The sequence below is a fragment of the Carassius auratus genome, chromosome 5 (genome assembly GCF_003368295.1).
Source record: "Carassius auratus strain Wakin chromosome 5, ASM336829v1, whole genome shotgun sequence".
In the NCBI taxonomy this organism is placed as follows: Eukaryota; Metazoa; Chordata; class Actinopteri; order Cypriniformes; family Cyprinidae; genus Carassius; species Carassius auratus.
In genome coordinates this window covers 25,806,108-25,878,196 of record NC_039247.1, presented here as the reverse complement: position 1 = coordinate 25,878,196, position 72,089 = coordinate 25,806,108, and the positions used below count along the sequence as shown (strand labels likewise).

Below are 72,089 nucleotides of genomic sequence, written 5' to 3'. Positions count from 1 at the left end.
TTGTGACATACAACCACATGCTCCAGACAGACCACCCGCTGCAGATGTTGAGAAGAGCAGCCTGTGGACTTCAACACTGACCTCAACACCCACTCTGGACTGATGATCTATAAATGCATAAAAGTACCATGGCATTTTTATGATATTTTTTAAGTATCTTAGAGGATGATTTGAATACCATGCTATAAGATAACGAGCAAGATTATGAGCAAACAGTTGCCTAGACAGTTGCCAGTCAAAGGCCATTTAAAATAGGCTGTGTAGAAAATACATGCCTTCCCAAGCACCCTACTGTTGCTAAAAAAACTTGAATAAATTTTGTAAGCTTAAATTAAAAACATGACATTTAATATACAAGCTCATTTTACCATCACATCCAGCTCCATTGTTCTACCAGTCTGAAGCACTCAGGTAACCACAAAGTGAATTTTTCACTACAATGTGCTGAACGTTCCTCCAGGTCAGAGCTGGACTGAGGATGGAGAAAAAAATATTGACAAAAAATATTTTATCTTACAGTTTGATTGGCTCTGGACGAAACTGAACCAATGGAAAAAGTTAAAGTTCTGCACAAGATATGTGTCTACACTTGCCATTTGGTAGAAGTTAAAATTAAGATTGCCGCATTTGATTTGACCACAAAGCACTTGTCAGATCTAACATATAGAGGACTCCATCTAATGGGCAGATCATAAAACATGACTGCTTACTTTGCCTCCAACGTGAGGGTGATGATTCCTGCAGACATAGGGGTTGATTCTGAATTGCCAGAGTGCTCATCATTGCAACGCTGCCTCAAATCTTTTGTCACCTGAAAACACACATACAGGTATGCATGAATACAATGAGGAAAAAACACCCATTTCTGACAAAGAATCAAACAAATAAACACTGAGTGAATCACAATGCCTAAGCTGTGACTGTCTCCATTGCTGTCAGAGTAGATGAACATTCCTCCAGGTACCACGGCTTTCAGACACTCTGAGTGGTGCTGCCTACTGAGATGCTGTAAATGCTGTTGACATTTTTGCCATCAAATGAGCAGTGGTCTGACTCTGCCCCATTTCCTGATATATATAACCCATGCAAGAGGGCCAGGGCCATCTCCAATCATCATCTGGACCCCAATTGGAGCTGTAGATGTCAATATACTGCTGTTTCAGACTCAGGGATTGAGCTTCCACCATATCAGGCATATCACCATTCCAAGAACACAGAGGGATTTGTTCGCAGAGGCAGCCAACACACCAGCACATCTTGTCTTTCATGAAATCACAAAGAAATGGAAAACCTCATTTTGACTATAACACTTAACGCTAAAAATCTATTTAAAATCAAAATACTTGGAGACTTTTTGAGAAGGATTTGAGACTGAGTCATAGTGGAAATGTATGAACTTACTTTCATTGGTTGCATCATAACGTGGTGTTGGATCAGTATCATTGCTGTTAACATCATAGCTGGCTCGTGCACCCTTATATAGAGAGAATGACACATTAAAGGGACCGTTTGCCCAAAAATTAAAAAATCAGTCCTCATTTATTCACCCTGTCCTTATTCATCAATATGAGCTTCTTTCATAAGCTTTCTTAAAAAGTTATTTTGAAGAATGTTGGTAACTAAACAGTTGACGGTAGCCTTTGACTTCCATTATATATATATTTTTTTTTCCCATACTATGGAAGTCAATGGCTACCGTCAACTGTTTGGTTACAAACATTCTTCAGAATATCTTGTGTATGTGTGTGTGTGTGTGTGTGTGTGTGTGTGTTCAAATGCTGAAAGAATTTCACACTGGCATATAACAACTTGAGGGTGAGTACATGATGACAGAATTAACATTTTTGGGTGAACTGTTGGGTGAATCTGTTAGCATATTGACAAAATATGAATAGTCTATCTAGTCTTTCTTATCTCACTTATCCCACCAGGTTTGATTATTTTTAAGTAAATATATGTTTATATAACATTATAGACATACAGTATATCAGATTGTATGAGCCATTCTTCTTTCACTTGAGTAATCCTAAATTCTGAAGTGTAAACATTGAATGATGTGCGCAACCCAATTTATTTTCATTTTTCCATTTTTGTGAGATTTCTGCATGCAAATATCTATTTATTTATTTTTTGTTATTTCTTCTCATATAATCTCAAGATGTCAAAGCACTTACATAGTTCTGTTTTAGATCTGTATGCTGTCTTTTTGTACTAGCATCCAGGATGGAAACCCCTTTCTCAGTGTAGCCCCTACGCCAGGCCTGATTGTTCATGTTGGTCAAGCAGTTGTGATCACAGTTTTATGGAACAGAAGGCAAAAATTATTGAATTTAGCATGCTTTTATTCATCTCAGATTATCACTTAATTCAACTAATTGCATTAATTATGTATTTTAAAGAATTATTGAATTGTACATAACATGCAATTAAGTGACTGAAAGCATTTAATTAAGTTTACACTTAAACTACATTATTTCTGTAAAGGTTCTCTTTTCAAGGGATATTTTAATATCATAAAATACTTCTGAACATATTGCTTTAGTTTAGTTCTGTTCAGTTGATTAATGACTTTTAACTGAATATAACATTTCTGATTATATTGTGTTGCATACTAACAATATACTACATGCTGTTCCATTCAGGGTCATTGAAGCTGGCGGCGTGGGTTTGGTCCATTGTGACGGTTCTTTTTACTCTCCTTTGAACCATCTGTTGCTGGATCCACTTCACCTTTAGCATTAAAACATATTTATGATGTTCTGCTGAATGCATATCATGCTTTACAAACCACAGTGAATTAAATGAAATATTCATTAAGAGCAATTATCATTGCCTCATTTAGATTTGGCCAAGTTTAAGGATACATCTATGTGGTTTGGTGTACCGCTCTCTTAATCTGTTTTGGTAAGTGTGTGTGGTGTTTATAGGGTCAAGTAGCCTAACTTATTAACTATTCAGTGGTGTCTCAGTGACTGAAGGTGCATGATCTTTGTACCTTGGTCTCTATGGTGATGAGACTGTGGTTTCCTCTGCTTTTAATTGTGGAGCATTTGATAATTCCTCTGTGCTGGAACTGGTAATGGTCCACTACCCCACCTATCTGCAGTGGCACAAAGGGAAGAAGTTTGTGCTTTATGTACAGTATATATAGCTGCTGATCAAGTGTGACTGACAGAGATATAAATTATGTATTCATCCCTGATGTACTGTATGCCTTTGACACAACAAAAGGGTTGTCCTACACCGCTGATAGACATACCATCGGAGGCAATCTGAGCTACCAATGTACAGTTCAGCTGAGCTTAAACTTTGGCTGCTGGTTACTCTTTGATACCCTTAGCCTTGACATTATGATTTTGGCCGAAGTCATTACAGATATAACCAGAACTAAACAGCCTCACTGTGGACAGCAGTTCCAGTTACACATTTCATTTGACTTAGTGGAGGAAGTCATCATCTTACATTTTACCAAAGACAAAATGTTCACAATTAGACACAGCAAAATAAACAGACTTATCACACAGAGATAGAAACCCAAATAGATGGGCCAAAATAAATCCCATGATGCATTGCACAACAAACCACTGGGGGATTCAAACTGGCCTAAAGGTAACACTACATGAATATTCCAAGCTCTACTGACAACATCTTTTGAAACTTTTTTTTTATTTATGCTTTTGAAATAAGTCTCTATGCTTATTAAAGCACTTTCTGTCGATTGCAAAACTGAATTGTCAGCAGCCATTACTCCAGTCTTGATCTTGTGTTCTATCAACAACGGTAGTGTATGTGTTGAAAGTTTTACATTTTACACAATTTTACACTGTGGGTCAAGTGTACAGCAGCAGCATAAACATAGTTTTGTCACAGACACACCAGGCTCCAACACCACCCAATCACAGCGCACTCCCTCACCTGAGTACTGATCACACTCACCTGCCTCTCATTAGCTTGACAATCTCCCAGCACATAAAAGGCAAGCACACACATACGGAGTCACTGACCGGTCTCATTCGCAACTAGGTCAAGCCTACCTGCTAACTTCAAGGACTAATCATGTTATATACTTACCTGTCTCCAATAATCTTTAGTTACCTCTTGTGTCCATTGTGTGTGTGTGTGTCATCGTCCTCCATCGTCTCAAGCCACCACCTCTTGGAGCTTCACTCCTCCAAGACACCAAGGACAGTATCAACACCTATTTACTCACTCTTCACCACTTCATCTTCAGTTTGATTCACCTTTGTTTACCGATACCTCTGCTTGTGTCAAATAAACATCCTTCCCTGTGATCCTCTGTCTATGGTCCCTATGTACTGTAACAGAAGACCAGACCATACCGATAGACACAAGCATGAGCCTTCCAGACCCTTTAAGGACCTCGTAGACTCTTTACGTTGAACGATCACCAGCATTCCATCACCCTCTTCACCAGGGAGCACTTCCGGAAACAACATCACCTCTTCTTTACCTTCTGTGTAAGCCAGTCCCATGGCCAAACCACCGCCCTTCTCTGGTTCGGTGGATGATTGCAGCGGATTCCTCCTCCAATGCTCGCTGGTCCTGGAGATGCAACCGCACCTGTACCCCAGCGAACGATCAAAGGTTGCATTCCTAATATCCCAGTTACAAGGTAAAGCACTACAATTGGCCGATTAAATTTGGACCCAAAATAACTCTAGTCATATTCTAGCTTTGTTGACCACTTCAGAGAAGTCTTCGGTAGACCCGCCTGGGATTCATCCATTGGTGAGAAACTTTACAATCTGAAACAAGGAAAGATGACTGTAAATGAATATGCTCTTAAGTTCAGGACTCTCACGGTCACAAGTGGATGGAATGAACAAGCCTTGTTGACCACCTACCGTCAGGGATTGAACCCACGAGTGCAGTTGCATCTTGCTGCATATGAGGACACCATCGGGCACCACTCCACTCATCTGACGGTGAAGGAATGGCAGAGAAGGCTGGCCCAGAATCTCTGCTTAAACTGTGGATCTCTGGGGCATATAATCTCCTTTTGCCCCATCCATCCTCCTTGTCCCTTAGGTGAGTGCCATTTTCCCTTCCAAGTATGAGATGAAAACACTCACCAATGTTGTAACACTTACTGCTGCTGATGTTTCCCTTCCAGTCCATGCAATCCTCAATTCTGGGTCAGCTGGCAACTTCATCTCCGTCACCGTCTGCCGTCAGCTCAACCTCACTACAACGGCAATGCCGTCAGCCTATCAGAGCCATTCAATAACTGGAAAGCCGCTAAGCAGGAGCTAACTCTTCAAATCGGTCTGCTTCATGTGGAAAAGAAACACCTTCCAGTTCTGGAGGAATCCACCGCTTAAGTGATCCTAGGGTGCCTGTGGTTGGAGCAGCACAACCCGGTCATCTCTTTGAAGACCGGCGAAGTCCTGAAGTGGGGCGACACCTGTTTCCAGGGCTGTCTGTCTGGGTTTACAGTTCCATCCTCTCCTCTCCCGGAACAGCTGTCTGTCTGCACCAAATCCATTGAGAGCCCAGTTGAAAAACGGTCAGTAAATATTGCATCTTGTTACACCCCTTCAGTGTCATCTTCTGCACCAAACGAGCCTCCAAGCTGCCTCCACACTGGCCATGGGACTGTGCTATAGATCTGCTTCTGGCTGAGTAAGTCCCAAGGGGAAGGATTTACCCCCTTTCCATCCCGGAAGAGAAGGCCATGGAGGAATACATCAAGGAGGTGCTGACTCAAGGCTACATCTGTCCATAAACTTACCCTGCTGCTTCGAGTTTCTTCTTCATGGAGAAAAAGGATGGAGGCTTGCGGCCATGTATTGACTATCGCTCCCTCAACAACATCACCGTTAAATTCTGATATCCACTTCCTCTCATCCCAGGGGCTCTGGAACACCTCTGTGGTGCCACTGTCTTCACCAAGTTGGACCTCCGCAGCGCATATAACCTCATCCGAATACGTGAGGGGAACGAGTGGAAGACAGCCTTTATTACCCCTACTGGACACTACAAGTACCCTGTGATGCCGTATGGCCTGGTCAATGCTCCCTCCGTATTCCAGGACGTCATACACGATGTGCTCCGGGAGTTTCTTCACAAATTCGTCCTGGTATTCATTGATGACATCCTAATTTAGGAGCTTGGCGGAACATCGACACCATGTTGCGGAGGTCCTGAAATGCCTGAGGGAGTCCAAACTCTACCTGAAAGCAGAAAAGTGTTCCTTCCATCAGCTCTCAGTGCAGTTCATTGGCTATAACATCGATAGCAGTGGCATCCAGATGGACGAGGGGAAGGTGGATGCCATCAGGAACTTGCCAACACCCACCACCATTAAAGAACTTTGATGATTCCTCGGCTTCACAAACTTCTACCGCCACTTCATCCAGGGTTACAGCTCCATCACCAATCCTCTAACAAGTCTTCTCCGTAATTAGCCCAAGTCTCTGTCCTGGACCCCAGCCGTCATGAAGGCTTTCAATAAGGAGGCCTTCACTACCGCTCCTCTCCTGGTCCATCCTGATCCCAACAGGCCTTTCATCGTGGAGGTCAACGCCTCCACCACAGGGTTAGGAGCGGTACTTTCCCAGCAGCAGGGGAACCCCAGCAGACTCCATCCATATGTCTTCTTTTCCCGCAAGCTCAACCCGGTGGAGGCAAACTATGACATCAGCAACCGGGAGCTTCTAGCCATCAAGTTGGCTCTTGAGGAATGGAGGCATTGGCTGGAGGGAGCTAGACATCCTTTCCTGGTACTCACAGACCACAAGAACCTAGAGTATTGTTTCAAATTGTTTCAAAACTACCACCATCATTCCAGTTCCGAAGAAGCCATCTCCATACTGCTTCAATGACTACTGTCCTGTTGCACTTACTCTCATCCTCATGAAGTGCATTTGAACGGCTAGTCATGCACCATATCAAGTCTGCCCTCCCCCCTCCCTGGACCCCTTCCAGTTTGCATATCAGTCCAACCGGTCGACCAATGATGCCATCGCCACTACCCTCCACTCAGCACTCACATATCTGGACAAAAGGACTCATATGTCAGAATGCTGTTCATAGACTTCAGTTCAGCATTCAACACAATCATCCCTCAACAGCTCATTTACAAACTGATTCAGCTGGGACTCAACACTTTGCTGAGCAACTGGCTGTTGGACTTTCTTACTGGAAGACCTCAGGCAGTACGGGTCGGCAGCAACACATCCAGTACCGTCACACTGAACACTGGGGCCCCACAAGTATGTGTGCTGAGCCCCCTCCTCTTCACTCTGCTGACCCATGACTGCACACCATCACACAACTCCAACCGCTTTATTAAGTTTGCAGATGACACGACTGTGGTGGGTCTCATTAGCAACAAAGATGAGACAAACTACAGGAGTGAGGTGAGCCGCCTGGCCAAGTGGTGCAGTGACCACAATGACTCTCTGAACATGGAGAAGACAAAGGAGATTGTTATAGACTTCAGGAGAGCACACACTCAGCACGTTCCTCTGACCATCAACGGTGCAACTGTGGAGAGAGTGAGCAGCACCAAGCACTGGCCAAGAAATCACAACAGCGTCTGTACTTCCTCAGAAAACTGAGGAGAGCCAGAGCCCTGGCCCCCATCATGTACACCTTCTACAGAGGCACCATCGAGAGCATCCTGACGAGCTGCATCACTGTGTGGTATGGCGGCTGCAACTCGTCCTGCCGAAAGACTCTGCAACGCATAGTGAGAGCAGCTGAAAAGATCATTGGTGTCTCTCTCCCCTCCCTCCAGGACATTTATGGAACCCATCTCACCTGCAAAGCCTTCTGCATCACAGGTGATCCCACTCACCCATCACACAGCTTCTTCAGTCTGCTGCCATCAGGGAGGAGACTGCGGAGTCTCCAGGCCAGGACCAGCAGACTGAAGGACAGCTTCATCCACCACGCTGTCAGGAAGCGGAGCTCCCTCCCGAACTTGCCCCCCCTCCCCTCTTCTGCCCCAGGCACCACTGAACTATGCCCCCCCCCCCCCCACACACACACTAATTATATGATGGCATGCACCAATCACTTTGTGCAGGATTGGTCTGCTCACTAACTCATTCAGCATGGAACTGACGTCATTCCACTACCTAATCAGTCAGTTAATTTAAATATCTGCTCTTGAGTCCTTTGTCACTTCTCACTTTAATCAGACTTAATAAGCTTTTTTTTGCACTAACAATATTTTATCTGCACTGTTGTTCACTTCATTGATTTGCACTCTGTAATTTGCCTTGAACTGCTTTATTTAACTTATTTTAAATTTTATTATATGCCTTTTTTTACATTCCCTTATTTTATAGTTGTATCTACATTTTATATTTGATCTAGATTTTTAGGCTTTAAAGTTAATGTTATCTGTATGCACTGGGGTCTGAGAGTAACACAATTTCGAGTCTCTGTATGTATGTACTGTACATGTGGAAATTGACAATAAAGCAGACTTGACTTGACTTGTATCTGCGAATGGCCAAGAGGCTTCACCCCAGAGAAGCTCTATGGCCATTATTCTTTACCCGTTTTAATTTCTCAATTTCCTATCGACCCGGATCCAATAATGTCAAGGCTGATGCTTTGTCCCATTGTTGTACTCCTGAAGAAAACCTGGAAGAGCCTGAAGCCGTGCTCCCTGAGAAACTCATAGTCAGCCTGATCACTTGGTCCACGGAGACTCTACCCTCCTCCAATTCTTCCACCAATGCTCCGCTGGGTTGCCCACCTGGCTTGGCCACCTGGCTTGCAATATATCAGCAGGACACAGTGCACCCCACTCATCCACTCTGCTCATACCTCACTAGGCACTGGCCACCGGGGGATCAATGAAGCCCTCTCCCTGTTGAAGGAATGCTTCTGGTGGCCCAGCATGGCATCTGATGTCAGAAGGTATGGATGAAGGGAATGTGCCATCTCGAAGAGTCCACGTCATCTACCATCCGGCAAACTCCTTTCTCTGCCCGTTCCAAACCGATCATGGTCACACCAGAGATGGGGACTCGAGTTTGAGACAAACAGTGACTTCAGACTCGACTTGAGACTCGTCCTCGAAAGACTTCAGACTCGACTCGGACTCGAGCTCCGGGACTCGTGAACAATGTTAATTTTTAGTAAACGTCAGATGAGCTCGCTGTTAGAGTTGTGACGTTCGCGAACGAACCGATTCTTTTGAACGGCTCATAAACATGAACGATGGGAGCCGAGTCACGGCTGGAGGGGAGCCGTTCTTTCTGTCGCTCTTTTTTTCCTATGCGTGTTTCAGAGCGCGTGTTTCACACAGATGCACACAAATGAGCTCCTCCGCGAGACAGAACAGTTATAGGGGGAGGGGCGCACCCAGCGCAGGCCAACCCTTTATAGCGTGATGATATTAGTTATTAGTTGTGCACGCATCCTTCACGTGAGTACTCCAGTGGAAAAAAACCTGCGTGCCTCTGTCATTGGGTAGGAGCGGAGCCATGACGTTTTGCACAGATATTCATTGCAGCCCACTTTGTTATTGTTCATTGACTTGAAGGGGCTGATGTCCTATTTGCAAAGTTTACAGTAGTAATAGTATGTAGACATTTCCATTTTATTTATTCTAATTTTATCTACTTTAAATATTTTTGGTTCTCTATCAAAACGTTCTTGTGTGATAACAATGTTCTTGTGTGGAAGTGTTTGTAGTAAAAGCTGTTTTGCACAGAAATTCATTGCAGCCGGCTTTGTTTTTGATGTTTATTTGTGAGTAGGTATTGTATGAATAACATAAGTCAGCGTAGCTTTGTTCATTCTTAAGCCAGAAAAGAGGTGTGCAGCTATACAGCCAGGACAGACAGAAGGCCATTGAATCCATAAATGCAAAATACAGATATTTACTTAAAAGTAAAGCATTCTTGGTGTTTTTGTCATGTTGCAATAGCCTGTTTACACTGATTATATACCAAAATCAAAGTTGATATTGTATGCTAATAAATAGAGTTGTCATAATAACATATTACATGCTTTGAATTCCTTATATATAGCTATGCAGTGTTCTAAGCAGCTTGGATGGGTTGCTGTACGTGATGCAACATTTATTATAACCAGAGACTTAATATAATAAAGAGACTTGAGACTTGACTTGGACTCTAGCTCAGAGACTTGAGACTTGACTTGGACTCTAGCTCAGAGACTTGAGACTTGACTTGGACTCTAGCTCAGAGACTTGTGAGCATCTCTGGGTCACACCTAGGGGTGGATTTCATTACTGACCTGCCACCTTCTAAAGACTGCACCTGCATTCTTGTAGTTGTTGATAGATTCTCTAAATCAGCGGTTCTCAATTCCAGTCCTCTCACCCCACTGCTCTGCATATTTTGCACGTTTCTCTTTGTTAATACACCTGATTCAGATAATCAGCTCATTAGAAATGAACTCCATTTATGAACTGTGTTCCAATTTTTCATTGCTCCCTACTTCCTGAGCAGGGGAAATCTGTTGAAGTTTACCTTACATTGAAACATTCATTCACTGATTTGTGCTGTGCAGCGTCTTTAAACATGGACAACTGTGACATCATATACCTCTGTAAATCAATACAATTTAAATTCACGTCTTGAACACTTCAATGTACTTTGATGAGAACATATAGCTACATTCGCTTCGAACTGGAATCATGGCTGAATATCCTGTGATGTCCACTTCGCAGGGCACTTATGTTTGAATAGAACAAATGTCTGAAGCGCTAAGAGAAACGTTCAAAATGTGCAGAGCAGTGGGGCGCGAGGACTGCAATTGAGAACCGCTGCTCTAAATCATGTCGTCTGATTCCTTTAAAGGGACTACCCACGGCATTGGAGATCGCAGAGCTCATGTTCAACCACGCCTTCGGGTCCTTTGGCATCCCTGAGGACATCGTATCCGACAGAGGTCCCCAATTCATCTCCAGAGTTTGGAAAGCCTTTCACTCCCTCCTAGGTGTGGCCATCAGCCTGTCAGAAGGAGAGGAAGATCCAAGAGTTCAGTCGCTTCCTCCGTACCTTCTGTCATGGCCACCAGGACTCTTGGAACCAGTTCCTGGGGTGGGCCGAGTACACACAGAACTCCCTGCGCCAACCCTCCACTGGACTCACACCATTCCAGTGCGTACTTGGCTCCCAGCCCCCGCTCTTTCCCTGGTCAGGAGAACCCTTGGATGTACCATCTGTCGATTACTGGTTCCGAGAGAGCGAGAGGGTCTGGGACTCAGCCCAAAACCATCAGCTACAACAAGCCCTACGTCGACGCAGGATGACAGCAGACCTTCACCGCTCCGAAGCTCCAGCTTACCAACCAGGACAGAAGGTCTGGCTTCTGGCTGTCAAACAGGGAGATTCGCCTCCATCTACCATGCTGCAAACCGAGTCCCAGATTCATTGGCCCATTCACTATCACAGAGCAGATCAAACCAGTCAAATACAATCTACAACTCCCTCCTGACTCTCACATTCACCCCACATTCCATGTGTCACTCCTTAAACCTCACCATCCTTCTGTCCCTCTCTCCACAGAGCCTGGTGTAGCCACAGCCAAAACCCCCCTTCCACTCATCCTGGACGATGGTGCTGCATACGAGGTTCGCAAGATCTAGGATTCCGACGCCATGTTGGACAGCTCGAGTACCTTGTGGACTGGGAAGGTTACGGTCCAGAGGAACGCTCATGGGTCCCACGCAACGACATCCTGGACCCGAACCTACTGGACACCTTCCACACTAATCATCCCAACAGACCTGCCCCGAGGGGAAGAGGAAGACCACCGTGGGGAGGGTGGTATGGTCACAGACACGCCAGGCTCCAACACTCCTTCACCTGAGTACTGATCACACTCACCTGCCCCTCATCAGCTTGCCAATCTCCCAGCACATAAAGGGCACACACGCAGTCACTGTCCGGTCTCATTTGTAACTAGGTCAAGCCTACCTGCTAACTTCAATTACTAACCGTGTTATATACTTACCTGTCTCCAACAATCTCTAGTTACCTCCGGTGTCCATCTCAAGCAACCCCCTCTCGGATCTTCACTCCTCCAAGACACCAAGGACAGTATCAACACCCATTTACTCACTCTTCACCACTTCATCTACAGTTTGATTCACCTTTGTTCACTGTTACCTCTGCTTGTGTCAAATAAACATAATTCCCTGTGATCCTCTGTCTCCGGTCCCTATGTACTCTAACAAGTTTAAGTCTTTGGTTGTTTTAATTGTGATGATATTGGCTCATATTTAACAAAACCCCACCAATTCTCAATAAATTAGAATAAGGTGACATGCCAATCAGCTAATCAATTAAAAACACCTGCAAAGGTTTTCTAAGCCTTCAAAATGGTCTCTCAGCTTGGTTCACTAAGCTACACAATAATGGGGAAGATTGCTGATCTGAGAAGACAATCACTGACACCCTTCACAAGGAGGCTAAGCCACAAACATTCTTTGCCAAAAAAGCTGGCTGTTCTCAAAGTGCTGTATCCAAGCTTGTTAACAGAAAGCTGAGTGGAAGGAAAAAGTGCGGAAGAAAAAGATGCACAACCAACCAAGAGAACCGAAGCCTTATGAGGACTGTCAAGCAAAATCGGTTGAAGAATTTGAGTGAACTTCACAAAGAATGTCCTGAGGCTGGGGTCAAGGCATCAAGAGCCGCCACACACAGAAATGTCAAGGAATTTGGCTACAGTTGTCGTATTACTTTTGTTAAGTCACTCCTGAACCACAGACAACGTCAGAGGCGTCTTGCCTGGGCTAAGGAGAAGAACTGGACTGTTGCCCAGTGGTTCAAAGTCCTCTTTTCAGATGAGAGCAAGTTTTGTATTTCATTTGGAAATCAAGTTCCTAGAGTCTGCAGGAAGAGTGGAGAAGCTCATAGCCCAAATTGCTTGAAGTCCAGTGGTAAGTTTCCACAGTCTGTGATGCTTTGGGGTGCAATGTCATCTATTGGTGTTGGTCCATTGTGTTTTTTGAAAACCAAAGTCACTGAATCCGTTTACCAAGAAATTTTGGAGCACTTCATGCTTCCTTCTGCTGACCAGCTTTTTTGAAGATACTGATTTCATTTTCCAGCAGGATTTGGCACAGGCCCACACTGCCAAAAGCACCAAAAGTTGGTTAAATGACCATGATGTTGGTGTACTTGTATTGCGTCTGTGCGTTTATCAAAAACAGTAAATGCATGACTTGAATAAAATTCCAAATGGATATGCTTTTCCAACCATGGAATTATCAACTGGGACCATCACTCTATCATGATGAAATTTACGAAAATACCAATTACTATTCTAGGATGATACAGAAAACATAAAGACACAAATGCATACTACTGTATTTATTTTGTATAAGCCTTTGAGATTTATAATAAAGCAATAAGTCCCAAGAAACTGTGGTTTACAGTGAATTTATAACAGCTAAGGAGTGTTTCCATATACGTAGTAAGGTTTCGCAAAATTACACAGAGCAAACAAAGTGTAATGATATTAATAAAAACATTATATCTCAACCAAACAATGTTCCTCAGAAATGGTAGTTTTTTTGACTGGACACATTGGAGTCCAAACCAAAGTAAAAATGCATATGGAAAAACTTCTGTAGGAGACATCTTCAGATGGTTATGCTCTTTGCTTCATGAATCAGAATCAGAATCAGAATCAGAATCAGAAAGAGCTTTATTGCCAAGTATGCTTATGCATACAAGGAATTTGTTTTAGTGACATAAGCTTCCAGTACACAGAGACAACAACACACACTCAAAAAAAAAAGAGAGATTTACAAATTGGCAAATAAATAAGTGTATAAACAATTGTGCTATAAATTATAATGGAATAGGATTGAGGGAGATGCAGGAATGTTCTAGGATGGAGGGTTAACAAATACATATAAGGATATTGCACGTTTATAAGCATAAGTAGGGAACATTTTACTGTTCATGAGGTAGATTGCCTGGGGGAAGAAACTGTACTTGTGCCTTGCTGTTCTGGTGTTTGCGGCTCTGAGGTGCCGGCCAGATGGCAAAAGTTCAAAGATGGGGTGACTTGGATGTGAGGGATTTAGAGTGATTTTCTGAGCACCTTTCCTCGCTCTGGATGTATACAGTTCTTGAAGGGTGGGCAGGGGAGCACCAATAATCCTTTCAGCAGTCCGAACAGTTCTCTGTAGTCTTCTTGTTGCTGAACCAAACCAGACAGTTATTGAAGTACAGAGGACAGACTCAATGACGGCTGAGTAGAACTGTTTCAGCAGCTCCTGTGGCAAGTTAAACTTCCTCAGCTGGCGAAGGAAATACAACCTTTGTTGGGCCTTTTTAACAATGGAGTTAATGTGATTGTCCCACTTCAGGTCCTGAGAGATGGTGGTTCCCAGGAATCTGAATGACTCCACTGCAGTCACAAGTCCTGTTCATGATGGTGAGTGGGGAAAGTGCAGGGGGGTTTCTCCTAAAGTCCACGATCATCTCCACTGTTTTGAGCGTGTTCAGCTCCAGGTTGTTAAGACTGCACCAGACAGCCAGCTGCTCAACCTCTTGTCTGTAAGCAGACTCATCACCGTCCTGGATGAGGCCGATGACTGTAGTGTCATCTGCAAACTTTAGGAGCTTGACAGAGGGGTCTTTAGAGGTGCAGTTGTTGGTGTACAGGGAGAAAAGCAGAGGGGAGAGAACACATCCCTGAGGGGCACCAGTGTTGGTGGAGCAGCTGTTTGATGTGAATTTCCCCAGTCTCACTAACTGTTGCCTATCTGTCAGAAAGCTGGTGATCCACTGACAGATAGAGCTAGGAACAGAGAGCTGGGTCAGTTTGGTCTGAAGGGCTGTTGGGATGATGGTGTTGAAAGCCAAACTAAAGTCCACAAATAGGATCCTCACATAAGTCCCTGTTTTGTCCAGATGTTGCAGGATGAAGTGCAATCCCATGTTGATTGCATCATCCACGGACCTGTTTGCTCGGTAAGCAAACTGGAGGGGGTCCAGTAAGGGTCCAGTGATGTCCTTCAGATAAGTCAGAACCAGTTTTTCAAACGACTTCATGACGACAGACGTTAGAGCCACAGGTCTGTAGTCGTTAAGTTCTGCTATCTTGGGTTTCTTTGGGATGGGGATGATGGTGGGGCGTTTGAAGCAGGAAGGCACTTCACACAACTCCAGGGATCTGTTGAAGATCCGTGAAAAGATGGTCACCACAGATGGTCTTTTCAGAGAGGCTGGTGTAACACCATCTGGGCCTGGTGCTTTTCTTCTTTTGTTCTTCTTGACCTGGCGCACATCATCATGAATATGCAGAAATATTAGTCTGATGACACTCCTTGGGGTTAGACAACACATTTCAGGACCTACTCATTGTCGAAATCATACTTTAGATTTAATACTGCCACATGGAATTGATGTTGATAGTGTTGAAATTACGCAGCCAAGTGATGATATCTCAGTTCATTATTCAGTTTTGTGCAAACTTCATACAGCCAAAATTGTAAATTCTACAGTAATTCTTGTTACAAGTATGGAAGAACCACCACTTCTACCACAAAAGACTGCTTTTTAAATTATCTTCCTGATGTATTAAAATTCTTTAGGGAGCCAGTGCATAGTAATGTCTAAATTAAGGCCTATGCTCTCAATGTCAAATGTAGGAATGTTAATCCATGCATTTATGACCTCAATGTTATGATTATTGTAATGCTTTATTGGGTGGATGTTCTGCACGCTTAGTAAACAAACTACAGCTAGTCCAAAATGCAGCAGCAAGAGTTCTTACTAGAACCAGGAAGTATGACCATATTAGCAAGGTCCTGTCAACTCTGCACTGGCTCCCTATCAAACATCGTATAGATTTTAAAATATTGCTTATTACTTATAAAGCCCTGAATGGTTTAGCACTTGGGTATTTGAATGAGCTCCTTTTACATTATAATCCTCAACATCCGCTACGTTCTCAAAAGTCAGGCAATTTGATAATACCTAGAATATCAAACTCAACTGCAGGCGGCAGATCCTTTTCCTATTTGGCGCCTAAACTCTGGAATAACCTACCTGACATTGTTAGGGAGGCAGACAACCTCTTGCAATTTAAATATAGATTAAAGACCCATCTCTTTAACCTGGCTTACACATAACATACTAATATGTTTTTAATATCCAATCCATTAAAGGATTTTTAGGCTGTATTATTTAGGTAAACCGGAACCGGGAACACTTCCCATACCACCCGATGTACTTGCTACATCATTAGAAGAATTGCATCTACGCTAATATTAGTCTGTTTCTCTCTTATTCCGAGGTCACCATAGCCACCAGCTCCAGTCTGTATCCAGATCAGAGGGTCACTGCAGTCACCCGGATCAAGTACGTATCCGGACCAGATGGTAGATCAGCACCCAGGAAGGACCTCTACATCCCTGAAAGACAGCGGAGACCAGGACAACTAGAGCCCCAGATACAGATGCCCTGTAAAGACCTTGTCTCAGATGACCAACAGGACAAGACCACAGGAAACAGATGATTCTTCTGCACAATCTGACTTTGCTGCTACCTGGAATTGAACTACTGGTTTCGTCTGGTCAGAGGAGAACTGGCCCCCCAACTGAGCCTGGTTTCTCCCAAGGTTTTTTTCTCCATTCTGTCACCGATGGAGTTTTGGTTCCTTGCCACTGTCGCCTCTGGCTTGCTTAGTTGGGGACACTTCATCTACAGCAATATCGTTGACTTGATTGCAAATAAATGCACAGACACTATTTAACCGAACAGAGATGACATCACTGAAATCAATGATGAACTGCCTTTAACTGTCATTTTGCATTATTGACACACTGTTTTCCTAATGAATGTTGTTCAGTTGCTTTGACACAATGTATTTTGTTTAAAGCGCTATATAAATAAAGGTGACTTGACTTGACTGCTCATTGAAAAGCTTTAAGTACAAAAAATCCTAAAGGACCTAGTTTGACTGTGTGATGGCTTCTCCACTGTGATGGCTCCAATGCATCTGTTGCCTGTGGCACACCTCCTCCAATTACAGTCCTATCAGTTTCTATAGGTGCACTTTGTGCTTGGACAGCAAACAAGAAACATTTATTTTTTCGTATTTGTTATTTGTTTGTTGTTATTATTATTTTTTAATTATATTTGGTTTTGCATATATTCAATTATTGATGCCTTCTACAGTATGTAAATATTGTGCATAAATATAGTTGTCTTCAGGTAATCTAAAATTGTTTTTCTGAATTAATTTGTTTTATTCAAATTAACTCAAGAAATTAATCAATATCAAGAATGAACCTCAATGCACTGGGTTACACCAAAATTTGTGGTCAGATCAGAAAAAAATACCTCCTTATGACAACAACTGTATGTTTTTAGTGACAGTATATCATAAATCTTGTTTGCACAAATATAGATGTGTACAGTAGATGTAGAAGTTTTTTTCTCAAATAATTAATTATGTTACTTTAAGGTATCCTGAGTGCACTGGTCAAAGAAAAATACATTACACAATGAGTTGCACAAAGAGTTTTATTAAAACACTACAGAAAAGCCACACCCTGAGGAGATTAGGCTTTACACTGGTCATGAATACACCCATTTAATGAACAAATGTGTTTAGCATGATCCAGTTGAATGAAGATATTGATTGTTATCTATGGAGCTCCACAGATGGTCAGCAAGATCTTTTCATAATCCCCCTTTGTTTCTTTCTGTAAAAATAAAGAAACCACTTTTCATTGAGGTTTCAAATGCAAGGGATCTAAGAAATTAAATACAAAGTCTTCTCAGATCACCCATTATAAGTTACGCATACTCACCAGAATGTCTTCCTGAAGGGTTTTGCCATACATCCTCTTGTACTCTTGCATGATTTTCAGCAGGTCAATTTCTGAACGACTCACAATGATTCTAGTCAGTGTGTCAGTGTTGGTTCCTAACCCCTATAAAGCAAGACCATATTAGAGTTAAATTGATTTGATAGTGTGATTGAATTCTGGTGGCAGCTATATTTTTTTATCCTTTTTGATCATTGGCCCAAAAAAAAAAAAAAAAATTCTGAAAAAATTGATCAAATGGAATACATTTCATGATGTTCTCTGTCACTTTACCTTCATTGCCAGGTGAAGCCTTTCTGCAAAGTAGGCAGGTTTGTTCCAAGCACTCTTCACTAAAACATGAAAAAGACAGAAAATTGTTAATTCAGACACAAACAAACAAACTAATTAATACAAACCTTTCATTCTAAAAATTCTTCTTCTTCTTATTGGCATTAATTATAATTATAAATGAATTTGAACAATGTTCAATATTTTTTTACATACATTTTGTCAATCTTGGACATATGTACCCAACCTAAAGTTTTCATGTGTGAGAATGAAACCACCCTCAACGAAACCATTCTCAACATGCACAGCTGGAAAAACAGGCCAGTCTTTTTCAACGAGTTTTAAAACGACTATTTCTCTTTCACACACCCACACAGAAACACAATGGACTAAAGTGAAGTCTTATTTAATTACCCAGGGTCATCAGGCAGTCTTCAAAGCTTCCATGCAGCTCACCCTCAAGATCTTTAGCCAAACCGTCTTTGCTCAGTTGGGCATAAAATTGTAAAACTGTAGGGAAAATAAAATAAAATAAAAACAAGCTGAACTACACCAAAATGGCATAACATAAAAAGAGACTATCTCCGAAGAGGAATCAGAGTTGTCCACTTACTTTTGCACAACTGAGCTTCACTCCTGTTTGTGAGGATGTCGATCAGAACAGAGCAAACAGTGCCGATCCGATTCTCTCCTGCTTCAAAAAGAGCCTGAAACAACAACATAGTAAAGTCAGAGACAGTCAATGTCTACATTTGGATAACACTTTAGAATAATGGTCCATTGTTAACAAGTGTGCAGGAAGTAATAGGTAGTGCAACATGAACAGAGAATCATATACCATTAACTAATATGGAAGCAAGATTAACTAACTAGTAAGTAATAACAAATAAGGAACATTTGTCCTTATTAGGTATTTGATAATTACTAAATAAAATATCCTCATTGAGAACTTCTTGTAGACTGTGACCAATTAATAAAGAATAACCAATTTATTACAAATCACAGTGATTTAACTAATGTAACTAATTGCAGTAACATGTCTAAAAAACTAATTTAAAAATTCGTAACATGGCCATAAAATGTATTTTTCATAATCGTTCATCTCAAAGGGGTTCTTCGTGGAAACAAAATGATGAATATTAAAAACTATGAGGGTGAGTAAATTATGGGGTAATTTAAATTTTTGGGTGAACTATCCCTTTAACATACAGTAGTACTACCTATTAGTTTCTGCATGGATACTTGTTAACTAGAGATCATTATTCTAAAGTGTTATCCATCATTTGTTGTCATTTCATTCAGTTTTTACCTTTGCTTCACTCTTAGCCAATCCTTCGTCAATGTTGCTGTCTTCACTCCTGGTTGCCTGAAGTTATTATATATTGATTAGTAATATGTCATCATCTATGCAATAAACAAGATTATTTTCTTGTTCTCTAACAAAACTGCCACTGAACTGTTATTGTTGTACCTTGCAAAGAGCAAGCAAGGTTGTCTCGAGATCTCCTTTAACTTCACTTTTAATATTTTCCTCCAGCAGCTCTCCGTAGACTGTTCAACAAAAAGAGGTTAGCAGCTACCTCTGCTTTTAGGAAGAACTTGAACAGTATGCTTTTAAATCTTTCTTGTTACCTTCTTTATAAGAAGTCTTCAGTGCTGTAATCTCCTTGTTTGACCTGGTCCCCAGAATTTCATTTAGGACGGCTTCAGTTGTCCCAAGACCCTGATTATCATTGACATTATAGTATTAGTAAGTAGATTTAAGTATTTAGTATTTAGGAAGCACACACACATACACACACACATATACACACACACACACACGCACACGCACACGCACACACGCACGCACGCACGCACGCACACACACACACACACACACACACACACACAAACAAACACTTATATATATATTACAATAAGTACAGTTACAAGTTGTACCTTCATGGCTCCTTTCATTTCAAAAGCATCATACTCGGGAGGAGTCATCAACAAGGCCAGGACAACTTCCTCAAAATCTGACTTCAGAGCTTTTTTCAAGTCAGCTGCCAGAGCCTGAGGATTAATACATTCATATTAAATTAATAAAAAGCTATTAGAACAAGATAAAACTAAACAATGTAATAAACAGCCTATGATTAACAAAAGTATTGAAAAAGTGTAAAATGTTCAATTGCTGATATTCCATTATTTATAAAGCATCTAAAATCAAAACAGACTACATATGAAGCCTAGGTCTCATAGAGTATTTAACGATTGTTGATTGTTATTTAAGGTGGAATGGAAAGTTTCAATAAGTAACAGACGAATAAGTAACAGAATTCAAACAAACACTGAATACTTAAAAATATGTTAAAGGATGTGAATATGCTTACTTTTCCTGTACTCTGCTGATAGGCTGCTTTGATCTGTTGTCTTTGTGCATTGCTCCTCTTTGCTATCACCTCCACAATAGTGGCTTCATCCACACCTTCATGAGAAAAAAACAGGGCATCTTAGCAGCTGTTTTCACATGAGCAGCTATTTACAGATAAATACTGCTGGATCTTGGTATTAATGGGTAATTGTACATGAGTGCACTTGATTCCTTGTAATGAATCACTGGTAAATTATGTCAGTACAGAAGCATTATAATACAAGTCCCAACAGAGCTATATAATAGGTAAAAGTATAAAAGCAGTCTTCCTGCTATGACATAATAGGTGAGGTGAGTCTTCCAAACATGCAACAACACAAAAAAATGTACAGTATTTGCAAAACTTCTACTTGCGTTTCAACAGAGGATATTAAACATGTTTAACTTTGCATTTTACCTTTGGTCTCAATGGCTTTCTTTAATTTTTCAGCATCATTCTGGGCATTAAAATTAGTAGCAGCCTTGACTGTTCCAAAATATCCCGTCTCAAAAGGAGCAGGTTTAAAACCCTGAAATGAAATATATAGCAACATATAAGTACATATCAGTAATGGTAGTTTTTTTCTGAGGTGTGCTTGTGTTAGTCATTGCATACAGGAGACCCACCTAATGTTCATCTTTTTGAACAACCACAAGTTAACGTATTTACTTACCTTGTCGTCATTTTGTTGCTCTAAGAATTTCTTGAAAAAAGCCATCTTGCGAGCTTTGAAGACACTATAAAGAATTAAGCAAATGAAGAAGTCATTGCAAACATTGTCGGGATTAATCTACTGGAGATTGACATATTAATTCCATTAACATCATCAATTACTTCATTATGAATATAGCATCATGAATACTTGTTGGCTTTATTAATTAGGGTAAGCTACAGACTTGCAGTTAAATGAATTTACAAACACAACTCACCTGTTCCTCTGTAAAGTTCGTAAGAGCAGATCTGTAGTGAGTAATTTCAGGAACAGAACCTGTCTTTTTATTCCTTATACACACCCACAAAAAAAAAAAAAAATGGGCTGGGGGAAGATGTTAGACCGGGTTATTCTGGTTGTACCTGTCTGTAAAGTTTGTGATAATCTTGCATTTAATGTGTTTGCCGTACTCACCCCAAGTTGTAGTCTAAATCTAACACAAAATAAAACTTCAATTGAAACTTTCATATGAAATGAAATTGTTCAATAGATAATGCAGACGATGCAGATGCTTTAAACTGAAGTTTATTGGTTGTGGAATTTATCTAAGGTAGACAGATAAGGTCACAGTTCTTACATACTGTATCACATGCTAATTGATATGCTCATCACAATGTAAAATATTGGCAGGATTACATAGTGATTTGTTACAATAATAATAATAAGATACAGTTGTAATAACTGTAATAAATACTTGAATTTCTACTATGAAAATAGTAGTTGAAGTTGTAGCTAGGAATATTATAATGACAATAACACTTAAAAGTGTGCACAATAACTGACATTTTTTCATATTTAAATGAAACTGTTTTCTTAAATTAACTATGTGGGATTAAGTTGTGCTGACATGGGTTGGTAATGTAACCATGTGATGAATTTGCAGATGTTTTTCATGGACATGTAAGAGACGATTATTGAGTTCCACAGAGAGCCAGCAGAATCTTCTCATATTCTCCATTTGTTTCCTTCTGTAAAACCAAAAGGATTTATGTAGGGGCAAGACTTAATTAATTCATTGGAAAGTGACTAGTGACAATTTCATTCCATAATGGATGTGAAGTACTATAAATGGTCTCTTTGTTTTATTTCATGTTAGATTCAAGCTAGTTAGATAGAACTTTTCAAATTCTGAAAACTCACCATAATAGCCTCCTGAAGGGTTTTGCCATACATCCTCTTATATTCTTGAATGATTTTCAGCAGGTCAATTTCTGAACGACTCACAATGATTCTAGTCAGTGTGTCAGTGTTGGTTCCTAAGCCCTAGAAGTCCACATTACAGTTAAATTCATGTAAAATTCATGTAAAAAAAAAGGCTGAAAATATCAAAAACATATGCAGCACTCACTGTGCACAACTATACGGGCATACTGAAATACATTCCATTAATTCCTTTGCAACTTTACCTTCATGGCCAGGTGGAGTTTTTCTGCAAAGAAGGCAGGTTTGTTCCAAGCAGCCTTCACTAAACATGAAAAACAAGAGTGTTTTGAGGTTTGTATGTTGGTGAAAATCCGTTGTGTGCACACAAACGGAAGGTGTCACTTCATACTGCTTGATTTAGTTACTATAGTATCTTTGTACCTATCTTTGTGTGATAAAGGTTTGTGTGACAATGCTGACTGGACCCACTCTAGACATGCAGAGCTGGAAAAACAAGCTTCCTAAAAGCTTCGTTTTGAATAGTCTTTTGATTGCTAAAGGATTTTGACTTGTCAAGAATCTCTCACACACACCCACATAGGCTACATACACACAGACTAAAATGAAGGCTTGTTTCCTTACCCAGGGTCATCAGACAGTCTTCAAGGTTTCCATGAAGCTCACTCTCCAATGCTTTGGCCAAACCCTCCTTGCTGTATTTGCCATAATACTGGAAAACTGCAAAAACATTTTAAAGCCTAAAAACGTAAAGTCAACTCTCTCTGAAAAATTATCATATATGTAACATTTGTATTCTGACATAAATATTCCACTTACTTTTACACAACTGAGCTTCACTCCTGGATGTGAGGACATTTATTATGACAGAGCAAACGGTCCCGATCTGATTCTCTCCTGCCTCAAAAAGAGCCTGAACAAAGCAGAGACAGTGGGTGAGTCCACCGAACATTGGTGAAAAGACTGACAAGGCACCACACACAACATACTTTACTTAAACTGAGCAATTTCACCAAAGAGTGACACTTGTTGTTGTCCTCCTCTCACAAAGAAAGGCATGATAAGGCACCAGCTGGACAAACACCCGTTTGTAAGACTTGGCTGGACGCAAAATACACTTTTAACATTTTGCATCATCTAGGCCCTTATGCTATGTTTGAGACTAAATCTTACACCTATAGTAAAAGGTAGGTGTAAAGTGTAAAGTCATGATTTGTTTGGATATGATTCGTTTTTAGGATTATTAATGCAGATGCAGCCAACTGTAGCATTCATCAAGATTCGTGTGGGCTACCACACCGCCGACAGTGCTAAATGACCTACCTAAACTATATTTCTGTATGTAATTATGTAGTAAAATATTACAGGTGATTTGGGATTATTAGAAGAAACCGTACCATGCGTTCCCTTGCTTGGACTGACAGTAGGAATGCTTGGAAATAATTTCACAATTTTTGAAACTTGATATAAAAACACAGTCTTAGGAAATGTTTATGCAATAGCTTCACTTGTTACAATGTCTTGAGCAATTCAGTTCATTTTTATTAGTAATTGAATCCATTGAATAGCATCTCAGCAGCATGACTAGCATCTCCTATGCCTATGCTGGGTGTAATTACTCAACAGTGCAACAGGTACTTATCAGAAATCTTGACGTAGCTAAGCTGGATGTAGCTAAGCCAAGCATAGGGCTTACATTCAACTTTGTTTTACATCAAATTGGCACAGCCGGTCCCAGATACTCCTGTCCATCTTCTCTGAACAGGACATTACAATAACAAAAGGCAAATCCATCAAGATTTTAATTAGCTAAACACTGGGGTACCTCAGGGTTAAGTGCTTGGCCCCCTCTTCTTCTCAATATGCAAAACCTCACTGGGCCAAATATAAAGCCACACAAGCTTCCCCTATCAATGCTACATACAGTCCCAGTCTGAAGACCAGGAAAGCTATCTAACTTTCCACTCAGACATCAGCTTAACCTTTTAAAGAGAGAACTCTTTATCATCTTAACAAGTCTATCAGTTAAACACAACATCAATGTACTGCCAGATTCAACAATGGGAACGCCAGTTAAGTTAGCTAAGATCTATGAATTGAGCACTTGTTAAACCAGATAATCCTCACTATCCACATCACATCCACATCTCAACCACCACCCATTCACTCCACTTCACTTCACTTCATTTCACTTCACTTCCATGAACTTGCATTGCTTAATAAAGGTTAAACTACCTTCAATGACAATAAAATGTATTTTAGTTTACTATAGCAATTCAGAATTGCAAGCACTACTAAAACTGTTGTCTCTATGTTTTATCCAAAAATGCTTCAGGTGTCTGTTGATGTAAATTTTAAATACACCAGTAATCACCCTTTTTAAAGTGGTTCTACAAATATTACAATTTATACATTCCTTTACTCAATAGGCACAAAAAAAAAAGAGTCCAAAGCCCTAAACCAACCAGTTCCAAAATGAATGGCAACAAAACATTTGATTAGAAGCAAAACATAACAGAAAAAAAGACAAGGGTACAAAAACTTTGTACACATTCATACAACATAAAACAAGAAATGCAAGTACCAATAACTTGCAATTTTATGTTTCAATCACAGATGGCAGTAGTGCACTTTCAAACAAAATAACTGGCCATATTTTGTCTAAATGTTAGTTATTTAGTATTAACTTTCATGTATAAATGTTGTAAGAAAGCAATATCACACTCATAACTATACCATTGTAGCCTACTGTTTGATGTTGTTTAATTCAAATAGATCTGACTTAAATCTTCTACAGAAACATACACTATAATCCATGGAGAAAATGAATGACATATTCCAGATGCCAATCCAAATTCATAACAGTTTACCTGAAATAATCGTCACTTATGTCATTAAATGAGCTGATTCATTTGGGTCTAAATCATACCCAGACGAATCAGCTCATTTAATGACAGTAGTTATTGCTGTTACAGAAGTAGTTCTTATAATACAGCTTCTGTCATGATGATTTATGACTTTGACCTTTGACCTTTTGACAGGTTGAACTTCCGGTAACCTTATGATGGATGGGCGGAACTTTCCGACTTCAAGGGTTAACCTATGACCTTTCCAAGCATCGATCATGCGGTTTTGACAGAAAGTTTTACCCTATTGACCTGTTAGTTCTAAATCATGGTTTTGACGGCTAGTTTAAACGGAAGATGAAAGACTCCCCACACATCGATCATGCGCTTTTGACAGAAAGTTTTACCCTATTGACCTGTTAGTTTTAAATTAAAACGGTATATGAAAGACTCCCCAATCATCGATCATGCGGTTTTGACAGAAAGTTTTACCCTATTGACCGTTAGTTTGTTTGAAGTGTGTGCCAGTTGTTTGAACTCTGTGTCAGTTAGCTTGTTTGAAGTTTATCACAGTTATAAGGTTATGTGTGTGTGTGTGTGTGGTTATAAGGCTTCTCCCCCTCCCATTACATTTATGAGCGGTGTATAAATGGGGTCGGTGTGTTCTACATTTTATATATATATAAAACATTATATAATTTATATAATCTCAAACAATTAAAGATTGAAAACACATTTTAATTATTTCACATTTATATATATATATAAAACATTATATAATTTATATAATATAAAACACATTTTAGTTATTTCACATTTATATATATATATATATATATATATATATATATATATATATATATATAAAACATTATATAATTTATATAATATACATAATCTAAAAAACAATTGAACTAAGGTTGAAAAGCTTACTAAAACAATCCACCTACCTTATTTAGACAGAAGCTTCAGCTTTGTGAGAAACGGGACTCCAGCTCCATCTGTCGGACTCTCTCTGAATGATAGCACACGGTTGATCCGCGCTCGTGCCTCAGGAGAGATACGGAGAGATAGCGCGCCTGCAGGCGCGCGCTCGTGCCCCAGGGAGTGAGACAGAGACTTTGTAGTACAACAGTACAACAGACTTTCAAAACACGTAGTTCTTTATATAATATACATATTCTAAGGTTGAAAAACATTCTGTTCTTTTAAAAAAGGTTATAAATGAAACCGTTATAAAAAAATATACTGAAACCGACTGTTTCAGATAAAACAAGATCTTTTTTTTCTTTTTCTTTTTTTTAGAGAGCAGGAAAGAGATGTTTTCACACACCTTTGATCCTGACCCTCTGTGTCCCCACTGTCTGTGTTTGCACGCCACAGTGCACACTCGTCGGAATTTACTAACCAATCATAATATCTTCAAAGCCATTTTTAATTAAAACCAAACGTATCTCACGCGGGAGTACCATGTTTTTGACAGTAATCTGACGGTTCACCTATGAATTACGGCTGGTGCGCACCTAGCATCTCTTGTACCCCTTTCTCTCTCTCCCTCTCTCTCCCTCTAATGCCTGTGTACACACATTCGTCTCCAAGTCTTATTTTCTTCTTTTAATGAATATAAACACATTATACATTCACAAACAATATAAAACAAAACATTTACATTAGTTTTGTTCATCACTAAAAAATATACATTTTACCAGGATCGGGGAAAAAATATATAATTGAACAGAATGAAGAATATGGTCTATTGAGGAACCCGGACGTGTCATTGACACAATTCAGTTAAATTCATTTCACATTATTTGTTGCAAGACATTTTCTATATTATATTTAAAACCTTTTATATCCATCTTTATATCATATCTTTTTCAAAAAGCTGTTTAATTATTTATTTTAACCGTACACCTACAGTACCACCATACAATAAAATGCTGCATGCACGTACACTTTTAAGCGATCTGAATTATGACTAGCCTATAAATTTAATCATAAGCCACACGTACCTTGTTATATCACTATAATATCCACGGCGCTATACAAATTTGTATTCTGATAAACCATATAAACAATCGGACATACGCGTGGACATATCAAGTTAAAAAGAGACTTATCTCTATTTTAAACAATATTAAATTATATACGACGGCATGTTACTAAACCGGAACATACATTTTAAACAAGTATTCATCGTTTTTATAAAACACATCGCAGTAACAGACATGTTACTAAACCAAAACAAATAATTTTATCATACATTTTTTTTAATCAGGTATTCAATCAGTACTTATACAACATATTCAAACACATTTTAAACATATTTTAAACAAAAACTAATCATAAACGCAGCCTTCTCAAAATTACAGACATGTACAATCATGCTGATCACATATTATGGGATATTCAGACTTTTAGCCACTAATACGTTTTAGGATAATGAAAAACACCAACGTCTGAGGGGTGTCAAAATATCTCCAGTCCCCAAAACCCACTCAGACTCCAGGGGTTAAAGAATATGAAAATAAATAATTATATAATGACATCGGGCTACTAAAGCAATTCATTAAACAAAAAAAGGTATTCAACATTTAAGTTAATCAAACTTATAAAACACACCATACTCTTCTTTTTTTTAAAAGATAACTTATTTTAAATGTGATAGCATAGTATATATACAATAAACATTTCTGATGATACATATAAAAAATTATCCCTTACAGTTTTAGACCGGTGAGAGATGTCCAAACATGAATGAAATATCCCCAAAATAAAATAATACGACTTATAAAATAAAATAAAAATGATTAAATCATAAACAGAATCTCACAGGTCCTCGTAGTGAAATGTATGTGAGACCCGAGGGGCTGCTTCACACACACCCCGCGCAGGCGAGGGTGGAGTTCCAGACCGCATGATCTAAGTCAATGGTGTACATTATTTCAAAGCTAACATTAATGTAATGTTTTTTTTTAATAATCAGTACCCCCAGTACATCTGATGTCCGTTGATTCTTAATTCAACAAAATGATGATATATATTACATAAAATATTTTATATTTTTATATAATATTATATAATAAAAATTATTTATATCATATTATGTCATATCATATATATTATTATATTATATTAGATGCGTCATGCATTAATCACTTTAGATTCTTTAAAGTTCTTATTTTTAGCACCATTTTCAAAGTTTTCATACCATCTCTCTCTCTCTCTCTCTCTCTCTCTCTCTCTCTCTCCCTCACACCCACACACACACACACACACACACACTCTCCCCCCCCCTCTCTCTCACACACACACTCTCTCTCTCTATCTCTCTCTCTCACACACACACACACACACACTCTTTCTCTCTCCCTTTCCCTCTCCCTCTCTCTCTCTCTCTCTCTCTCTCTCTCACACACACACACACACACACACACACACACACAATGAAACATGAAGCCAAAGTCTTTCTGTATGTTTTTTAAAAATAAAACTTAAAATATTGATTTTGCTTTAAATCTATGCTGAGGAGCTCGTTTGTTTGTCACAGTATAGACTGTGAAGTTTAGATGAAGTTGTTTTATCTTTTAGAAGAAAGACCCTCGATCGTATTCAACCATTAAAGATGGTTCAGGAAAGACCCACGCGTCCTAGAGATGTAATTTATGTGCGTTGCTACGGTCGTAAACCTTTCACATATCCACGGTACTTTCAGACACAGAGCAGGAAAGACATTTGCAGGCCCTCTGCTTAGCCGTCCCAAAATACCTCCATTTAAAAGCAAAAATATTAAAATGACCGCCTGTACATCTAACAGGCTGTAGTTCTATTTTATATGTTTTGTATTAAAAGTACTATCCATATTATATTCCTTATTTAAAACTATATATTTAACCGACAGTATCCCCCAACGTGTGTTTTCCATCAGTTGTTTGCCCTTCAGCCTTATTACGTAGTGCTTTTCATTTAGCCTACTGTAAGATCCCTTTACAATAGTGTAATGAAAGTTAACTTTTCTTCAAGTTTATAGTTGTATTTTACTGTATCCTCATCCTTCTATCCTGTAGATTGTATGCGTACTGTAAAATAACAAATATGCATCTTGCTTAAAGTCACTAAAATAATTACACCCACAATTTGAAACGTGTTTAAACACATTGTGTGTCACTAAAGCAAGGCACACCGTCTATCGTCTTATTTTTTTAAATAACCGATGACCGGTATCGTTTCTTCATATAATTTATCCACCCGAGTGCTTTTCTCACACGAGTAGAAAACTCTTTCTCTTTGGATGTGTTTGGCTGAAACATAATTTCTACATCAGAAATTTTTTTAAATGTACGCTGAACTTTTCTCATTCGACAGAAATACTATTTTCAAATTATTTACCCGGCCTATAACACTCGGTGTAAATGTTCTTACCTAAAACAGAAAACATACGCTTTGACTGTTTTGTAGATGCCAACAGATCATGTCAAGGGTGTTTCACATCTAAGAATCACAATTCACAGTTTTGTAAATCACATTTTTCTTACACCTCGAGATTTAGCCCTATCAAGATTTCGGAGGTCCGTTCACAATTTGTTTGTCGGATCCTAGGTTTTTATGCGATCTTTGTGCGGCGTCATCGTAATAGGAATAAATGAAAATTAAGAAATTAAGTTACAGTTTTTCTCTTCGAGATATTTCTTTTAGCTCAACTTTGTGTCTGTCCAAAAGTGTGATCGCATGAAGCATCGAAGCAAAAATGAAGTCTAGCTGTTTTACACTTAAAACTATTACAACCTAAACAAATCAAACGGTACACTCGTTTAAGTTTGAGCGCGTTAAAGTTTCCACACTCTTGTGAGATACATTTTATCCATAATCTTTTGTGTATTCGAGCGACCAAACCACTAAGAAAGAGAGTATAGCAAGAAAACTAACGTTTACAATGCATTTACAATTCAGAATACAATTGTTAAAGTATTTTTTTTTTGTTAAATGTTGATTTTTAAATTATATTTTTATTACTCCGTTAGATTTAGTCATCGTGTTCGGATAGCCGATGACACAATTCACATTTTTATTTTTAAGACTCCTGTAAGTCCATGCTAACTCTCGCGTGGGAAAGAGAGCGGGGTGAGTGTATTCTATTTATTTAAGAAAAATTATTAAACATTTCCCCCGAACATTTTTTATTATTTTGACAAAACACTACACGACGACATTAAACAATGTTATCAGTTCCTACGGCCATCTTCTTCGATTCAAATAAAGCAACATCTCCGGTGTACGTGTGTATGTGCTAAACATCTTTGCTTCTCCACTTTTCCAGATTTGTTAGATGGGCTACCGTTGTAATACAAACACATTTGAGAACTACGACGTTCTCACTTTTGTAACGGTTATAGAAAAATGCCGTACACACTTTTGCATTTCATAATTCAGTGATTTTAGCTGTAATGAGCACATAAGACAAAAATTGTGATTGTGAAAAAAAATTGAGATAGTCGACCGATCTGTTGACACGTTGTTTTGCAGTTTTCCCTGACTGCGGTCAAACATACACTGCCTGTTCATAGGAATTTTACGGCATAAAAATATCTCCCCTACATCTAGAGCTCTTGTTCATATAGCCGATGACCATGTTCACACTGTTTCAACATCTCCGCTCGACATTAAAGAGTAGGCCTATGTGTACTCTCCTTCGGTCATAAGCATTATCATCTGCCGTGCGCTGAGATTTTTCTGCTTTGTCCACTTTTGACGGATTTGCTAGATGGACTATGTCGCCTTGTTGTAACGTGATTACGTTTAAGATCCATAAGATTGCACTACATTCACCTGAAAAGGTTATAGATATAGTCTTTTATACAGGAAATGTGTATCAGAATAACAATGACCTAATAGTGAAATCCACTCTTCTAAACTATTGTGAAAACTTTTAATGTTGATCCGGCCCACCAGCCGTGTATCTTTTTCATTGTTTTTTAGATAAAGACTATTCTCAGAGTTTGGTCAAACAGACAAAACGTGAACAAAATAGAGTACAAGATGATTAAATGATTGTCAAGAGAGTGTTTAAACTGAACTTGTGATGCACTTTAGAGCTTTTTTCTGGTCTACCTGTGTCACAAAGACACATAATAGCCACTACCTCGACTTTTAAAATGAGTCTTACCATCTTCTGTTATGACTGTTACACTTAATACAAACCCATCTACAACACTAAAGTTAGACATTAAAAATCATGGATGTCATGGATGTGGTATTTTCATCGTATGCATCTCTAAACAGTAATTCAATAAATAAACCGCTGTTGATAAGTCGTTCATTTAAGTGAGAGGCGGGATGATTTTGACCGTTTTAGTCATTGATCGTGCTTAAGGTCTGATCCGGAAAACGCGCTACAACTGTAACTGCGCTGTCACGTCTACATAACCCGCTCTTCTTTAAGAAAACCGCGAGGCGAGCGGTTTCTGACATCTATTAATTCACTTCATTTTTTTCACCACCGCAAATGTTTTGTTTAGCATACATGTTAGTTTTAGTCATTTACATAGGCGTCACGCATGAAGTTTATAGTTATTTTAAATAATTATGATAGAGTTACAGGTTTAGGTTAGTGGGGTGCCTGTAAGCGGTGAAAACTTCGAGCATCGGAGACGACGGTGCTACTCAAACAGCCCATATCTTTTAACAAAAACTATCGTATTCCATGTTACTAAGACAAAATCTGTAACAGCGTTCATCAATATGTCGAAATGAAAATAAACATACAAAACTTTATAATGACCGTGAGTTCAATATAGCCTAACACCGCATAGACAAATGTTTGTTCTAACGCTTTCGCCCTAAAATTGCGAGATTTCTTAACGGACGCTAGAGCGAACTGTAAACCACACACTTTCTCATCGCATTATGCTAAGAAACTGCACATGGTTAAAGCTATTACACCATAAACTGTCTAAAGTTGTTAATGTACAAGCACAGTAACTATTTCTACAAAAAAAATATCATTGCACTACTCTTTTTTTTGCATATAATACATCGTTCAACAATACTTTTGCACACTCATTCGACCGTATTTATTACCGCCGTTCTCACGTTCCTGCTGTTCATAATGTATATATAATCCTTCATTGCTCCGTTCATAATGTACATACGATCCCTACATTGCATTCATATTTATATTCTGTATATACTCTGATCGATATTGTACGTATATAGCAACTACACTGTACATCATAGCTTTACTTACTCTGCACTTTTATGTATATAAAACACTATATTCTCGCGCTTCTGGTGAGATGCTAACCGCATTTCATTAGCTCCGTACTTGTACTCTGCATAATGACAATAAAGTTGAATCTAATCTAATCTAAACAAGTACAATCTTCCAAGACTTTGCTCAGTCTTTTTGTTTTCAATTTGTTTAAACGACTTTCGCATTCTTATCTTATTTTCACCAACTAAGCGTAATTCCTAGGCCTTGCGGATTGTTTTCAAGTTTTGGCCCTCAAACTCCTTGTTCATACGCAGTGATATCTCTGTGAATCTGCTCGATTTCATAAAATATATTTTACGTTATATCATTATATTATCCTAGTTTATATCAGATACAACTTTGTTTCTTCATATTTCTCTTACATCTACTCCCGTTAGAGTATCCGCGACAGTATACTCATTGTAATGTGCTAAATCATTAAAATCCAAAAAATGAACTCTGAGAAAGAATATCCGATGAGAGGATTCAAACTTTTATTTCAACAAAACAGTGTTGAATTTACAATGAAGTAATGAAGAAAGTGATCAAATTGTTATTACAAACAATAGGGATGACATGACATCACAAGTTATCTAGCCAGAAAAGAAAATCTCGGCAGGCCCTCAAGTTTTGTTCTACTATGAAATCAACGACGGTTTCAATAATTTCAGGTATGGCGAAACCATAATGTTTAGCGACTAACATCACACACAAATCCGTTATGCACGTACACAGACAGAGAGTCTCGTTAATGTACATCTCGCCGCTACATTCGGCCGTCACATACAGAATTTTTCTGGTCGTTACACAAATCAGCGCCTTGCTGGTCGTATACAAGCTCGTCAAATCGGGCCACGGGTTATTTTTCAGTCTTCTTACAACGTCCATTTCTTTCTTGAGATTTGTTACGCGCTTGGAATCCGTCGTACAATCAAGATTCGGATCAGACGCATCGTCTATGATTTTACGCATCAGATCAATCATTTGCTCTCTGTAACATTGTTTAAACATAGAGTCTATGTTGGCTTTTACAGGACACATCTTTCCTTCGGCACAGCCGCACTCCACTCACTCATCCGCAGCAGCGCTGGTAGTGGCGGACATCCTTTTCAGAGTTTGTTCCAAGACGTAAACTGAGCGTTTTTTTAAATCCACGACGATCCAGTGTTTTTTTTAAATCCACGACGATCCAGTGTTTTTTCAAATGGTTCAGATCCGTCGAAGTCTTATTATTTGAAAATTTGAGAGTGCGTCAGTTTCATACAGAGCCGATTCTGTCCGTCCACGTAGATACTGACAGATACTCCGTCGACCGTGCTGTAAAAACCCTTGTTCGCGGATCATAAGAAAACCTGCGATAACTGCAGAGTTTATGAGGTCAGCCGCTCACATGGGATAAAGACTAGCCGTAGTCACAAGGAAGTAGCGGTGGATCTTCTGTACAATCTACCAAAAAATGGGTTGTGGGTGTTGCGCTAAAAAAGCGGAGGAGGGTGAAGGGCCCTGGTTAGGGTTTGACCTGTGAGAAATATGAAGAAACAAAGTTGTATCTGATATAAACTAGGATAATATAATGATATGACGTAAAATATATTTTATGAAATCGAGCAGATTCACAGAGATATCACTGCGTATGAACAAGGAGTTTGAGGGCCAAAACTTGAAAACAATCCGCAAGGCCTAGGAATTACGCTTAGTTGGTGAAAATAAGATAAGAATGCGAAAGTCGTTTAAACAAATTGAAAACAAAAAGACTGAGCAAAGTCTTGGAAGATTGTACTTGTTTAGATTAGATTAGATTCAACTTTATTGTCATTATGCAGAGTACAAGTACGGAGCTAATGAAATGCGGTTAGCATCTCACCAGAAGCGCGAGAATATAGTGTTTTATATACATAAAAGTGCAGAGTAAGTAAAGCTATGATGTACAGTGTAGTTGCTATATACGTACAATATCGATCAGAGTATATACAGAATATAAATATGAATGCAATGTAGGGATCGTATGTACATTATGAACGGAGCAATGAAGGATTATATATACATTATGAACAGCAGGAACGTGAGAACGGCGGTAATAAATACGGTCGAATGAGTGTGCAAAAGTATTGTTGAACGATGTATTATATGCAAAAAAAAGAGTAGTGCAATGATATTTTTTTTGTAGAAATAGTTACTGTGCTTGTACATTAACAACTTTAGACAGTTTATGGTGTAATAGCTTTAACCATGTGCAGTTTCTTAGCATAATGCGATGAGAAAGTGTGTGGTTTACAGTTCGCTCTAGCGTCCGTTAAGAAATCTCGCAATTTTAGGGCGAAAGCGTTAGAACAAACATTTGTCTATGCGGTGTTAGGCTATATTGAACTCACGGTCATTATAAAGTTTTGTATGTTTATTTTCATTTCGACATATTGATGAACGCTGTTACAGATTTTGTCTTAGTAACATGGAATACGATAGTTTTTGTTAAAAGATATGGGCTGTTTGAGTAGCACCGTCGTCTCCGATGCTCGAAGTTTTCACCGCTTACAGGCACCCCACTAACCTAAACCTGTAACTCTATCATAATTATTTAAAATAACTATAAACTTCATGCGTGACGCCTATGTAAATGACTAAAACTAACATGTATGCTAAACAAAACATTTGCGGTGGTGAAAAAAATGAAGTGAATTAATAGATGTCAGAAACCGCTCGCCTCGCGGTTTTCTTAAAGAAGAGCGGGTTATGTAGACGTGACAGCGCAGTTACAGTTGTAGCGCGTTTTCCGGATCAGACCTTAAGCACGATCAATGACTAAAACGGTCAAAATCATCCCGCCTCTCACTTAAATGAACGACTTATCAACAGCGGTTTATTTATTGAATTACTGTTTAGAGATGCATACGATGAAAATACCACATCCATGACATCCATGATTTTTAATGTCTAACTTTAGTGTTGTAGATGGGTTTGTATTAAGTGTAACAGTCATAACAGAAGATGGTAAGACTCATTTTAAAAGTCGAGGTAGTGGCTATTATGTGTCTTTGTGACACAGGTAGACCAGAAAAAAGCTCTAAAGTGCATCACAAGTTCAGTTTAAACACTCTCTTGACAATCATTTAATCATCTTGTACTCTATTTTGTTCACGTTTTGTCTGTTTGACCAAACTCTGAGAATAGTCTTTATCTAAAAAACAATGAAAAAGATACACGGCTGGTGGGCCGGATCAACATTAAAAGTTTTCACAATAGTTTAGAAGAGTGGATTTCACTATTAGGTCATTGTTATTCTGATACACATTTCCTGTATAAAAGACTATATCTATAACCTTTTCAGGTGAATGTAGTGCAATCTTATGGATCTTAAACGTAATCACGTTACAACAAGGCGACATAGTCCATCTAGCAAATCCGTCAAAAGTGGACAAAGCAGAAAAATCTCAGCGCACGGCAGATGATAATGCTTATGACCGAAGGAGAGTACACATAGGCCTACTCTTTAATGTCGAGCGGAGATGTTGAAACAGTGTGAACATGGTCATCGGCTATATGAACAAGAGCTCTAGATGTAGGGGAGATATTTTTATGCCGTAAAATTCCTATGAACAGGCAGTGTATGTTTGACCGCAGTCAGGGAAAACTGCAAAACAACGTGTCAACAGATCGGTCGACTATCTCAATTTTTTTTCACAATCACAATTTTTGTCTTATGTGCTCATTACAGCTAAAATCACTGAATTATGAAATGCAAAAGTGTGTACGGCATTTTTCTATAACCGTTACAAAAGTGAGAACGTCGTAGTTCTCAAATGTGTTTGTATTACAACGGTAGCCCATCTAACAAATCTGGAAAAGTGGAGAAGCAAAGATGTTTAGCACATACACACGTACACCGGAGATGTTGCTTTATTTGAATCGAAGAAGATGGCCGTAGGAACTGATAACATTGTTTAATGTCGTCGTGTAGTGTTTTGTCAAAATAATAAAAAATGTTCGGGGGAAATGTTTAATAATTTTTCTTAAATAAATAGAATACACTCACCCCGCTCTCTTTCCCACGCGAGAGTTAGCGTGGACTTACAGGAGTCTTAAAAATAAAAATGTGAATTGTGTCATCGGCTATCCGAACACGATGACTAAATCTAACGGAGTAATAAAAATATAATTTAAAAATCAACATTTAACAAAAAAAAAATACTTTAACAATTGTATTCTGAATTGTAAATGCATTGTAAACGTTAGTTTTCTTGCTATACTCTCTTTCTTAGTGGTTTGGTCGCTCGAATACACAAAAGATTATGGATAAAATGTATCTCACAAGAGTGTGGAAACTTTAACGCGCTCAAACTTAAACGAGTGTACCGTTTGATTTGTTTAGGTTGTAATAGTTTTAAGTGTAAAACAGCTAGACTTCATTTTTGCTTCGATGCTTCATGCGATCACACTTTTGGACAGACACAAAGTTGAGCTAAAAGAAATATCTCGAAGAGAAAAACTGTAACTTAATTTCTTAATTTTCATTTATTCCTATTACGATGACGCCGCACAAAGATCGCATAAAAACCTAGGATCCGACAAACAAATTGTGAACGGACCTCCGAAATCTTGATAGGGCTAAATCTCGAGGTGTAAGAAAAATGTGATTTACAAAACTGTGAATTGTGATTCTTAGATGTGAAACACCCTTGACATGATCTGTTGGCATCTACAAAACAGTCAAAGCGTATGTTTTCTGTTTTAGGTAAGAACATTTACACCGAGTGTTATAGGCCGGGTAAATAATTTGAAAATAGTATTTCTGTCGAATGAGAAAAGTTCAGCGTACATTTAAAAAAATTTCTGATGTAGAAATTATGTTTCAGCCAAACACATCCAAAGAGAAAGAGTTTTCTACTCGTGTGAGAAAAGCACTCGGGTGGATAAATTATATGAAGAAACGATACCGGTCATCGGTTATTTAAAAAAATAAGACGATAGACGGTGTGCCTTGCTTTAGTGACACACAATGTGTTTAAACACGTTTCAAATTGTGGGTGTAATTATTTTAGTGACTTTAAGCAAGATGCATATTTGTTATTTTACAGTACGCATACAATCTACAGGATAGAAGGATGAGGATACAGTAAAATACAACTATAAACTTGAAGAAAAGTTAACTTTCATTACACTATTGTAAAGGGATCTTACAGTAGGCTAAATGAAAAGCACTACGTAATAAGGCTGAAGGGCAAACAACTGATGGAAAACACACGTTGGGGGATACTGTCGGTTAAATATATAGTTTTAAATAAGGAATATAATATGGATAGTACTTTTAATACAAAACATATAAAATAGAACTACAGCCTGTTAGATGTACAGGCGGTCATTTTAATATTTTTGCTTTTAAATGGAGGTATTTTGGGACGGCTAAGCAGAGGGCCTGCAAATGTCTTTCCTGCTCTGTGTCTGAAAGTACCGTGGATATGTGAAAGGTTTACGACCGTAGCAACGCACATAAATTACATCTCTAGGACGCGTGGGTCTTTCCTGAACCATCTTTAATGGTTGAATACGATCGAGGGTCTTTCTTCTAAAAGATAAAACAACTTCATCTAAACTTCACAGTCTATACTGTGACAAACAAACGAGCTCCTCAGCATAGATTTAAAGCAAAATCAATATTTTAAGTTTTATTTTTAAAAAACATACAGAAAGACTTTGGCTTCATGTTTCATTGTGTGTGTGTGTGTGTGTGTGTGTGTGTGTGAGAGAGAGAGAGAGAGAGAGAGAGAGAGGGAGAGGGAAAGGGAGAGAGAAAGAGTGTGTGTGTGTGTGTGTGTGAGAGAGAGAGATAGAGAGAGAGAGTGTGTGTGTGAGAGAGAGGGGGGGGGGAGAGTGTGTGTGTGTGTGTGTGTGTGGGTGTGAGGGAGAGAGAGAGAGAGAGAGAGAGAGAGAGAGAGAGAGAGATGGTATGAAAACTTTGAAAATGGTGCTAAAAATAAGAACTTTAAAGAATCTAAAGTGATTAATGCATGACGCATCTAATATAATATAATAATATATATGATATGACATAATATGATATAAATAATTTTTTATTATATAATATTATATAAAAATATAAAATATTTTATGTAATATATATCATCATTTTGTTGAATTAAGAATCAACGGACATCAGATGTACTGGGGGTACTGATTATTAAAAAAAAACATTACATTAATGTTAGCTTTGAAATAATGTACACCATTGACTTAGATCATGCGGTCTGGAACTCCACCCTCGCCTGCGCGGGGTGTGTGTGAAGCAGCCCCTCGGGTCTCACATACATTTCACTACGAGGACCTGTGAGATTCTGTTTATGATTTAATCATTTTTATTTTATTTTATAAGTCGTATTATTTTATTTTGGGGATATTTCATTCATGTTTGGACATCTCTCACCGGTCTAAAACTGTAAGGGATAATTTTTTATATGTATCATCAGAAATGTTTATTGTATATATACTATGCTATCACATTTAAAATAAGTTATCTTTTAAAAAAAAGAAGAGTATGGTGTGTTTTATAAGTTTGATTAACTTAAATGTTGAATACCTTTTTTTGTTTAATGAATTGCTTTAGTAGCCCGATGTCATTATATAATTATTTATTTTCATATTCTTTAACCCCTGGAGTCTGAGTGGGTTTTGGGGACTGGAGATATTTTGACACCCCTCAGACGTTGGTGTTTTTCATTATCCTAAAACGTATTAGTGGCTAAAAGTCTGAATATCCCATAATATGTGATCAGCATGATTGTACATGTCTGTAATTTTGAGAAGGCTGCGTTTATGATTAGTTTTTGTTTAAAATATGTTTAAAATGTGTTTGAATATGTTGTATAAGTACTGATTGAATACCTGATTAAAAAAAATGTATGATAAAATTATTTGTTTTGGTTTAGTAACATGTCTGTTACTGCGATGTGTTTTATAAAAACGATGAATACTTGTTTAAAATGTATGTTCCGGTTTAGTAACATGCCGTCGTATATAATTTAATATTGTTTAAAATAGAGATAAGTCTCTTTTTAACTTGATATGTCAACGCGTATGTCCGATTGTTTATATGGTTTATCAGAATACAAATTTGTATAGCGCCGTGGATATTATAGTGATATAACAAGGTACGTGTGGCTTATGATTAAATTTATAGGCTAGTCATAATTCAGATCGCTTAAAAGTGTACGTGCATGCAGCATTTTATTGTATGGTGGTACTGTAGGTGTACGGTTAAAATAAATAATTAAACAGCTTTTTGAAAAAGATATGATATAAAGATGGATATAAAAGGTTTTAAATATAATATAGAAAATGTCTTGCAACAAATAATGTGAAATGAATTTAACTGAATTGTGTCAATGACACGTCCGGGTTCCTCAATAGACCATATTCTTCATTCTGTTCAATTATATATTTTTTCCCCGATCCTGGTAAAATGTATATTTTTTAGTGATGAACAAAACTAATGTAAATGTTTTGTTTTATATTGTTTGTGAATGTATAATGTGTTTATATTCATTAAAAGAAGAAAATAAGACTTGGAGACGAATGTGTGTACACAGGCATTAGAGGGAGAGAGAGGGAGAGAGAGAAAGGGGTACAAGAGATGCTAGGTGCGCACCAGCCGTAATTCATAGGTGAACCGTCAGATTACTGTCAAAAACATGGTACTCCCGCGTGAGATACGTTTGGTTTTAATTAAAAATGGCTTTGAAGATATTATGATTGGTTAGTAAATTCCGACGAGTGTGCACTGTGGCGTGCAAACACAGACAGTGGGGACACAGAGGGTCAGGATCAAAGGTGTGTGAAAACATCTCTTTCCTGCTCTCTAAAAAAAGAAAAAGAAAAAAAAGATCTTGTTTTATCTGAAACAGTCGGTTTCAGTATATTTTTTTATACGGTTTAATTTATAACCTTTTTTTTTTTTAAAAGAACGGAATGTTTTTTCAACCTTAGTTAAATTGTTTTTAGATTATGTATATTATATAAACTATATAATGTTTTATATATATAAATGTGAAATAATTAAAATGTGTTTTAGATTATATAAATTATATAATGTTTTATATATAAATGCGAAATAACTAAAATGTGTTTTAGATTATATAAATTATATAATGTTTTATATATATATAAATGTGAAATAATTAAAATGTGTTTTAGATTATATAAATTATATAACTGAAATGTTTTTCAATCTTTAATTGTTTTATATATATAAATTATAGGATGTTTTATATATATATATATATATAAATGTAGAACACACCGACCCCATTTATACACTGCTCATAAACGTAATGGGAGGGGGAGAAGCCGTATAACCACACACACACACACACACACACACACACACATAACCGTATAACTGTGATAAACTTCAAACAAACTAACTGACACAAAGATCAAACAACCTAACTGACACAAACTTCAAACAAGCTAACTGACACAAACTTCAAACAAGTTATCTGGCACAGACTTCAAACAAGCTAACTGTGATAAACTTCAAACAAACTAACGGTCAATAGGGTAAAACTTTCTGTCAAAACCACATGATCGATGATTGGGGAGTCTTTCATATACCGTTTTAATTTAGAACTAACAGGTCAATAGGGTAAAACTTTCTGTCAAAACCGCATGATCGATGCGTGAGGAGTCTTTCATCTTCCGTTTAAACTAGCCGTCAAAACCATGATTTAGAACTAATTAGGTCAATAGGGTAAAACTTTCTGTCAAAACCGCATGATCGATGCGTGGGAAGGTCATAGGTTAACCCTTGAAGTCGGAAAGTTCCGCCCATCCATCATAAGGTTACCGGAAGTTCAACCTGTCAAAAGGTCAAAGGTCAAAGTCATAAATCATCATGATAGGTAGTGTAGTATAATAACTACTTACAGAGTTGGAGATGATTCTGTCACAGTACCTTTGCATCACTCTTTGCAAGCCCATCGTCAATTTTATGGTCTTCACTCCTGGTAGCCTGATGTTATAAGATACATATTCAGTACACATAACAGATTTCGTTTTCTTATGGTGTAACGTAAACAGACTAAAGTTAAACAGTGTAATTTCTGTACCTTGCAAAGTGCAAGCAGTGTAGTTTCAAGATCTCCACTAACTTCACCTTTAATTTGTTCCTCCAGCACTTTTCCATAGACTTCACAACAAAAAGAAGTTAGCAGCTACACATTCATGAAGTACATGCATGCATTTGAATCTGTGTTGTTACCTTCTTTGAAAGTATTTTTCATTGCTGTGATCTCCTTGTTTGACCTGGTCCCTAGAATTTCACTTAAGACAGACTCTTTTGTCCCAAGACCCTGTTTGACAATTACATTTTAGTACTGAAATCTATAAATAAAACATTGTATGGTTGTGAAGACTGTCACTAATTTATATTTGAATATATAAATGTGTGTGTGTGTGTGTGTGTGTGTTTGTATAAATATATTGTTATTATGGTTAGTGACAGTTTTCACAACCATCCAATGTTTTATTTAAAGATGCACACAATTACTGAGGGAAAAAAACAGCATTGTACAAAATTAAAAAAAAAGATAAAACAGGGTACCTTCATGGCTCTTTTCATTTCAAATGCATCATATTCAGGGGGAGTCATCAGCAAGGCCAGGACAACTTCCTCAAAGTCCGACTTCAAAGCCTTTTTCAGTGCATCTGCCAAAGGCTGAAGCATAAAAAAGTTATTTACATAATACAATACACTAATACACACACCCACACACTCACACACTCACACAAAATTGTTGAACTGTCTGTCAGCTATTAAGATTTTCCCTTTTAATGCATTAGAATAAAACTGAATATGTGACCTTATGACTTAAGAGCGCCAGCTGCTGGTAAAATCTTGTAGATGTAAGCAACGTCAGCTCATGACCTTTGGAACTAATGGCATAATCATAGTTCAGTCATACTGTAGTTCCTAATTTTGCTTGCAGTTCTGTTTTGTGGCTATTTGTCATCTTTAAAACTATTTTGGAAATCTGAGTCAAAGTTCATACAGTATTTCAATTACAATTCTGGACAAATTCTGAACATTTTCCATCCCTCCAATCTCACATTTACATGCAGACCACCTTTACACATTTAAACAGGCCAAAGACAATCATTGCTGGATGTGAATTTGCTTACGTTTCCTGTACTCTGCTGATAAGCTGCTTTGATCTGTTGTCTTTGTGCATTGCTCCTCTTTGCTATCACCTCCACAATAGTGGCTTCATCCACACCTTCATGAGAGGAAAACAGATGAAAGTGAGCAGTTTTTTATGATCAAACTACAGAGTAATTCTGGTGGGATAAAATGAGCAATTGCATACAGTAGTACACATATCTTATGGTGCATAATAAGTACAACTATAAGCCGCATATAGCAACATAACTGTGTGTTAATTCATAAATTGCTGATTCATGACTCCAGGAACATAACATTTTGCCTGTCATTTTTTTTTTTTTAAATAGCAACAATTAAATTTTTCAGATATGACCACTAGAATGTTCTTAAAACTAATGTGCAATTTGACTCGAATGTTAGATTCTTCATTGATAAATAAATTTTATTTGACACTACACTTTTATCTGATTGTGTTGATAAACTAAGTAAAACATATTAAACAATTAGAGAAATGCATATTTTGTGAAAAGTTGTGCTGTCATTTCGACAAATCATGATTCATCGCATCCCAAAATAAAATTTTGTGTTTACATTTATAATCTATATTATGTATATATAAATACACACATACAGTATATATTTTGAAAATATTTACATGTATTTATATTCATATAATTTATATAATATATAAATATATTTAAAACATTTTCTTAGATATACACATGCATGTGCATATTTATATAGCTAATAAATACACATACAGTATATTATATAAACACAAACTTTTATTTTGGATGTGATTAATCGCGATTAATCAATTTGACAGACAAAATCATTCCGTAATTTGAAAAACATTTATTTTTTTCATGTTACTGGCCATTAGTGACTCTGCTTTTCAACTATGACACACTGTATTTCTAGGAGTGTATTCAAGGAAAGTACTGCAGGGGTGCGTCCTCCACAGCTTTACTAAGAAACATGACAACACTTGAAAAAAAACACATAAATGATTATATCTAGCTGAAAATGAACATTGTTTTTCATCCTTTATTGAAACACATTTGAAATAGCGTCCCTATAATAGTTCTAACATTGGTTTCAGGATCATGAGAGCATTTTATGTGATTCATTTTGCATTTATCCTGATGGCTACACTGGTAAGAAAAATCTGTAAAACCATACAGAAATTTGGTTCAACCCTAAAGCGCACACACACACATACACGCACAAAATTTAATAAATAAATAAAAAATAAACTGTAGTATTTACCTTTGGTCTCAATGGCTTTCTTCAGTTTTTCTGCATCATTTTGGGCATTAAAATTGGGATCAGCCTTGACTGTTCCAAAGTTTGCAGAACCATCTTTAGAACCCTGTGAGGAAACATATTACAACATAACATATTATGACATATAACAGCCACTGAATGTCAGACCATGGACAAATTATTAATATAAATACTGATGTTGAGGTGTTCTTTAATATGTCATAAATCATTGGGCACGCATTCATTCTATATTTACCTTGCTGCTGTCATCATCACAAATTTTCTGGAGAAACTTCTTAAAGAACGCCATCTTTTAAACCTTTGAAAAAGCTATAGCAACCCAACAAATAAATTATTGCAAGGTTGCACTTATGAAAAGTCAGAGAAATATATCTTTGTAAGTCACTGATTCAGTGTCGTTGTTGAATGTTTGCGAAGAGCTGTGGTAAAATGTTACTGATGACGACAGTAAAACACATTCGCTCTGATATCTCACCTGTTCTCCTGGGAAGTCTGTGAGAGCTGCTCTGAAATGGTTAATTTCCGGAACATAACCATGTCTTTTATTCTTTACACACGTGTGCAAAAAACAAGGCTTGGGTGGAGGGGTTAAAACCAGGTTGTTCTGGTTGTACCTGTCTTTACTGTCTGTTAATATGTTTGCTGCATTCACCTCAAAATGCAGGATTATTAGTTTGTGTAAGATAAACTGTCATTCAATATAGAGCCTAAACAAAAAATCATATACATGGAATGGCATTGTTCACTAGATTTAGTGATCATGCACCTGCTTCTATTTGGTTTTGTATTCTTTTACTCTAATCATATTATTCATGCACATTTAGTTAATCCGAAAATTATATCATTATTTATTATTCATAGTTTTTCCAGAGATGAAAAAAAAGTTACTGGAATGACATGAGAGTGAGGAAATGATGACAATTTGTGATTGAACTTTTCATTCATGGTCAATCTTCTACTCCCGGCTGCTACAGACATTAAGGCAAAGCTTTGGGGTCATTTTTAGGTGACAGGACAAACTCTAAATCATGAGGTTTGAAAAAGAAAATCTGTATAACTGGGACATGCCTTTACACAAAAGTTAAATGCAGAAATGTTCAGAAACTGTTTGGGCACTTGTTGAGTGATTACTAATGTATCTTTGTGATCCTTAACAATCCAATCTTCAGAATGCTCAACTGTCACTAAAGTAAGGAAATGACAAAAGAATGTCTTCGATTTTGGATTTATTACAAAACACAAAACAGAATAGACAACAAATGTACTGTAGCTGTATAATTTGCATGCATTAGACACATAACACATAGGCCCAAAGAGAATTTAGACACTTAAGACACAATTAAAAATACATGAATGTCACTGCATTAAAAGGGTCCAATTATGCTTTTTCACTTTTTCAACTTTAGTTAGTCTGTTATGTTGCGGTTTTAGCATTCAAAAAAATCTGCAAAGTTAAAAAGCTCAAAGTCCACTTCAAAAGGAGGTATTTTATTTAACAAAAATCAATTTTCTAAAACTACAATGAACAACTCGTTTGGACTACTACTACTAATATCGACGAATGGGACGAGACCTGGTTGAGCTGCACTAGAGAAGACAACGAGTGTTATCACTATGTTGGAGACATGCCTGCTTTCCAAAGACAGACACACTTAGAGTGGTAACAATCATCTGAGTTTAAATCATGCTCAAATTGATTTGATTTTGAAGTAGACACTGAAGCTCACAGGCTGCTATGGTAAGGGGCATGACATCTCCCGACCAGGCGTCAAGTGCTGCCAATCACAACACACACTGGCCCAGCCAACCAATCACAACACATTTCGTATTTCAGAAGGCGGGCCTTCATTTGATACAGGAACAATTCAAGCCGTTCATTCGAGCCCAAAACAAAATCAAGACTTTGTAAAAGAGCATAATATGACCCCTTTAAACAAAATACAAAAGCAAATCATTTATTTTAAAAGAAAAATTCAAGAGCACACTTTTCAAGCAAAACATTTCACAATTTTTCTTTAAATGATAAAACAACCAATATACGGTTCAAACTGAAGACACAAAGTATTTGGAGACTTTTTGGATGTCCAATGTCAGTAGAAGATGTTGATAGGTAATATGATGAACGTAACCCGAACTTCATTTTGAAAATCACTCGGGTGATTCAAAGTCACTGAAAAATGTTTCAGTCAAGTTAATTAAGGAAGTTAGTTCTGGGATAAATTCGGCCATCTGTTTGAAGATATAACTTGGTAATTAAATTAAATGAAATCATTTTTAGATGTGACTAAGTGACCAAATTCTTTTTGGGGCCACAGTATGCATATGATATAAACAATTTACTGTATGGAAATGTATGATAATTAATATGATATTTCCAGTTTTCCAGATTTCTGCAGAAGTGTCCAGCAGCAAATTATGAAATTATTTTAAATATGAATTTCTTTAATAAAACAACCAATGCTTATATTCATTTTACAGTGTGTAGACCAGCAGAGCACACGATAATGAATAGATCACACATTACTGCCGTCTAGGTGGTGGCCCTTGACCCCTGCCTGGCCCTGGTTGACCAGGTAGAGGTCCAGGTCCCCTGGGGCCTGGCGCTCGAGTCACAGGCCCCCGGGCACTAGGATTAGCTGACGCAAGTGACACATCTTTCTGCAGATGCACACCACCTCCAGCTGTGCCTGGTTTCACTTTTGGAGATTTTCCACCCTGGTCATGTTTTTTTTCTTAGGCAGAAAGAAACAAATGGAATGAAGAGTGAGAGTTTAATCTAAAGAATCCGATTCTCAAGATTTACCTATATATGCAATTTTTTTATTATTATTATTCAATTACATGCAACTTCCATTGAATTGCTCTACCTTTTAAAAGTTTGTTTTCTTTAAGATTTTAGAAATGTTTTCCCTTATGCTCACCAAAGCTGCATTCACTACAATAAAAATACAGTAAAAACTGTAATATTGTGAAGCATTATAACAATTTATAACGGGTTTATAAAAAATAGATGTTTTTAATTTGAATATATTTTAAAATGCAATTTATTCCCATGATAGCAAAGCGGAATTTTCAGGAGCTGTTACTCCAGTCTTTAGTGTCACATGATCTTTCAGAAATCATTCGAATATGCTGATTTGATGCTCAAGGAACATATTTATTATTATTATCTCAATTTAAAACTTTTGTATGGTAACAGCAACAGTTTATCAAGGTAGGACTGGTCAGTAACAACATTCTATTCAATGCATACCTGCTCTATTCTCTGGAGGAGAAGGGGGTGGACGAGAGTTATTTGGAAGTAGATCCTCCAGGTCCTTCATCACCTGGTTGGTGCTGTCTTTGTTGTTCCGTCTGTTCTTCTCCTCATCTCTCGCCTAGAAATTAATGTTAGAAGCACACACTGGCTAAACAAATTCCTGCCATCTAACAAAACTTGGTTTGCATTGTTGTGCACCTGAACACAAAGAATACTGACCAACTGCATTTTCTTTTTTAGCTCCATGTTGGCGTTCTGATAGGCCTCTGAGACAGAATTCAGGTAGTAAATGGCCAGACTGTAAGAAATACAAAACAAAAACTTAAGGGATTTTGCTTGTAATATGTGATGTTGAAAACTTTATTAATTCACATACACCATGAGAAGAACTGCTGGTATAATGAGTCCAGGGTTTGCTACGTAGCCGAAGAGCGTCCCCATAAACGCAGGGAGATCTAGATCAATGGTCTCCATAATGACGTCAAACATTCTTTCTTTCCCACTGTGGTAAACAGGACATGTCAAAAGGAGCAAAATTAGTAAATTTGATTATAAAAATTATTAATTTTATTCCGTGCATATTTGAGCTTGTTTGTGTAGGGATACCTGAAGGGTCCACAGTCAAAGGAGGGCGGCAGAGACATGATGGTGTAAACCACAGGCAGGAGACTCAGGAAGAGGATGAGCAGTAACAGGCCCATGTAGAAGTTATTGGATTTGGAAGCTTTAAAGACCCGCTCATGTGGGACATTACAGGCCATTACAGCCCAGCACTGATAGTACATGGAGGACAGGAGCCGCAGTACATTGATGCCCAGCAAACCAGGAGCATAGAATGCCCCCATCCTGACAAACACAGACAAACAGCTTGATATCTACAGGTACACAAGACTACAGTGGCTAATTCTTGTTTTGCTATGTTTGGTATGTAGTCAAAGCCTTTATAGTGGCCCTGTTCTTGAACCTGGTGTGCGGTTACAATCTAGTTTAAACATTGTAAACTGAAAATATCACCATAGAGAGAAACTCTCCTTATGTTCAAATGTGCCACACAAAGGGCCCTATCTTGCACCCAGCGCAATTGACTTTGTACACCGACGCATGTGTCATTCCTATTTTGCACCTGCGCAAAGCGCGCTTTTCCCTCCACAGAAGCACGTCGCTAAACTAGTGAATGAACTTGCGCTCCCTGGGCGGTTCAGCGCAAAAAGGAGGCGTGTTCCGGCGCAAACAATCCCTGGTGCTATTTTGCTGTTCCATTAAACAATTGCGCCACTGACCAGAAAAAACCTAGTCTAAAGTCAGTGGCGCGTTGCGCGTTGTTCATTATGCTATTTTAAGGGCGCATGCTTGACCATAATGTATAGCGTGCACAACGCGCATACACTTTGCTCATGTAATCTACACAGATGCAACAGTTATTTTTGCAAATCATAGATTGTTACACTAAAAAAAATATTAACACATGAGATGACGGAAATCATTGTGGTGTGCCACGAAGATGTGAAAAAATAGGCCTAAATCTAGCTTACAAATTATTCAGGCTAATTGTAGTAATTAAGGATCAGACCTGTTTGAGGTCATATATGTATATAAGGACATCTGACAAATTGGTTTGTCCGTCAAGAACCAGGAAAAAAAAATCGATGAAACAATTGTGGCTATTTCCTCCCACGCCAGTTTAACCGACGCTATTTTGGGTGGGTTTCTCCCATCCCCATACAACACAACTTCTCTGTCTTTCACTGCTCTTACAAGAACAACAGTCTCCTCGGCTGTGAACCGCTCCTGGCGTGCGCCTGGTAAATACGCCATAATAATAGCAATCCATAATGGAACTTGCGCACCTGCTTTTAAAGGGAATGTTGGATGACGCTCTGATTGGTTTATTTCACGTTACGCCCAAACCACACCTATGAATAATGAAGCTACTTCAGACCAACCCATTTTAGATTTGCGCCGGGCGCAAGAGCCATTTATCCCACCGGGAAAATAGCAACAGCGCCGAGACCCGCCCACAAACTTACTTGCGCTTCGCGCTTTGACACTTGCGTTTCAGATCGTTAAAATAGGGCCCAAATAGTGTTTGTCACATAACATGCGAGAAAATTCCAACAGTCTGATGCTAGGAGGTTGCTAAGCTAACACATTATTCAACAATATTCAACAATAGTATTATATTGATCTTTATCGATAGCCTACATGTCAAAACAGAAAATTGGAATAACATGTTCCGTTAGATAAACAATTTTATTGACTATTCACAATGCATTTTAGGATCACTATACTGATAACATGTAAATTATATCAGCCGTTTTGATAACTTTTGCTAGGCTTTAGGTGCAATTGTCAAAAATGCTGTTATTACAAGATTCGAATTTGTAAAAGCTGTTCACATTCTTATAGAACTCAGTTATTAAAGCTATTAATAACTGACTATTGTTAATGTCTTAATAATGCAAAATTTATCTGAAAATCAGTTAACAACATACAATACAATTTAATGTAGCTAACACAAAGCTGTTTAATGTCAAATGTTCTGTTAAATAAACTTTAAGTTTATTAAAAAAGGCACTTTTTTAAAACTGTTACTTGTATTAAGGTTTTGTCCATTGATTAATCATGTTTCACAGATTATTTTTGGTGTTTATAGTATAAATTAATAATTCTGAGTCTGAGGATGTAAAAGCACATTTGTATATACATAAGCTATGAAGGGAACAAAATTAAATTTAAAATGGGCTTTTCATGCAGTTTAGACAAACTTCTTGTTTAAACCCAGCCCACATTTGATTTTATCCAAATACAGATACAAAAAATTTTGCCAGTGGTACACATACAGACATATTTATTGGCTTCGTTGCATACCCCTAGTAATAAAGTCTTATATTTGCTGTTCACAGAGCATAGGTGCCAGATTTACTAAACAGGGCAAAGAGCACAAACACAGCCAGCTCATTTCCATAATGACAAATGCAATCTATCAATCTACTGCAGCCATGTCAAGTGCAAAGAAATTGTGTTTTGGAAATTGAATGATGGTGCAAATACCACTTAATTGACCATCAAAAAGCTTAGTTAATCATGTTGCATTATGTATTCAAATACTTTCCTCCAATATATGCTGTGTTCGAAAGGGAAACTTCTACAACTGCATATGTATTAAGGTCAGCCACAAAAAATTACTGTCCACTGCATGTTTTAGTAAATCCCAAGAGTAGCTTTTTAATGTAGAAAGAATGTTTGCGCTAGTTCAAGCTGTCAGTAAATCTGTCACTTTATCTCAAAGAGACAAGTGTGATTTCTGCAGGCTTTTTCAGGTACTAGCAACATTGTGCGCATAGTATAAAAATGTCAGCTGTGCATAGAGTTTTCCATGTTTTCACTGATGCTTTTGCTTTTATTTTATTTATGTTGTGTTGTTTGCGCATTTGTTCCTACCAGATCATTCCTTGGTTAAACACCAAACCAAGCACATTGCCGCTTATGTCAAATTCACCATAGGAGGGCTGAGAATGAAAAACGCTGTTAGATATCAAAACCTTAAATGTCCACAGTTTAGTTTGTTGGTGGTGAGCTTATAGAGAATATTGGACTCACCCAGCCGGCTTCCAGATCCCAGCACCAGCAGTAGTTCAGGAAACGCACAATAAAAGCTCTCAGGAAGTCACCGATGAGGATGGTCAGATAAGTCACTTGTATATCTGATATGGTTAGTTTCACAAACTCCTAATGGTAGAGTGTGAATGGTTTTAGGTAAATGGTTTGATTTTGACCAAACGTGCAAACAAAGGTTTAGATATAGTCAATTAAACAATATATTCCATATGTCTGTATATAGCTAATATATATTTTTGCTGGAGAAGATAGATGAACAAAAGACACGTTACTATTCCAACTGTAGTTTCCCAGCATGGACCCCTGATGATATCAGCGGGGTCAATAGGGGGCGGGGTGCCCGTGTCATTTGGGTTGTTAGCTGAGTAGTTGGCGTAATACTCCTTCACGAACCAAAGGCTGGCATTTTTTATAGAATCCTCCTCTTCAAGCTTAAGGCAAAAAAATACAAATAAATTAATTAATTACAAATGGCTGATTCCCAAATAAAAAAAAAGAAAGTTAACACTGCTATCATCAAAGAACTTACTTTCGAATTGACCTCATCGAACAGAGCAAGCAAAAATGTGTAGAGGTTCCCAAGAAAAAGTGCAAATATACGCCCCAGCTGCCACTTGAGAGCTATACGTGGATGGTATTCCTCCAGTTCAGCGATGGTCTCAAACAGCATTGGACCCACCAGTCCCAGAAGAGACATGATGATCTCAAGCTGAGAGACAATGGCATTGTTATAACACAACTGGGCTTCTATCTATCCATCCTTACATCCATCTTGTTACAAAATGTTAAATGGGGTCTTGTGTTTATATTTACCTCATTCTTCTCATACCAAGAGAGGTTGTCCATGTTGGCAAACTCTTGGGAACGTTTGACCACAAAGTAAATGAGATAGCCACTTCCTCCCAGTGTACAGGTGATGAGAAAGTTGGCTAGGACACGTAAGAATCTCCTTAGATGAATGTTCTCATCCTTTTGGTTCTCCTGCTCATCCACAATGGACTCCTGCAGAAAGCATTAGAGTATCCAAACAGAGAAAAGCTCAAGAATGTGAATTTTGGAGATACAGTTCATGTCTGAACAAGTGATCCGGCCAGAGGATTTATCAAACCAGTGGCCGAAATGTGTTCTAACAGAAAAGTGACCTCCTCAGGTTTCTGAAGGGGACAACCAGACCATGAAACAAAAACTGCAGTGGTCAGCAAACTCACACACATCAACACCTACCCAAACAATTCCACATATACACACAGTCACATACTTTGAAGCTGGTGGTGATGGAGGCGTATTTATTGTCGGCTGTCTCAGCGTTCCCAATAAGATAATCCCAGCTGGTGAACATCTTCCAGGCAAAGGTGAACTCATTGTCTTCTCCATCCCCTCCCCCCACATCTGCGTTTTTAGCCATCCTAACAGCGAGAGTGGACTTTACTCAACACTTGTAGAGAATCCATTCTCGCCGGCAGGATAACAGAAGCGCAATTTCCAATTGCAGTCAAAATAACAACAAAGATTTTATCTTTTTTGATGGCAAAAATGATTAAATGTTTTATGTTTTAAATTCAATATTTGAGCAACATCTCAACCTCTGGCTTGACTAATGTTATGAGTTTGGTTTTCGGCATGCAAACCTTTGATTCCTTATTATGTGGCTAAATGGACTTAAGGCTAATATTTTAGGCTACTACATTTATATCTCACAAATGTCTTTATTTTTTCATAATTCTAACTTCAAACTGAATCGATTTTGTGACTGTATTTCTCATGACTGTGACATACTAACAATACTGACTATATTTTTTGTAACCGTAACTTTAAGGCCCAATCCCAATTCTACCCCTTAGCCCTTCCCCTTTCCTTGTCTCAATTCTCTTTTGGTTGGAGGGGTAGGGGTCAGGGGAAGGGCCAGACAGCCCTCCAAACAAGGATTTTTCGTTTTTGGCATAAATAAAGATTTTAACGAAAAGTAATCATTTGTTTTATGTTCCATTCAATTGTGAGTTCATATTAACTGTCATGTTACTCAAAGACATGTTTGCAAAAAATCGCTAATATTTGCTAACGTCGAATCATTACAGACTGAATGATAGTGGCACAGCATATGTCTGATCAGGGCGATAACTGCCGTAGACACTGATTGGGGCTAATCCCCCCCAATAATTAGAAATCGCTTAAATATTGCCTATTCGAGAGAGAGAGAGAGAGAGAGAGAGAGAGAGAGAGAGAGAGAGAGAGAGAGAGAGCGAGAGAGAGAGAGAGAGAGAGAGCGAGAGAGAGAGAGAGAGAGATGGAAGTTGCATGTATTCACGTCTGTGCGTTTCTCTTTTTAGATTGAGTTTACTTAAAAACAGCGATTGTATCCTCTCGTTGCGGGAAATATAATGTAGCGATTCAGTATTTAATCTGTATTTAATAAAAGTCATGGGGCAGCGTTGACAAGTTTATCTTCTACTGGATGTGTGAGCTGCACGATTTCAGATATGTGTGTGTGTGTCAGTAAGCAGATCATTAATACAGAACGATAATTAAAGGCTCTAATGCACACCAGCACACCAGTATATGTGTGTATTGTAAGAGCTAGACGACGAATGTTGACGTGTGACGACATAGTAGTTGTGTCCCAATCCTTAGGGGAATTTTTTTAGGGGGAGGTGAAGGGGTATAAAATAGAATTGGGATTGGGCCTAAATCTCACAATTAAATGTCCTAATATTTCTCCGACAAGACTTATATGTGTATTCCTGTTAAAGTAAATGTCACTTTTTGAATGTGCAGAAATTTGGTTTCAAATGCATGTGGCGAACATAAAATTCAGATTACAGATATACATTTAAATGTCTGGAATCTACGATCAGAACAAACTTTTTTGCAGTTCATAAAAATGTATGCATTTAAACAATAACTGAAAGGTAGGCTCAGATATTAGGACTAGTAGAAGTGTTTAGGGAATTAATTATTATTATTATTATTAAAATTTCACTAGTGCCACTTCACCTTTAGCTCGCAGGGAATTTTCTTTCTGCAAAGCTGTCTTATATGACAACACAATTCATCTTTTTACCATCTTAAGGCAGATGTAAGGCAAAACACTGCATTGTACCTGTACAACTTTTTGTCATCCAGTAAGAACTAATAAGAATTATTCTCTTTAAAAAACACTTTTATGTGTAAATGCAGATATTCACTGTCAAATTTACTTCTCAAGAACATTTCATGTCATTGCTACAACGATTGCTAGCAATGAATGAAAGAGGGACTCACGTTCTGATCACAACCATGAGGCTATACCCGAAGGTCCCAATGCCCACCAGCAGGTAAGACAGAGGGAGACGAAACTTCAGTAAGCCAATGGTTCTCTGGTTATTATAGTAGCCATAGAAAAGTACTGAGTACTTGCAGTAACCCTGTCAAAAAGAAAACATCAGAGAGTGTTATAGATAACCATACTTTTATATTATGATAATAAGAAATTTGAAAGACACTCTGGAATTCTTTAAGTTCATCACACATTTTTCAAGGAAAAATACAGAGGGGTCAAAAACCTGAGACTCTTTTATGGGGTTTAAAATTTATTTTAAACCAGGAAATAAACAGAAAATGTCAAATAAATGATGCAAAACATTTTTATATAACAAAATTCATTTAGTTTTATCACAATATATGCTGCATATTTTATGCGTACTATTGAAATAACATCACATTAAACATTAAAAGGGTTAGTTCTCCCAAAAATCTAAATTATGTCATTAATGACTCACCCTCATGTTGTTTCAAACCCGTAAGACCTCAGTTTATCTTCAGAACACAGTTTAAGATATTTTAGATATAGTCCGAGAGCTCTCAGTCCCTCCATTGAAACTGTGTGTACGGTACACTGTCCATGTCCAGAAAGGAAAGAAAAACATCAAAGTAGTCGATGTGACATCAGAGGGTCAGTTAGAATTTTTTTAAGCATCGAAAATAAATTTTGGTCCAAAAATAGCAAAAAAAAAAACTACAACTTTATTCAGCATTGTCTTCTCTTCCGTGTCTGTTGTGAGAGAGTTCAAAACACTGCAGTTTGTGATATCCGGTTCGCGAACGAATCATTCGATGTAACCGGATCTTTTTGAACCAGTTCACCAAATCAAACTAATTTGTTTGAAACGGTTCGCGTCTCCAATAAGCATTAATCCACAAAACAAACCAATATCCCGGAGTAATTCATGTACTCAAACAGTAAACTGACTGAACTGCTGTGAAGAGAGAACTGAAGATGAACACCAAGCCGAGCCAGATAACGAACAAAAGATTGACTCGTTCTCGATTCAAGAACCAGTTGCATCGGTTTTCGGATCACCAGTAGTGATGGGAAGTTCGGTTCTTTTCTGTGAACCGGTTCTTCCAGACAGTTCAATTCAATAAATCGAATCGGACGCGTCTGACAGAAACGGTTCTTGACTCGAGAACAAGTCAATTGTTCGTTCGTTATCTGGCTCGACTCGGTGTCCATCTTCAGTTCTCTCTTCACAGCAGTTCAGTCAGTGTACTGTTTGAGTAAATGAATTACTCCGGGATATTGGTTTGTTTGAACTCCGAGGGAGACTCAGCCACATTAAAAAAGTTAACAGCTTAAGTCATTTGTGGATTAATGCTTATTGGAGAAGCGAACCGTTTTAATCGATTCAGTTCGATTTGGTGAACTGGTTCATGAAGATCCGGTTACATCGAATGATTCGTTCGCAAACCGGATATCACTAAACTACAGTGTTTTGAACTCTCTCTCACAACAGACACGGAAAAGAAGACAATGATGAATAAAGTCGTAGTTTTTGCTATTTTTGGACACATTTTTTTTCGATGCTTCAACAAATTCTAACGGACCCTCTGATGTCACATGGACTTCTTTGAAGATGTTTTTCTTACCTTTCTGGACATGGACAGTAGACGGTACACACAGCTTCAATGGAGGGACTGAAAGCTCTCGGACTAAATCTAAAATATCTTAAACTGTGAATGGAGGTCTTACGGGTTTGGAACGACATGAGGGTGAGTTATTAATTACATAATTTTAAATTAATTAATTTAAATTTAAGGTCTTTCAAAGTAAAAAAAAAATAAGTTTCAAAGTCTTTATTTATATTAAGTAAACTAATTAACTATTGACAATTGCTTTTTTTTTTTTACTTTTCCTTCTTTCACACTACAGATACACTCTTAAAAATAAAGGTGCTTCACGATGCCATTGAATAACCTTTTTGTCTAAATGGTTCAAAATATAACCTTTAACATTCTGTTGCACAAAAGGTTCTTTGTAGCGAAAGAAGGTTCTTCCGATAATAAAAAGGTAACAGTGGCATCGCTTGAAGAACCTTTATTTTTAAGATTGAAATTTAACATTTAGTCCAAAGTATATCCTTTTTTTCTCTTCAGTGTACTGCTGTCAATAAGGCAACATAAAATACAAAAATATTCTGAAATGCATGTTCTAATTTTTGTTCTAATTCAGCTTTCACTCAAATTGTTGTAGAATGGTGAAATGCTATATTTTAAAATGCAGAACATATATGTCCTCACTAGTGGTCTCAGGTCTTTGAATCCTACTGTAAAATACATGTATCATGGTCTTACATTGAAATCCGTGAGAACAGAATAGTCCATAGCAGTTGCTTGCTCAGCTCTCGGCACAGTTTTCCGAGGAATGGACCCGTATGGGAGCCCCATGAGAACCTTGTGGAAAATTCCAAATCAGTTGTTAAATGAGTAGTTCACTCGAAAATGAAACATCGATGATAAAAAGGCACCAACCCTCAGGCCATCTAAAATGTAAATGAATTTGTTTTTTCATTAGAACTAGATTAGGAGAAATTTAGCCTTACATCACTTGCTCAGCACTGGATCCTCTGCAGTGAATGGGTACCGTCAGAATGAAAATTCAAGCTGATAAAAATATCACAATAATCCACAAGTACAACAATCCACATGACACCAGTCCATCAATTACCGTCTTGTGAATTGAAAATCTGCATCTTTGTAAGAATCAGATCCATTATTCAGGTGTTTTAACATAACACTGTTGCTTCTGGCCAAAATAGCACTCCATAAACCATAATGATATTTTCATTTAGGTCTAACCTTAGACAAGATAAAAACACTGGATAAAGCAATATTATGGAAAGAGGACTTTTAGCAGGAAGCAAACACGTTTTATTAAAAAAACACAGCTTTTTATTTCACAAGATGTTATTTGACTGTCATCTGGTGTTTTTATCAGCTGTTTGGACTCCCATTTTGATGGTACCCATTCACTGAGGAGGATCAGGATTTTTCTGCAAGTGATGTAATGCTTAATGTTTCCAGTTCTGCTCCACTGAAGAAACAAAGTCATCTATATATGACCTAAAGGTAAGCAAATTTTAAGTAAGTTTTTCATTTTTGTGTGAAATATTTTTTTAAGGGCAGAAATAAGGTAGAAAGATACTGCTTTACTGTAAAGCAAAAGGCCATAATTGTGTTATTAGTGTATGTATGTACATAACTGATTATACACTGACCTCTGGTATCACAACCAGGCCAAAGGTCAAGCTGAAGAGAACCAAGTTCATGCCGTACATCCAACGGAGGAAAATAAAGTATGAAGCAACTGAGGAGCCAAAATGACCTGCAAATGAATGAAACATTGCCATGGCTCAATTTCTAATTCAGTACTGGTGAAATAAATCAATAAGAAATCTGATATGCACCATTCCTCTGAAGAAAAAATAATAATAATCGCAGGTACTTACTCTCAACTTCCTTTATTTTCCGCTCCCATGGGATGCAAGATGTCCTAAAATTTTCAAAATCTCTCTGAAACTTTATCCATTTCTGTATAAGTTACAAAGCATATAAGCAAGATTAGGATTCTTCAAGTAAGACACTGTTAGTGCAGTTTGCATGTGCACATGTTGATGGTAGGTAGTTGTGGGCGGTTAATATAAGATGCTAAGCTATTTAAATAGTGTTTTACAGTTTTTCTCAATCAGTTTGACACGTTTGCAACACCGTGATCTGTACACTTCGTAACTGTCCTAAACAAATTGTAGAACAAATTACAAATCATGTGAATCATTTTCTTATAACACCTTTCACTTTTCATATTAGTTTTTACAGCCAACAAAATATAATAAAAACAAATTTGCAAAAGAATATACAAAAAAGAAGGAAGACGAAGGAGATGAGCAGATAAAAGAGTATAAAAAGAGGTATAGGAGGATGGATGAAGGGATGAGTAGAGCAGAGGACATTGGTGAAGTGTAAATATCAAGAAGTAGAAGGTACAGATGAATTTCAAATGAAATCAGAAATAGCCTGATTAAGAAATCATTGCCTCTCCTTTAGAGACACTGGGAACAGATCTAAAGAGTTGCTGTGTCAATACACTTCTACATTTATAAATCTTGCACTATGATTGTTCATAGTGCATATTTGTAGTCCTCATCGAACAACTTCTGTTCTTTACATGTAAATGTCCAAACTTTTCCGAATTAAATACTGAGAACTGGAACTTAGGTGGACAAACAGTTTTATTTTGAGAGCATTGTTGTTGTGTTGTCAAGAACAATGTCACCACACACAAAGGAAGAGGCCTGCTGAGATGTTGAGAACACAGCAAGAATATATTGTGCAATGTAGATAAAATTCTCTTCTAGATGTAATTAAAAGGCATAATCAATAATTCAGCATAATTCATGTAGAGCAACAAACATGCGCGCACACACACACACACACACACACACACACGCACACACATATATAGAAAACTGTAACCCATTGAAATGTTGCTGTAGGAAGTTCCATGTGACTGCATACAGGTTCTACTCAAAAGAGTCCACTACAAAGTCTCTCCATGCCATTCTGATTCATTTATCTTGGATCTCTTTCAAATTAGGATTATTTTATTTTCAGCGACAGTAATTATCATGCTTACTTTAACAAAAACCACAAATGTAAGGTACACTGAAGATTTTCATATTCCTACCTTCATCATCATTACTTTGTAGGCATACAGTTTCCTGCCTTTCCCTTTGCCCAAAGCACCTTCGAATTTATCCACAAACTGCTGAGCCTCTCTATAGACAAAGAGAACATGGAATTGTGAGGATGAGATCAAATTTGAAGCTGATTGATTAATACAATATGATAGTAAAGAAAACACACAAACACAATATAGAAACAGATATGGTGTAAAACATGTTTACCAGCTATTACAGCTATAACTGAAGTCGTCATTAAAATGTGTTCTTCATACTTTTATTTAGTAGCAGCTGTTTTAAAAAAACAACTGCATTGTGGATTTAGTCATAGCTACAATACTTCAATTCTACTGATTCATTTGAACATTTTTTATCACAAGGTTCCTCAGTACTTGAGGACTTTAAGTCGTCTTCTCATTCGCCAGGGCTTGTTCCTGATGTTTGCGATCAGTTTCTTCTTCTCCTCCACCTCCTCCATCAGTTTGGCCATTTCTCCTTCGGACATGGACTCCTCCTCTTCATCTGATTTAGAATCATCACCACTAAAACAGAACATGAGGCGATTGAGTGCTTCATTCTTAAATTACATTTAGTTATTTTGTCTTATATAAACTTGCATACGTTTTTGTTAGATTTAAGCTTAAAACAACAAAACAAAATTAAAATGCTGCTTTATAAGCAAATAACACTTAAAAACGTAAACATATAGTTATTAAAGGTGTGTAATTACACTGTAATAAGGACACATCTAAATAAAGTGTCACCAATTTTACATATATTTCTTGAAAAACAATACAGGAATACTGTTTTTCATTTGTTTGTTTCCATTGTACCAATGCCTTATTGTGTCCCCCTCATTGTGTTAATGTCCTAGTCCCATAATACTAACCCTGTATTTGTGCATTTAATGTTAAATTAAAAATATCTTTATTTCTACCTTTCTTTCTTTCCTCCTTTTCCAAGAGAAATGGTGATAAACTAACTGAACTCTAACCAGCACAAGTCTGTGTCTAGAGTGTATGGGGAGACATAGTATTAAAAATGCAATGGGTTTAAATAGTTAAAACGATACTCTTGCGGTTATAGGGAAAGGCTGGGATATTTAAGAATATATTTTCGAACAAAACAAACCACTTCCATGAATAATATTGAAATATGACATGTAAGTTAGATCTGAAAAACTATGCATTTTCCACTAGGACTGTAATGGGGATGGACTGTAAAAGAGGAAAGTAGAAGTAGACCTATGATATTATGGGAGTTTCAGGAAAGTTTTGTGTTACATATTGTATATAGTGATCTCTTGGTGTAGGTGTCGCGATCAGTTAATGAAGTCAGTGCACATGTCAGCATACCTACTGTTCTTTTTCTTCTTTTCATCTTTGTCGCTGTCTTTGTCGTTTTCCTTGTCTTTTCCTTTCCCCTTACCATCCTTCTTTTTTTTCCCACCTTTCTTGTTTTTTCTGCCGGACTTCTCATTGTCCCCATCTCGCCCACTCTCGCGTACTTTTCCTCTTCTCCTGTTCCCGGCACATCTCCTCTGTGGAATATCATCATCGCTTTCTTCCTCGTCCGCCTGGGCTGCTTTCTTTTTTTTGGCTGCCCGACGACCTCTTGGAGGTTCATCATCCTCATCTTCATCCTCACCATCCTCACTGGCAGCTGCTTTGCCCCGTTTACCGGCTGCTGGTTTTTTAGCACCCTTGCCTTTTGCTTTCTTGTCCTCTGAGTAAAAGATGGCACAACTGTATTTTTATAAAAGCATATCATGCATAGAAATGAGAGATTCTTGCTGAGTAACACAGATAAGCAAACAGAAATGTAAAAAATAACTAAATAAATAACTTCAAAATGTGCCGCTCCAGCTGCTTGGTGTTTTCTAGGTTATGAGCAATAGAAATTTTCTTTAGAAGAAACAGAAGTTTTCCTTAGCACCACTACTTTAAAAACTAATTTAAAAGTTTCAATGAATAAATTCAGCATAATCTTATTTTCTTACCTTCAGCACTCTCCACATCTCCATCAATTTCTATTCCCACTATAAAAAATGTACAAGTACCTCTCTAAGTACACAACAGATTACAGATTTTTAATCAACTCATCACTAAAACAATGGTCATCATGTTTGGAATTAACCACTAAATTATGCTACATTTGAAAAAAATAAATGCACAACTCACCATCTTCCAGTTTTCTTGCTGTATCACTTTTCTTTGGCATTTTGCTTCCCTTCTGATCTCTGTTAGTCTCTGAATTTCTTCCCTTGCGGTTTAACAAATTACTGTAAAGGTGTGCAGCTGCTCTCCAGTAACTGACTCCCTATTGTCATAGCAACACCACGTGACCTCACATGTGTAATAGTAACTGATATTAGTATTAAAATATTAGTTTGAGCTGGAACAATTGTCTGGAGGATTTGAATTCGGCTTAAGTCTTTTAGAGAACAACAGTTCTATTTAAGTCACAAATTCAAAAAACAAAAAAATAAACAAAAAACACTTACATGAAGAGAACTTACATGAAGTAAAACAATTCTAGTCTCTCAGATGAGCAATTCAAATTTCATCAATGCTTCAAGGAACAATCACAAAGCATTCTGGATGGTACGCTGAACTGTTCGATGCACTCTCACTCATTGGGACACATGACACCTAATGCTGCTGTCACAAGAAGAGGCACCTTAAAGATTTAATGAAGGTTTAGGTTTTCCTTCAAAGACAATTAAACACATTTCACAGTATATTAAGCTTTGCACTTTCAATTTAACATGCACTCTCTTTAAAACTGCTATGGTTAGAAAGTCTAAAATGGATCCAAATGAACGTTTGCAGTAGGATTTCTTACTAATGCCATTTTAAAGTATAGCCTGCAAAAAAAGTGTGTCTGAACCAGTGTGTAGCCTATGCTATGGTCCCCGTTCCTGTTAAAGGCAGAAACTAATATGCAGATATTCAAGCACAGTGAAACTCTAAGCAGACAAAAAGATATATGTGATCTCCTGTCTCGTCTGCACCACAACACCTGGTAGATGAGACAGCATCTCAGTTTTCACAGGCGAGTCATTACATGTTCATTAGTGTGAAAAGGCAAAAACAAACAATGTGTGCACATATGCATAACATACATTCCTGCACATCTGTGTGTATATACACTATTTATCTATAAAAAAAAATGAACACTAACTTAATTTAACACTCATTTGAATAATAATGTTTTGTCACAACCATGAATGAACGTCAAGTTAAGACTAAACTGAACCAGAGTAAAGTGCCAAAAGAGTTTCATCATTGCATCAATCGTTATCTGTTCCAAAGTAAGTGAGCACATATAAGCACATATAGCCTCGCAAATGCATCTAACCTTTAACGCCAATTACATTTCACAATGAAATTGGCTGCTTTTTTTGCTTTCCATCAAGGTGAACAAAGAAAATTTGCACAGTCAATTCACACAGGATGTGCTCTTAATTAACTTTTGTATGCATTTAAATACATTCAACTGTTTTTAAAAATCATGTTTGATCGTATAGTGGACTATAAAGCCTGCACAGTGCCTATTCAAACTGTAGGAGGAGGCTATAATAGTTAAACTACAGATGTGTTCATGTTAATGACTGGTGGGTGGAGAGCAAAACGATCAAATTTACAGATGATGAAAAAAATGTTTCTTGCTAATAGAAATTTGACATGATATTTGCATAGCATTTATTTAGATATAAAATATATATTTATATTTATATGTTTATTTATTGATTTATTGATTTATTTATTTATATGAGTTGGTTCTTTTTAGTGAATCAAACTCATACGGCTTCCTTTTATGTTGTTCCTTGGGTTCGTGAGACGTTGCATTTATTTCTCCTATAAAAATTCAAAGTTGTTAAAAAGTTTTAAAAGTATTTAGCAAAAAGGTTTTTTTTTTATTTTAGTTTAGTTTCTTCTTTTTATATCAAAATGATGTCATAATTTGGCAATATGTTTGCATCCCTGTTCTTTAGGAACTTTTAAGGAACTGTGATTTTTTATTTTGCCTAAAAGTAAATGCCTGGTTGTGAATGAATTTCTGCTTTAAAGAATTAGCTCACATTCAGAATAAAAATGTCTTGATATTTTACTCACCCCCATAACATCCAAGATTTTCATGTCGTTCTTTCTTCAGCCAAAAAGAAATTAAGGTTTTTGAGGAAAACATTCCAGGATTTTTCTCTGTATAATGGACTTCAGCGGGACCCAACGGGCTGAAGGTTAAATTGCAGTTTCGATACATCTTCAAAAGGCTCACGATCATCCCAGCTGAGGAATAAGGGTCTTATTTTATCAGACGAGCATTTGTTAAGAAGTATATACATTTTTGTCTTTTTAGTTTTTTCGGTAAGACATGTATTCCTTGGCTTGGCTGATCGTGTAGAGCCTTTTGAAGCTGCATTGAAACTTTTACCTTCAACCCTTTGGAGAAAATACTGGATTTCTTTGCAAATAAAAAAAGAAAGACATCTTGGATGACATGGAGGTGAGTACATTATCATTTTATTTTTATTCTGGACGTGATCACAAATCAGTAGCTTAAACCTCCAGTCCAGCGGGCGGCGCTGTTGTGAAAGCAGAGCTCATCCTCTGTGCCTGCTGTCCGCAGCGCCTCCTGCTAACCAGTTTAACCAGTAACCTAGCCGATTTCTGACCACTCTGGTGCATCGTTGTATTTCAGAGTATTGAACCTGCGTCTGGAAATGAGCGGGATGCCCGGGACGAATGTGATTCAGATCACTAATCTGTCGTCGGCGGTGAGCAGCGATCAGATGAGAACTCTGTTCGGCTTCCTAGGGGACATCGACGAGCTGCGACTTTACCCGCCTGAGTGAGTCACAACAACAACAACAACAACAACAACAGCAACAACAGCAACAGCAACATATACACACAAGCACACGCGCTCTCTCCCACGCGCCTGAGAAAGTCACAACAAACCATACATATCCATACATATATCAGACCACAACACAGCATCAGCATCACACCTTCACATGCACACTTTCAACACATAACTGCATGCATATTCTTCACATACGTAAACACGACATTCATGCATATTAATCACACTTGCACAACCTACAACATCACCATAAACACAATATAACACATCATACTCTTCAAACACACCCACACATGAGAGCATCAAAAACCCCACACATAAATTATGTGGAAAATAATGTGTTTTTTGAAACTTAAACCACATAAACACATTTCATTACACCAACTAATGTTTTTTTTAGCAAAATGACCCCTTTAATAAAAACAATACTGCAAATAGATGGGTGCAACAAAAGCATACAATCGATTAACAACCACAGAGCTCACAGCAGGTCTGTCTTTAATGGTTTATCGTTTTTTTATTCTGCAACCCAACTGTTGTATTCTATATAATTCTGCAAAGAATCTCCACCAATCAGAGAATTGTGACATGTCACTTTCAAAAGAACACTTAGCACCTATTGTCAGCTTTCTTACTTTCTCAAACTGCTTTGATATTTTATAGTGGTCGACTGATATGGGATTTTTAATGGCAAATGCTGATATTGAGAAATCAGAAATCTGATTGGCTGATATAATACATTTAATTACAGTAAATGAGAGACATGCAGAACATTGGTGAAACTAAATGAACATTTATTATGCATAAATATTTATTAAAAGCTCAAATAAACAATATAAATGATTGAGATAACAACTAGTGCAGCCTTTTCTTTTGCTGAAAATCTACACACAGACACACACACACACACACACTCACACACACACACAAAAAAATATATATATAACCGAAACAATTAAATTGTACACAACAGAGCTAACACTTAAATAAACAAGGTTTAGTGCAGCCTTTCTAACATTATGTCTCATGAGACATGATGTATCTGATCTGTTTAGTTTTGCTAGTCTGTTTCATTGTAAAAATAGTACAAACCTGGAAGCATATAATTACATGCTTGGTTATCAGCATATATGTGCATAAAAATAGACTGGAACATACGAAAAGGTATACTATAGGGTTGGGCTAGGGGTGTGCGATATGGCGATTTTTGATCGTGGATGATAAAAATGTCACCACGATCTGCATTTGAAGAAATATCATAGTATCGTGCTATAGCTCACATTCTATCAGCTGCAGTTCTGGCTCCTTCGTAATGTACTGTACAGCACCACATGCATTCACAGCAGTGTTAACTCAGCAGTAGAGTTACTCTCTCATTACTGTGCTTTTTCTGAGCGCCGTATACACCTGAAGCATGGTGCAAACAGCTGTCCAACAGCAACTGTTTATTGAACCAAGTTATCTTTTGTGCTAATACTGTCAAAACACACAAGGTTTACATGTAGACTCAGTTAGTTATGTCTAAAATGAAAGTTAATAGTTCAGAGAAAAATCTATATGTGCCTCTGTATTAGATGCGTGCAGGTCTTAAAGGGACAGTACGCCTATTAAACATGCAGCCTGTTGTCATTACTGTCAAGGGATAGATCACCCTAAAATTTCATTTCTGTCATTATTTACTCACTGTCACGTTGTCCCAAACCTGTATTAATTTCTTTCTTGTGATGAACACAAAAGAAGATGTTTTGAAGAATATGGATAACCAAACCGTTGCTGGTCCACACTGAATTTGATAGTAGCAAAAAAATACTATGGAAGTCACTGTGGACCAGCAACTGTTTGGTTTTCCACGTTCCTCAAAATAGAGTTTATGTTCAGAAGAAGAAAGAAACTCATTCAGGTTTAAACCAACTTTTGTGTGAGTAAATGGTGGTATAAAAATAAAACACTCTGACACAATTGATAGACTGCTGACAGAATTTTTATTTTTGGGTGATTTATTCCTTTAACATTAATAAAACAACAATATTTGTTCATTCAATTTCTTGAATGCTCCTGCTAAATACACCTATTGTACCTGAAAATAAAGCACTGTTTGTTTTATTTGTATATTATGTGTAGTTGTAATTTGTATCTTTGTCATTCTTTTATCTTTGTTATTAACCCCTTAACTGTCACTCACATTTTTGTACATAGACATGAAAGTGCACTAGCCAAGCTTACAAGCTTTTATCATTCACCAACACATTTTGATTGATTTAGATTTTGGTGTACCATTTCCACAGCAATGCAATTTCTGATTTTAAAATGGGATGAATTTTGGCATATTAAGTTTTCAGTTGATATTTGATTTCTTATGTTTTCTGAAGCATAAAAATAAGAACAAAGATTTTTATCTTAGCCCTCTTTGGCCTATATTTTTTTTTTTCATTACCTTGAAAGGCTTTGTCTTTATAATAGAAAAATTAGTTTGGTGTTAATGCTTAAACAACTTGCAGAATATAAAACCAATATGACAAAGAATTGTGATAAAATCATGAATCATGATATTTATATTTTATAACATTGTTCATGACATTATGACAGTTTTTTATGTATTATGAATGAGTCATTGTATTATTCGGTCAGCTGATTTGTTCAATAACTTTGACTCACAATCCTAATGCTGTTTGCAAAATCAGCACAACCTTTATTATCTGTGGCCTTATGCCTACAGCTGATCTTCAGCTTTACTGATATTTAGAGCAAAAACATGCCATTTACTCACCCTCATGTAATTTCAAACCTTTATGACTTTCATCCGTGGAAGACTTTTGAAGAATGTTGGGAACCAAACAGTTTGGTTTACCATTTATTATTTATTGTAAAAATACAATGGAAGTCAAAAGGGAACCAAAACTATTTGGTTAGCAACATTCTAAAAAATGTCTTTGTGTGTGTGAGTGTGTATTCCACAGAAGAAGGAAGGTCTTTCAGGTTTTGAACGACATGAGGTTGACTAATGATGACTAATGATGCGTTTTCATTTTTGGGTGGACTATACCTTTAAGAATAGCTTAGGACAGCAGCTAAACCACAGAGGAAGTCCTCTACGTTAATTTTATTACATCTATATTTTGTAGTATTTGCACTACACTTAAGATCAGCCTAATAGACTCAGACTTGACAGTCCATATCTTATTTTTTCATTATTGGCTAGAAAAAAATACAGTGCTATGCAGCATATTATATCTACACTATATTTATAAAATGGGAATTAAATCCTTCTTTTTCTTCTCTTTCAGCAATGCACCGCTTTCCTTTTCATCCAAAGTTTGTTACATAAAGTATCGAGAGCCTTCCAGTGTTGGTGTGGCACAACATTTAACCAACACTGTTTTTATTGACCGAGCTTTGATTGTTGTGCCCTGCGCTGAAGGTTAGTACGTTTGCACGTGTGTTACGTTTGTGTGTTTGATTATACAAAGACACTGACTATCTTAACTGCAAATCAAACTTTTGAGAAGAACAAACCATGATTGGTTTCCTGACATTATTTTGTGTGTTTTTGTGTCCCAGATTTGTATGATAACCGTGAGTCTGTGTGCAGAGGTATCACTGCTATCAGCTGCGTTTTATTTTGTGAGTTCAGTGGAGGTGGGTGGAGTGACACCAGCTCACTTGTTTATCAGTTGAGCTGGAGGATGTGGAAATGATGGAGGTGATTAAGATCATTCTTTTGTGTTATATAACAGCGTCAGGACTGTGTGAACACGCTTTTAGTGTTTTGCTAACTTGAGGGATTAGGGACACAGTCATTATTTCATATTCATAAATGGGTTTTGCATTTTGAATAGGGTTTAACAGTGACCTGATGCATTGCTAGACAGTTAGAAAACAGGGTTAAACATAGCATAAAATCACTAAAAGTCACTGTTATGGAGAAATAAATAAAAAAACGAAATGTTGTTAGTTTTTTTGCTTCCTGTGGTAGATGGTTTCTGAAGGTTAAGCTTCTCCTTTCACGAAGCATGAATCATTTGATTCATTAAAACATTAAAACAATTCGTTTTTTATTTAATTTGATCTTTTTAATTAATTCTAAGAACTATTTTTGTCCCTTTTCATGCAAAGTGAAGTCAGATTATGTAATGAGCATTCGTAGCAGAGTGTGAAGGCAGAGGGCATGAAGTGAAAGGGTGAGGTCTTCTCAAGTCTACTGTGCAACCACTGGCTAACAACTTTTTTTTGTTGTTGTTGTTGTTGGCTTTTCTTGTTGCCTTTTTTAAAGTTTAAACATCCGTATTCATGAAAAACATGGTAGCTAAGCTTCCCTCTTGCCTAAATTGCTTGTCCTCGTGACTTGGTTCTGGATGGCTTACTACGTTGATTAATTTGGTTTCTGTATGTTTTTCTGTGTTGATTATGTGTGCATATCAGATGACTAGAGTGACCCAGGCTACACTACTACACTAGCCTGACTCAAGGCTTTGTTTTCCAAGCCACTATACCCGCCGGGGCCCACGCTGCCTTCAAGGGGGGAATGTGACCAGGAGCGTAGCTGCTGAACCTTCCGAGATGGACACCTTGTCTCTTTTTGTTTTATTTTATTTTCATTTCCTTTCCTTTTTTTTTTTTTTTTTTTTTTTTACATTTCTCTCACATGTTGTCCTTTTTTGCCTCTTAGAAGAGTTGCATATTCATTGTGTTGTTTTCTTTTTTTTGTTTCTTTTTTTCCCCCTGTCCCCTTGTCCCTCGTCCCCAATCCCACAGTTGCTCCCCTTTGCCTGTCTTTGAACGCTGTCCAGGTTGACTTGCCGCCCAGTGTTGGAGGGAAGTTTGAACGGTACAAGGGCAGCTCTTACTGATATCTAATGCATTAAGATTTCCTCCTCTCTCATTCTCTCGCTCCTTTCCACTGGTCTGCTGAGGTTTTTTTTATAATATATTCCTTCATTATTTAATATAACCATACAGTGACTCACAAAAGTATTCAGACGCTTCACCAATTTTCAGTTTTTACTGAATTATAAGTACTGAAATACTTTTTGTTTTTCAGAGCACTAATTGAATGTCAGGTTCTGTTAGAAAATATTCTTAAATGTTCTTATTTATTATTATTTTATTTATTTTTTCTTATTTTATAATTTATTCTTAAAAGACCGTTGCATTGACTTTCATTTTGAGCACAGTATGTAATTATCTTTAGTCGTTTGATGCTCAAATATAGCTACATGTTCAATGTTGGATTGAGATCAGGACTTTCAGTTTTCCAGTTTTCAAAGCTTCAGATTTTAAGGTTTAAAACAGGTTTCTTTTGCAGTATATTTTAATGCATATTTTCTAGGGCTGCATGATATATCAAAATAAAATTGACATTTCAATATGGCTTAGTGTGAATATAAAAATAGCCAAGGTAGCCATTTAACGAAATAAATAAATGTGCATGGGTTTTGGAGTGAACAGGAGAACTTATTTCATTTACTTGCGTGGAACTCCAATGGAAGCCTAATAGATTAGCTTTTGAGTCAGGTAAGCAGGTTGTATTATTATGTTTCAGTATAATTATGCAATCCTGCTTACTCAGTAATGTTTATTATTCTAATGTGTTGTCAGATCAAACATTAAAGAGATTTTAAGCCATTCAAGCGCAAGATGGCACGAAAGAGATCGCAAATTACTCATGAGCTGTGATGGATTTTTTTCTGTGTGCGCACACCTGAAGCGTGCACACAGAAAGCTTTCTATTACACAGCAGGGTTCCAGCTGAACCAGTTGTACGTGAGTTATAACTTGGCATAGTTTTGATGTAATTGTCAATACTAATATATGCGTATTGAAGCGTATCTCTACATATAAACTAAATATTTATGAAAGCGTCCAGTCATGAGTAACCGTTGTAATAAAATACCTGACAACCTTCAATCCTTTAGACATATATGATGCTGCTGATGTTTACACTCACATACATATTAAGAGAGAGAACAATATGTGAATAAACATACTTTGTTTCTTTTTAGCGCTTTCTTTTTGTTTCTTTTTTCAACACCCCAGCACGTGTTGCGCATTTCAAATGAAATTTGCCATAATAAATAAATGGTATTTCTTGTTTTTTTTCTTTCATTATTTATTGATCCTTATTAATTTCAATGACAGTTACTGAATACTATTTACATATAAAAATAGCTTAGCTATAGGCTGATGTTATTCATAAGTATTGTAGTATTGTTTTTGATGGCAACTTATTTTTACCATTAGTTGTGGGAGGCAAAATAAGTTAGAATGAAGGATAAATGGAAATTCACAGCATTTAACAAACTTACAATTAATAAAAAAAAAAAAAAACATTTAAGAAATAATGCTCGCATATTTGAAGGCTTCTATTGGATCATTTAGGGTAAATGTCGACTACGCGTTACTGTGTCTTTCACACTTCCAAATGTTTCTGGTTACCGAGTGTAACCTCGGCTCCCTGAGAGGGGAACGAGAAGTTGCGTGCACCCTGCTGATGCATTGGGGAAACACGTTTCTCCTTAGAAAACTGAAGTCTGATTCACTTAATTCCATTTCTCTACAATGGCTAATTGCGTGTGAAAATTAGGGCATGTGGCGCACCTTATAATGCAGCACTTGGTGCCGTTTTCCTCAGAATCTTCCACTAAATAAGTCCTGAGTGAAAGTGACAATGGACCGAACCACGGTTCCTCTTTCAGGTTACTATCAGTAACTTTAGGTCAATCTCTCTCTTACTATCAGTAACTTTTGGGGAAGTCGTGGCCTAATGGTTAGAGGGTTGGACTCCCAATCGAAGGGTTGTGGGTTCTAGTCTCGGGCCGGACGGAATTGTGGGTGGGGGGAGTGCATGAACAGCTCTCTCTCCACCTTCAATACCACGACTTAGGTGCCCTTGAGCAAGGCATCAAACCCCCAACTGCTCCCCGGGCGCCGCAGCATAAATGGCTGCCCACTGCTCCGGGTGTGTGCTCACAGTGTGTGTGTGTGTTCACTGCTCTGTGTGTGTGCATTTCGGATGGGTTAAATGCAGAGCACAAATTCTGAGTATGGGTCACCATACTTGGCTGAATGTCACTTCACTTCACTGAAATAAACCAGTCCCGGGGTTTGAATGAGCGATAAGATTTATTTCAATGGAATCATTTTGAATGAGCATTTTGCTAGAGTGTGATTCAAACAACATAGATCTAGAATAGGGCAAAGGCCACCGTCTTTTTTGGAACTAAACAATAGCGGCTGTAAAAAAAAACAGTCTGGACATCCTTGACCAGATTCCATATGTGGGGTCAGGAGGCAGGTTAAGGTGATGCCACAAGTCCTTGGGATGCATTGAAGGCTCTGGCTTTGTGCCGGGCTTTGGAACTGCATCGGCTCACAGTCTAGAGGAAGAGCTCTTAGTCGATGAGGAGCAGGAGGGGTCTGACCTGTGCATTTCGGCATTAAGTGCATTATCACCCTTAATTGCTTTTGTGCTTCAGACATTTGTTCTGTGGGGTATTCAGCCGAGGTGCCAAAAGCCAAGAGGGACTGATGGGGTGTTCAAAAGGATGACCTCCTTTGCATCCCTCATGTCCATCAGCATTAGCCATAGGTGCATGTCCAGCACAACCATATTACCCATGGCATGGCAAATAGACTGCTCCGTCATTTTAGTGGCTCGCAGGGTGAGATCCATGGCGCTGCAAAACTTTCCAAATATTTCTGGATCCGGACCTTGTCAATCAAGTCAAGTTAAGTCACCTTTATTTATATAGCGCTTTAAACAAAATACATTGCGTCAAAGCAACTGAACAACATTCATTTGGAAAACAGTGTCTCAATAATGCAAAATGATAGTTAAAGGCAGTTCATCATTGAATTCAGTGATGTCATCTCTGTTCAGTTAAATAGTGTCTGTTTATTTATTTGCAATCAAGTCAAGGATATTGCTGTAGATGAAGTGACCCCAACTAAGCAAGCCAGAGGCGACAGCGGCAAGGAACCAAAACTCCATCGGTGACAAAATGGAGAAAAAAACTTTGGGAGAAACCAGGCTCAGTTGGGGGGCCAGTTCTCCTCTGACCAGACGAAACCAGTATTTCAATTCCAGACTGCAGCAAAGTCAGATTGTGCAGAAGAATCATCTGTTTCTTGTGGTCTTTTCCTGGTGGTCCTCTGAGACAAGGTCTTTACAGGGGATCTGTATCTGGGGCTCTAGTTGTCCTGGTCTCCGCTGTCTTTTAGGGATGTAGAGGTACTTTCTAGGTGTTGATCCACCATCTGGTCTGGATACGTACTGGATCCGGGTGACTGCAGTGACCCTCTGATCTGGATACAGACTGGATCTGGTGGCCACGGTGACCTCGGAATAAGAAAGAAACAGACAAATATTAGCATTGATGCCATTCTTCTAATGATGTAGCAAGTACATAGAGTGTTATGGGAAGTGTTTCCGGTTCCGGTTTACCTAATTAATGTATCCTAAAAATCCTTTAACGG

General features: G+C 37.6%; 4 protein-coding genes and 1 pseudogene across 7 annotated transcripts in view; 1 reads left to right on the top strand and 4 right to left on the bottom strand.

Moving 5' to 3' along the window:
- Positions 1 to 390: 390 nt before the first annotated feature.
- LOC113069587 (proprotein convertase subtilisin/kexin type 6-like) lies at positions 391 to 4,493 on the bottom strand (annotated as a pseudogene).
- A 12,995-nt stretch (positions 4,494 to 17,488) lies between these two features.
- LOC113083854 (annexin A1) lies at positions 17,489 to 21,503 on the bottom strand. The gene is made up of 13 exons (XM_026254715.1): positions 21,408 to 21,503; positions 21,152 to 21,215; positions 20,896 to 21,007; positions 20,458 to 20,552; positions 20,024 to 20,137; positions 19,715 to 19,805; positions 19,554 to 19,633; positions 19,392 to 19,448; positions 18,696 to 18,789; positions 18,497 to 18,592; positions 18,086 to 18,144; positions 17,795 to 17,917; positions 17,489 to 17,686 (listed from the first exon to the last, which is right to left on the bottom strand). Exons 2-13 carry the CDS (start codon positions 21,194 to 21,196, stop codon positions 17,630 to 17,632), a joined length of 1,023 nt encoding a protein of 340 aa, XP_026110500.1. The 5' UTR covers positions 21,197 to 21,215; positions 21,408 to 21,503; the 3' UTR covers positions 17,489 to 17,629.
- A 196-nt stretch (positions 21,504 to 21,699) lies between these two features.
- LOC113083870 (annexin A1-like) lies at positions 21,700 to 44,446 on the bottom strand. Its single transcript, XM_026254716.1, has 13 exons — positions 44,356 to 44,446; positions 44,116 to 44,189; positions 43,863 to 43,965; positions 42,614 to 42,708; positions 42,036 to 42,149; positions 41,694 to 41,784; positions 41,542 to 41,621; positions 41,388 to 41,444; positions 23,171 to 23,264; positions 22,976 to 23,071; positions 22,597 to 22,655; positions 22,331 to 22,453; positions 21,700 to 22,158 (listed from the first exon to the last, which is right to left on the bottom strand). Exons 2-13 carry the CDS (start codon positions 44,167 to 44,169, stop codon positions 22,102 to 22,104), a joined length of 1,023 nt encoding a protein of 340 aa, XP_026110501.1. The 5' UTR covers positions 44,170 to 44,189; positions 44,356 to 44,446; the 3' UTR covers positions 21,700 to 22,101.
- Positions 44,447 to 45,158: 712 nt separating this feature from the next.
- tmc2a (transmembrane channel-like 2a) lies at positions 45,159 to 62,473 on the bottom strand. The gene is made up of 20 exons (XM_026254714.1): positions 60,929 to 62,473; positions 60,748 to 60,786; positions 60,104 to 60,473; positions 59,141 to 59,290; positions 58,754 to 58,844; positions 57,519 to 57,600; positions 57,288 to 57,394; positions 56,365 to 56,463; positions 54,016 to 54,158; positions 52,016 to 52,163; positions 51,571 to 51,759; positions 51,287 to 51,466; positions 51,030 to 51,188; positions 50,740 to 50,868; positions 50,581 to 50,648; positions 47,746 to 47,985; positions 47,516 to 47,641; positions 47,359 to 47,437; positions 47,134 to 47,257; positions 45,159 to 46,612 (listed from the first exon to the last, which is right to left on the bottom strand). Exons 1-20 carry the CDS (start codon positions 60,966 to 60,968, stop codon positions 46,401 to 46,403), a joined length of 2,775 nt encoding a protein of 924 aa, XP_026110499.1. The 5' UTR covers positions 60,969 to 62,473; the 3' UTR covers positions 45,159 to 46,400.
- Positions 62,474 to 63,327: 854 nt separating this feature from the next.
- The window catches only part of LOC113083785 (splicing regulatory glutamine/lysine-rich protein 1-like), a 19,681-nt gene continuing 10,919 nt past the window's right edge, over positions 63,328 to 72,089 (top strand). The window contains exons 1-3 of one of the 4 annotated variants that reach the window (XM_026254711.1): positions 66,902 to 67,035; positions 67,176 to 67,317; positions 68,037 to 68,442. Coding sequence is in view for 2 of the 4 variants with exons in the window: in XM_026254710.1 (XP_026110495.1) it covers positions 63,475 to 63,602; positions 66,902 to 67,035 (262 nt within the window). In the remaining 2 variants the exon portion in view is untranslated. Of the gene's footprint in view, positions 63,603 to 66,901; positions 67,036 to 67,175; positions 67,318 to 68,036; positions 68,443 to 72,089 lie in introns of those variants that run through there. The other 3 variants (XM_026254710.1, XM_026254709.1, XM_026254712.1) reach the window with 3 other exon arrangements.

Coding starts and splice junctions, on each gene's coding strand:
- LOC113083870 (XM_026254716.1), bottom strand. CDS start 44,169: ATGGCGTTCTTTAAGAAGTTTCTCCAGAAAATTTGTGATGATGACAGC. Junction 41,785..42,035: donor AAATGAAAAGAGCCATGAAG/GTACCCTGTTTT, acceptor ATTGTCAAACAG/GGTCTTGGGACAAAAGAGTC. Junction 22,656..22,975: donor AGACTGTCTGATGACCCTGG/GTAAGGAAACAA, acceptor TTTCATGTTTAG/TGAAGGCTGCTTGGAACAAA.
- LOC113083854 (XM_026254715.1), bottom strand. CDS start 21,196: ATGGCTTTTTTCAAGAAATTCTTAGAGCAACAAAATGACGACAAG. Junction 21,008..21,151: donor AGCAACAAAATGACGACAAG/GTAAGTAAATAC, acceptor ATTTCATTTCAG/GGTTTTAAACCTGCTCCTTT. Junction 17,918..18,085: donor GGCTTCACCTGGCAATGAAG/GTAAAGTGACAG, acceptor CTTGCTTTATAG/GGGTTAGGAACCAACACTGA.
- tmc2a (XM_026254714.1), bottom strand. CDS start 60,968: ATGCCAAAGAAAAGTGATACAGCAAGAAAACTGGAAGATG. Junction 56,464..57,287: donor GCCTGGTTGTGATACCAGAG/GTCAGTGTATAA, acceptor ATTTTCCACAAG/GTTCTCATGGGGCTCCCATA. Junction 51,760..52,015: donor CCATCACCACCAGCTTCAAA/GTATGTGACTGT, acceptor TGCTTTCTGCAG/GAGTCCATTGTGGATGAGCA.